The sequence below is a fragment of the Phalaenopsis equestris genome, unplaced genomic scaffold, assembly GCF_001263595.1.
Source record: "Phalaenopsis equestris unplaced genomic scaffold, ASM126359v1 Scaffold000372, whole genome shotgun sequence".
NCBI lineage: Eukaryota > Viridiplantae > Streptophyta > Magnoliopsida > Asparagales > Orchidaceae > Phalaenopsis > Phalaenopsis equestris.
Genome location: NW_018164814.1, coordinates 119,038 through 171,003, shown reverse-complemented (window position 1 = coordinate 171,003; position 51,966 = coordinate 119,038). Strand labels below are relative to the sequence as shown.

General features: G+C 34.0%; 1 protein-coding gene and 1 long non-coding RNA gene across 3 annotated transcripts; one reads left to right on the top strand and one right to left on the bottom strand.

Annotated features, from left to right (window-relative positions):
- Positions 1-14,145: 14,145 nt before the first annotated feature.
- LOC110026455 lies at positions 14,146-41,850 on the bottom strand. Of its 2 annotated transcripts, XR_002294205.1 has the most exons (5): positions 41,593-41,850; positions 39,749-40,252; positions 15,579-15,619; positions 14,548-15,491; positions 14,146-14,284 (listed from the first exon to the last, which is right to left on the bottom strand). XR_002294205.1 is itself a non-coding variant. In XM_020727395.1 (4 exons), the coding sequence occupies exons 2-4, from the start codon at positions 40,062-40,064 to the stop codon at positions 14,607-14,609; spliced, it is 1,242 nt and encodes a 413-aa protein (XP_020583054.1). In that variant the 5' UTR covers positions 40,065-40,252; positions 41,593-41,850; the 3' UTR covers positions 14,327-14,606. The 2 variants fall into 2 exon arrangements, 1 of the variants encoding a protein (XP_020583054.1); XM_020727395.1 differs by lacking the exon at positions 14,146-14,284 and having other exon boundaries at positions 14,327-15,491.
- Positions 41,851-43,164: 1,314 nt separating this feature from the next.
- Positions 43,165-44,090, top strand: LOC110026484. The gene is made up of 3 exons (XR_002294208.1): positions 43,165-43,581; positions 43,681-43,787; positions 43,968-44,090. It is a non-coding gene; the product is annotated as an uncharacterized LOC110026484 (long non-coding RNA).
- The last annotated feature ends 7,876 nt before the right edge of the window (positions 44,091-51,966 follow it).

Here is a 51,966-nt window from a genome sequence, read left to right as displayed (position 1 = left end):
ATATATATAAACTTGATGAGTAGTATTTCGAGCCAAAACGAGCCGAACACGAACGAACACATCTTAGTTCGTGTTCGGCTCGTTAACTTATCGTACGAAATTAACGAGCCAAACACGAGCTGTTCGCGAACAACGAGCCGTTTTGACAGCCTTACATAAATATATATAATTTTAGCATAAATAAAGCACATTAATGAATTACTTAAACCCCGAGATGCCATTTGTCCAATCTTTGACCATGCACTTGGAAAGGCTTCTTATTTCCTTCCCAAGATGACTGTGAATAAAAAATCATATTTATACAGTTTCTGAGAAATTGTAAATATCCGGCGAAGCATAATTTAATGGAGGTCGGTCTCCAACCACATCCTTAACTCACCGGTCAGACAAGGGAGGCCAGATACGATTAAAGAAACAACTAACCTTCAGTGTAATTAAATAGTTATGAAGGTAAGAAAAAATGATCTCCTACGTATACAAATTCAAATATGGTACGATATTATATTTAAATTCTAAAGAATCATGATATGATATGCCTTTTTTAATATGTTATATATATATATATATATAACACACACACACACACACACACACACACACATATATATATATATATATAAAGAATGACTGGAAGCTATAAAAAGAGATCAGATGATCCTAAGTTTAATTATGAAAGTTTTAAGATAAAAATTATCTTAAGCTTCATATTTGATTGGATGATTCTAAGAAGATATTATTCTCTAAAAATCTTATAAGACATGTCTTCTTAGATTTTAGCTTTTAACTTTTTTTTTTTTTGGAGAATATTTATTATTGAAGGCGTATAATTTTTTTGATTTTTGAAGAACAAAATTTTTTAAGGTGTAGTTTATGCCTTCTCAAAGTTCTTTAAGAGAATTAAATCTTTTGAGATTGATGGCTTTAAAAACTTTTAGAGAACTAATGCCTTCTAAGGCCTTAGAATTTTGATATTTTAAAAATTTAATATTTTTTAGGGTTCATACCTTCTAAGATTTTTCAGAGAATTTATGTAATATGAGTCTTATACCTTTTGAGATTTTTGATGAGTGAATATCCTATAAATTAATGCTTTCAAGAAGTCTTTCTAATAAGAATCATGTCAACAACTTTTAATTAAGGTTTTCTTATAGTCATTCCTTCTAGGGCTTTATAATGGATATCCTATCATTATATCATTTTAGTTAAGAAGATAAGATACAAAATTATTTGTTAAGAGAATATTAATATCAAACTTGAGATGCATATAAAATTTTAAATAAATAATAACTTAAAAAAATATTTTTTTTTTACTTAACGACTCATGCTTTACGACCTGTCTATCAATGATATTTTCTTAGTGTATATGTCTCATCAACCCAACGAAAGAGGTTTTCATTCTTCACCTGGCTAAAACCTTATTGAAAAACTCTTACCTAATTAAATGCTTAAAGAGAGGAGGGCTTTGTTGTCAGCTTGAGGTTTGTTCATTGGAACCTTATGATTGGATCATTTGAAAACACCCAACTTCTTGAATCTATATCTCTTCATAACATCTTTCGTATAAAAATAGTCATCACTTAAAATCTTTTATTGGTAGATGATTAATAATGTCTAAATATTGTTTAGAAGCACAAGTTATCATCCCTTTTTATTTAATCAAACTCAAGTGATATGTACTCCCCCCACCCCAACCGCCCCCCCACCTCTCCCTTAAAATGTGCTCTTCTTGACTTAATTTAGTCAATTTTTGTACCATTTACTCAGTGACTCTCCTTAAGCTCACTATTTTAGGCAAAAAGATGACTTGTCTATCAAATAAAAAGCATATTTTTCTTATTAAAGGCAACCCTGCATTATATGTAGAAGAGAGATTTATTATCAGGCCTTAGAGATTAAAGAACCCTTATACAAAAAATAATTATATTGTTATAAATCCAGAACCTCTATATCATCTCTTATCTCATTAATCCATATCTTGTTAGCTTCATAACTTCTTATATCAACTTATTAGCCATTGTCAGGAAATTTAAAAAGCCTCCATATTCATTAATGTAGGCCTAAGAAAATAAAATTTGACTATCCTTTCAACTTATATAGTTAATCATCATATTGGTTGAGCTAGATTTCAAAGAAAAAATCTAATATCTTATCATCAATCCTAATTGAGAAGGCTACCATTTAATTCATCCTTCACTTAAATTTCTATAGCCTTAATAATCTATATTTGATTGAGGAAATATATAGAAAGTTCAAATAAATATAACATTCTTAAAGTCAATATCAATTAGAGCCGATTACCATATATCAAACCTTATCAAGAGTAAAAAAAATATCTACTCTTTCTAATTAATTAATATTCTTTAGTGCATTTGCTCTTTTTTGGGTCAAATTTTTTATCTTGGTTAAGCTCCTCATTATTATAACAAGATATGGGCAACCAAGATTAATTTATAACACTTTTTGCATCGAAATAATAATGGAGCCAAGTCCTCATGTTTTTCATGTCTAAGATGGACTAAGGTTAAATTCACAAGTCCTAAACCATTTCTCCTCTACATTAGCTCCTTATCGGTAAAGTCTAATTTAGGTGAACAAAGCCCATACAGATTCCTCCTTAATCTTCTATAGGGCTTATATTTTTATTCATTTTTACTTAGTAGTCAACATGAGACAATCTTATGAAAATACATTATGCCAACCTTTTATGAAACCTCATTTTAGCTCCCTACTAGTAGATCATGATTTGGGTAAGTAAAGCTTATGTCAAACTTATCTAAAATCTTTTGTAGCTAAACACTTTAGTTTACCAAAAAATATAGAATGAACTTAAGTCCATTTTCTTAAGTTTGCAATGCAATATGTGTATATAAAAACTATTCAAATAATTTAACTATGAGATTGAAACAAGTTCCCTAAAAATTCATTTTTAGAGACTTACCTCAACCATCTTATGTACATGTCATAGTTTAGTTATCTATTTGTTGAAGTAGATCTGGGTAAGTAAAACCTAAAACAAATCTCATTTTGGAACCCTAATGAAATTCCAATCTCTTTTTGTTCATCTCTACAAAGGCTGAACAAATGTTAGATCCATAAAATCCAACAATTCTTTCTTAGTTTAGATTTGTATAGGTTGAGTTTAGTTTTCAAATGAACTTAAATGACATTTTAAATCCTAATTTCTCTCCTAAGTGAAAATTTCTTCATCAATGCCACCACATAATATATTGAGTTGCATGGCTTCGTGTAGCCTATCAATATTCATTCCTCGCTAGGTTATCTCCCCAATGTTTTATTTAAGATTTGAGTAACCAAAACCAACATTAACAACCCCATATTCCTTGACAGAATATGAACTTTGCATTTATCTATCTCATAGATGACTTACATTCATGTTTTTAAAAATTAATTGCAATCTCGGTATATAAAACTTGTATTAAGTCGCACTCTGAATCCTTAGTGAGCTTCTATCCCTTTGGAACACCCTTGAATTGAAAGAGTCCATTTTTAGGTATGTGAAGTCTAATCAATGCTTTCCTTAGTTTAGCTCCCTTACAAATAGAGCATTAGATTTGTACAAACAAAATGAATATTAACACACCCTTATACCCTGATTTAGTGAAATCATTCATGTTCACTATACATAAAATTGAGCTTTATCCACAATCTTATTCGTCACCATTAAGAATGAAGAAGGCGCAAGCAAGCTCATAGGGTGTAAGGCCTTATGCCACCTGCCCTTAAGGTAAGCTCATTTTAACTCCTTAAGAGTTGTTTGACATGGACCAAAATTAAACTAGAAAAAACTAAAAAACTATAATTTTTAATCATAAAGTTGATATTCACAAACATTAAAGGTATGATTATAAAATTAATTTTAATTAACACTAATTCAAATAATATGAATATTTTTTGACTTCTAGAAAAGATTTAATAAATATAATTTTCATTCCAAATAAAAAAGAAAAAGATATAATATTCTCCATCTTTATTTTTTCTTTTCTTTTTTAAATTTATCCCCCAAGCTCTACCTTACATTTTTTCTTCTTTTTTTAATCGCCACATGTAATCCTCATTAATGGCAAAGTAGGGGATCATCTTCCACTTTGAATTTTATTTTGAATAATCATTTTAATCCCAAAGTTCACAGAAATATCAAAACAATCTCTCACTATTTTAAAATTGAACTCTAATAATCTTTCAGAGGACTATTTCGACCCCATTTAATCAATTATAAATTTTTGTTTGATTATTTAATAAAAATACTCATCGAATATATATATATATATATATATATGCGAAGGTGAGAAAAACAAAAGAAAAACAAATGGCCTGTCAATGACCATCATTGTTAATAAAGAAAAGCTTTGCCTCACATGGACTCACATGGCCAACTTGTGAGAAAGATGGGCGTTAGTTCGTCTCTGTGCTCAGATTTACACTAGCAAACAATGGCGTTTCCTCCCTTCCCTTTTCCTATCTCAAAATTCATTCATATATTTAATTCATATATTTCATTATCAGATAAAGACGCAACTAGCACTGGCAAAAAATTTAATATTATTTGCAGTTATTTTCTTATTTATATTATTTGATTTAACTAAAAATAAAAAAGAAAATATCTCTCCTTTTAAATAAATATACGGCTGCAATTAAATTTGAAAATGACATGAAATATTTATAAATAAAATTAAAATGATTTAAGCTAAAAGTTAATTTAGGATTGATGGTGAGTGCCATGTGCTACAATTTCATCATGCAACAAACCTTATTTAAGTATTCTGATATCATTAAAAATATTAGATAATGTTATGCACTTATTATATCGTGATATATGAAATATATTTACTGTAATTTTGTTAAACATAAATAAACTGTTTTTCAAGTTGTGATTGTCAGTTTTATTTATGATATTAAAATTATGAAATGCATGCAAATTAAATAGAGTTTTTTGTCATATATTTTTACAGCTATTTGCATACGAAAATCGTACGTAGAGTTGCATACATTTTAAATTATTCGAATGGTACAGCTAAGTTACTAGAAGAATTATAAGGGGGTATAACTAAAGTATAACCTAGTTATACCCTCCGAATAACCTAAAATGTACGCAACTCTGCGTACGCTTTCCGTATACAAATATTTCGTCTCAAGAGACTCAAGTTTGAGGAAAAGAAGATTTAAATACAGACCACTCAATTCCTATGTATTTACATATCTAACCTAAATTTTACTTTTTACATTCATACCTTGTCTATGCATGAAAAATTAGAGAATTAATATAAGAGATAGATTAAAAATTTAAAAAATATTATGCTAATATCCTTACAATGGATAATGCAAAGGCTATCAAGTGGAAGGATTTTGTAGATAGAGAACACTTACTAAACCAATCATAAATAAGAGATATATATATATATTATGCATAAATTATTTGGAGGGTAGAATATCAAATCTCATCATAAATTAATATATTAGAGGTTGGTCACAATCAACTTAAAACTCAAATTAGTAAACAAATATTAATATTATTAATATATTGTGACTGAATTATATGAAAATTAGATGGCCATCCTTAATTATATCAATAGAGGATGGTCCTTAATTATATGATTTTCTTATGAGTTTATTTTTCTTATATATATATATATATATATATGTGTGTGTGTGTGTGTGTGTGTGTGTGTGTGTGTGTGTTTAAACATTATACTTTAGATTACTCTGATTCCTGAAATTCTAAGCATGATGAAAATATTTGATATTTTTTTCTTTATGATAGAATTAAGTAACAGAGTTTAAAATATATCACTAATTCTTAAAACATACTCTGAATATGATAGAAACAACCATTTATAGAGGCTCAAAAGGCTTTCGTTATATATCATCACTTTTCTTCATCCAAATTAGGCAAAATTAAATACCAATATTAGCACCAATATTTATATATAAGTGCATGTAATACACACCATGTAATAAAATAAAAACATGATAGTACATAATAAACATAAAACAAATAGGCATGCATCAGACAAGTAGACGAAACTTTAAACTGTAAGGCACCACTACTAAAATTGAAAACACAAAACTACGCAATAAACTGAAATATGAAATTCAACGAAAGATAGAATAAACTTACTCATCTTACTTAGTGTCGTCTGAAGAGTGAGTGGAGGATGCAGTCATGATCTTTTCTTCAAATGCATCGTCGAAGTCATGTTAATCACTGAGATTAATTTCTCGTATTCACCACTAGCAACCTCTAGATCGAGCTCTTCATTGATTGCATCAAGTGAAAAAGAAAATGTGTCATTTCAGTTTTTTGATGGGCGTGTTCAATGTTATTTTGACTATTAATGGTGGCAATTGGTTTACTCGAAATGACAACCACCCAATCAACATTTTCTCTTACATTATGTGGATATCGAAGATGGTAAACCTGACTCGTTCGTCAGTCTAGAATGAAAGGATCAAATTTAGCATATCTTCTATTCACTTTTACTTCTATGCTATATATATTTGGTTTACTCTTAGTCAACTATTAAGAACATGATTGAACCAATTACAGTTGAATAGGAATACACTTACTTCAATAGAGCCTAGATGAGATAGTTCAACAACTTCTTATAGAATTTCCTTCGGACTAGTATTTCGTATGAAACTTGTAACCATTTACATCGTAAATTTGCCAGATTTTCATGATGCTTATAGGTCCCCAAACAAGATCTATCAGGCCCCGATCTGTCGCTTCATTTCTTCAATCACGAGTCTATTAATATATACATAAGGAAGCCCGTGTTAAAGAAAAACCTTGTGTCACATGATGAATGAATATTTCAACTTTAGTCAATATGTGTTGTTAACCACTAGGGGAAGTTATTCTCGATCTCCCTGCTTGTGTCATTTTCTTCAACTAAATTTAACAAATCAACGAATAAACAATTCACACATCAAAATATCATTGAAATAGTTAATCAAGACACTTTTCAGATAAATTAAAAATTATAATGAAAAATATCTTACTCAATAAAGGGTTGTACTTCGTCGCAATTAGGGACAAAATAAAGTGCTGCTGCTAGATGTACCTGATTATTAAGATAATGTGATGCACACCTCAACAATGCTTCACCTAACTACTTGAAAACAAAAAGGATCGATGGTGAAACCAAACCCAATGACTCTTTCGTGGACTATTCTTCCTCGAAATAGTAAGAGCAGATTATCATTATCTCTTGCAGTAAATGTGCTTCACATATCAATCATTCTTGTCGGGTCTTATTCTTCACAGCTCTCTTTAGTTTATTCAAAAATCTAAAAAATAAATGTTGATCAGTACAAATGGTGGATTTGAAGATAACTGGCGAACTCTGGCCATCGGTTAATATTTGCTTATAAGCGAGTGGTTATTTCATCGGTTATAATTAAAATAGTTGGAAAACAAAATTTTGTCGATAAGCGACATTATATTTTGTAGTTATGTCGTCGCAAATAATCAATATAAAAAATAGTCGCAAAACATCGGTAATTAGAACAATTTTTTCGACATGTAATAAGCGTCAGCTTTAGCACTTTTTCCTATAATGTCTTGATTGTGAATTCAAGTGATTTCTTTGCAGCATCCTGGATGGAATTCCCAGTCTTTCGTTGGCTTTGGGGTTATTTTTGGATAGCAATGATGATAACTACAACACTAACAATGGGCTCAACTGGCTAGCTTTTTCATTTACGCTGAATCTAGGATTGTGGCTATAGCATTTCTACATCAATCTATTGGTTCTTTCACTCTGGTTGGATCCTATTTTGTTGGCTTATGATAATAACAATACTTCTCTTGAACAGTGCCTATCTCGCTCGATATTTGCCTGGAAGGAGTCATTTCACTGAATGGACTTTCATTCCTGTTTCTTTTGTTGTTTTTTTTTTCTTCTATGCATATGAGACTTGTGTTAACTCTTATTTTTAACATTTCCCCAAAGAAATATCTTCCCAATGATGTATGAACTAATCACCACTTTGTTTTGCTGTTAAAAAAAAGTAGGATGATAAGCACGTTAAATTATGGCAACTTGTTCAACTAAGTTCTGTAAAATGATTTTTTTTCCTTCAAACATCAAAACAATTATAAATAGAACAGTCCTTCAAACAACATGATAACATTTTAAACATTTAAAGCTTCTTGTCTTGGATTCGCATACCATAACATCACCAGTTTCTGTTTCCAATGGTTTTTGTGTCGCGGAGCTGTGCATGCAATTTCTAGGAAGTAAGCAAAGGTAAAAACTAAATAAGCAATTTGTTTTTAATTTGGACTAGAATTAATTTTAGCTATAATTTTAGCATTATAGCATTATTTTATATTCACTGGTCATATTTTGAACTATTTTATATCTCTAATGCGACAAAACATGATTCAAATGTTGATGCATTCATGTTACATGATACGATTATCTATATTCTCTTTAGAATGCTTAATTATGGTATGGAAGTCAGGGAAAATGTTGCGTGATACTTTGTTACTATAATAAAGCGAAGATCAAATAGTATAAAATAAATAGAATTTTATAATAATGAATATTAGATGTCCGAATGATGGCGTGGATTGCATCATGTTGATCTGCGAGCGACGTGACGCGGACATCCAACTGACACGTGACATTCTCTCTAAATAATAATAATAAAAATAAAAATAATATTTATATTTATATTTATATTTTTATTATTATTATTATTATTATTATTATTATTATTATTATCTTAAGGTCCATTATGTGCAATTATCGGTGATAAAGTGGTTGAGTGTGTAGTTTCTCATCTTAAAGTCGCAGATCGGAAGCGCTCACTTTTTTCAAAAAAAAAAAAAAAAACTAATCATTTGAATCAAGCGACAAGAAATTTTAAGTGATTAAACCGTTTAGTTAGTAGAAAAATAAGCAGCGACAACTTACAAGTTGACAAAAGTATCTGATTTTGTTTCCACTAAACAAATTTCATGATTTAAGATAAATTTAAATTCTCTTCGTCATAGAAAACAAAAAGTAAGTTTAATTAGTTTGAAGAAAATACTACGAAAATATAAGAATATTAGTTTTTAAAGCCCTATGAAACAATTCACAAATGTATTTGATATTATAAAGGTTCATTTACTCCTATAATTGGAAAAGATGAAATTACAAAGTTATGAGTACTAAAATGATCTCCTATGACGATTGTAGAGATTATGTAAGTAGCGATAGGTGGTAACAATGAGAGAGCGACGGTGCTCATAGAACAATGATGATGTGACAACAAATAAAATGTGACCATCGGGTAACAACATATGAGAAAATGTCGTTGCGACAACTATTTAGAGATAACTATGTCAAGTAAAGATGGCACGTAGATGACAGTCGAGAGACGGGGTTTGGTGATTACTAATTGAGAGATGATGGCCAAATAATAATTGAATGATGGCAGTTTTCAAATCATCAAGTTCTCTTCAACCCTGAGTATACATCTTGAATTTAATTTTTTTGGTTAAAATCTTAGTACATTTTTTGAGATGCCTCATGTTAATTCATTTGATTATAAATTATTCATTTAATATTTATGTGTTTTAATTACTTTAAAATTGAGAGAGCTACAGCTTGATGGATTCCTTTGATTGTGACATTTGATTTGATTATAAGAATTTAAGATTTAAAGACCATTTGGCTCTTTATTTATTTAGATTTTTTTTTAATTTTATTATTTTGTATTTAGAGTTTGGATGCTTATAAAATTACTTTTGAATTTCTTACCACAATAAAAAATAGCTTTAAAAATATTTTAATTGTGGTTTTAATTTCTATTATAAATAGCAATAATTTTAACCACTACTATTTGTTGAATCAGTTTAACAAATACATAAATAAATAAATAAATAAATAAATAAATAATATATATATAAATAATATATATATATAAGAATGGTCGGAGACTATTATACTAGCTTCGATCATCTCTTATGCGCCTAAGAATTCAAGTACCACACCCTACACTCGGAGGGAAATGAATCTCAGACCAGAGGAGATTTACAAACCGACAAATTGATACCCGGCCAACTGATCTGAGTATGCGGCGTTCATAATGAAGCAAAAAAAAATATATATATATATATATATTGCTTGAACAAAAATTTTGCCTAAGGCAACTGAAATTTCATTTTTTCACTTAGGGAGGGCCTTTCAGGTCTTGCCATGTGGCTTAAATCGCCAGAAAAATAAAACATGCCCCAAATGGGGTAGGCGTGACCACGCCTAGATGGGTCACTCCCACGTGAAATTATTGCGTCCGCCCACCGCACGCAGAGGTGTGCGGTGGGCCAATAAAAATTTCTCCTTTACCAAAAAAGTGTTTGTCAGTGGACCAACTTTTAATTTTTTTTTAAAAACAAATTTTTTTTTTTCATTGGACGGCGCACGCGAGATGCGTGCGCTGTCCGCACGCGAGATGCGTGCAATAACAGCTCCACTCCCACATGGGGGTGTAACCACGCTCAGAAGTGCCACACCACGCTCTTCAACCGTTTTTCATTTTTGTTTTAGCTCACTGCATAGTCTCCCGTTTTTTCCATCTGTACATCAGGATAAGCCGTTGAACCGGTGCTAAGCCAAAAATGGCCGCTGAGCTAACTTGGGTGCTTGCCAAAAGAGAAAAATGGTCATTTGAATCTGAATATCCTTCTTGCATGGGATATATTGGGAGATCGCGCTCATATCACTTGGGGAGAGACAAGAATGATCATAGAGAGCTAGAGGAGAGTTCTGGAGAGTTCTTGGAGAGCCTCTGCACCCTTCTTCTTTTTCTTCTTCTTTTTCTTCGTTTCTTTCTTCTTTCTCCTCTCACATTTTCTTTCTTGTTCACCGTCTTGGTCCAAGAAACGAAGGGGAGAGACAGAGAACTTGAAGAGAAATCACAAAAGTGCTTGGAGAGTTTCTCAGAGAGCTTCTGCATTCTTCTTCCTCTTGCATTTTCTTTCTCAGTCACCGTCTTGGTTCGAGATACAGAGAGGAAGAGCGAAGCATGATGTTGCACCAGCACCGGAAAACTCCTTGCTAGGAGAGCTTCATCACCCAAGGGGGGCAGAGGCCAATACTTGGAGCGTCAAGGGGATCTCCTTGTAACAAAGAGAACTTCTTCTTGAGCGACGACTAGACTTCCATCAACCACCGTGCCGGTACACCCTCCTCAACCTTCGCATTTTCTTTTTTAGCCAACTTTAGGATTAGATTTTTCTAGGTGTTGTGGGTTTGGTCGTCAAAATGAGGCAAGTCTGACCAACCACCTAGTATCGTTTGACTTAATCAAGTGCCCGTTATTGGACGGTCTAATTGGTTGAACAATACTAGTCGACCCGACCACACACCTTTTGATTGGCTATTTTGTGTTGTCACCGTGGATTTGGTCGCCCTCACTAGGCAACTTGGTCGGCAGACATTAGTCGGGACGGACATATGCCTATTGATTAGCCAATTTTATCTTAGAGAAAGCTCTAGGTTAGGACATTACATATGTGGCCAAATATCTAGCGAATCCAAGAGTGTTTCCTTGCGAGCCTTAGCTCCAACCTGAGCGCGTCAAAATCCAATTTCCAACGACTGTAATGGAATCCAATCCTTTGTGGAGGAATAAGAACTTTGCACTTGCGAAATGGGAAAAACTTTGTAGTTAATCTATTTTGTAAGAGGAGGAGAATCATTCCTCCAAACAATCGAGCGGGAAAATTCCTTGCACTTATTTGCTACAGTTGGAGGTGGCTACGTCATATATCCATGTGTGAAAACCCTAGGTACCTATGTAAGGTCGATAGGACGAGTTCGACGTGTCATCAAAGTATTTTGGGTTGCATTGCTTGCATGCTCATTTGTGACATTTTGCTTATTGCATATCGATAGTGTGAGCACCTTGGTTCGATCAGCCGCCCCGGTCCGATCACCAATTCATTTTGGTTTGATTGGTCGTCCCAGCCTAATCGACTATTCACTTTGATTTAATTGGCTGCCCCGGTCCGATCGCCAATTCACTTTGGTTCGATCTGTCATCCCAACCTAATTGACCAAATCGACTATTCACTTTGGTTTGATTTTCTCCTGGCTTGATCTTTAATTCACTTTAGTTTGATCGGCCGCCATGGTCCGATAACCAATTCACTTTGATTCGATCGGCCACCCTGGTCTGATAACCAATTCACTTTGATTCGATAGATCGCCTCAACCCGAACGAAAATTCACTATGGTTCGATCGGCCACCCCGGTCCAATCACCAATTCTCTATGGTTCGATCCCCAGCCCCGATTTGATCGACAATTCGTTGTGGTTCGATCAGCTGCCCCGAGTCGATCGATCATTCACTTTTGTTTAACCGGCTACCCCGCTGACTTCAAAAGGTGCAAGCTTGTTTGCATTTTGCAATCATGCTTGTTTGATATGTTTGTCTTATATGCTTTGCATGTAACATGTTTGAATGTCTCTTTAAGCATCCATGCGTCGGGCATCTCTTTGAGCACCTCCACTTGTGGTGTCTCGCTGAGCAGCCACACTTGCAACTGTTTCCCCACATACGTCATTGTATGCTTGGTGATAGGCACTTGCGCACGTTGTGAGGAGGTGGCTTAAATGAGCCAATCACCTCGCTTTCCATGACACCGCCTAGAGTATCATAAATATTTAATACTGTGTTAAGTACATGTTCTGCTTCCTAGCCACTAAACCCATACGAGACAATATGTGTTCACCTAGGTGTGCGATTTTCACTAGTAAGGATCATATCACTTAATATGTTTAGCACTTAGAATTCTTGTATGTTTGTCATTTGAGTGCCATTTGCATGTTATATGCTCAACATCCATCATATGTCTGTCTCATATCATGAATGTTTGCATATCTTGAATGTTTGCATGTGTGTTCGGTTAGTGTCTCTCGGGTAAGATGTAAACCTTTGTTATATGTATCCTTTTACTATATGCAAATTCACTCATAATCAGTGCCAGCTTGTTGCATGACACTCCGAATTCCTCGGGTAGGAGTAATTCATTCCCATAGGTAACCTGTTTTACCAGTATATCTCATTTTTGTGTCATGTTGCTTGTAGTTATCCCTGCATTTATTTGTATGATATGTGTTTCACTCTTTTGGGCACCCGTTGTGATTCTTTCTTGCTTCGGTCGAACAATCATAATGTGGGTTTTTTACATGCTTGTATGTTTGCTCATTTGCCTTAATAGCTTATCAAACTCGTCACGGAGCCCGCAAGAATATCTCGGAGAGAAATGCGAGTTTCTGTTTCACAAATAACGAATAATACGACTGTGCTAAAAATCCAATGACTCTAAAATACGTCACATGTGTCACACACCCACATTTTATTGTCCCCTATTTTAAAGTATAAAAGATGATGCCTTTTATGGCCACACCGACTTAGAAAATATTACATGCTAATAATATAGGTGTAACACCACCACTAAAACAGCAGCTATGCTATCCGCATGTAATATTTCTTTTTCAGATAGGGCCTTGTGTCCCTTAGGGTGTAAATTATATTGTTACTATATGCTCTATTGTTATTGATGTCGATAATACGTTAGAAAAGTTGGGGACGCCCGTTCCTCTGTTTAATAATTTCCAAGAGGTCATATGCAAAGCTTGTGAAGGTCAGGAATGGCGAAGTGGCCTTGGCACATATTTTCTATCACATTATCTACCAATGTTGGCGTGCTTATAATGCCAAAGATTCACGACAAAAGTTTATGGAGCGCCTACAATTATTGCCTTTAACAATCTTTGAGTGCCTCACCGAACACATTTCCGAGGGGAAAACATCAACCTGATTCAGTTTTTCCATAATACTATTAAAGGTACTGGAATGCTTAAAAAGTTAAAACTCATAATACTGTTAATTTTAATTAGATCCAACAAAACACTGGAATGTAACAAACTTAAAAAACACCTTTTTTATTCACGAAAAACTGAATAGCATTCAAGGGATAAAAAAAAGCTAAAATCTAAAATAACATAGAAGTTATTTAATCCTAAAGGGACAGCCAAAGAACAATTCAAAGATCAAAAAAAGAAATTTTTTTAGATTAAAAACAATATGAAAACTCCAACCACCAAACTCAAGAAGAAATCCCTCACAAAATATATTAACTATAAAAGCTAAACATAATACATAAGGAAGATTTACCAAATTCATCAAATCAAGTCCTCTCAGCAGCTCTTACTTCCTTCCCCAGCCAGCATCAGAATAGTCGCTTCCTATTTCTCATATCATCCTGAATTCAAGAGAAATGTAAGCAAGTTCAAATATTTAAACTGAAAAATTACATACAGCTAATATTCCAAAGAGATTAGTCAGAATACAGGATATTAAAGCATAAAGTATCACTATCCCCAGCTACAGCCATGACACAAAACTTGGAACAGGTTTCAGAAACAAAAATGGAAGGATTATAACACATCAAACATATTATACAAATAAGAAAGGCATATAATACAGCCCCAACAATGGATATCTAAGGGCTTGTCAGCTGCTAACCAGTCTGCTACTTTATACCAAAGGCCATCGTTTTTTGTTCTTATAGCTACGGAAGATGATCATATCCTCCTGAATATTTTTGCTCCAAAAAGATCCCTGCTAATCTTGAATGATAACCGTTTCCTGAGACGGCTTCTGATTGATGAACTCGCCCTCAATGGCTGAGATAAGTTTCGCCTAAGATCAATATTGTTTCGGTTGCTTCTCGAAGTCATCCCAACTCGCATCATCCGCCGAGGAGTTCTAAGAGCCACCTGAAGAGGCTCGGAAAAAGAATCAGACCCTTCATGGTTTATCAAATTCAGACACAGTGGACAGGGAGGTTCTTGAACCAGACTCTTTGGAGTCGTCTCCTCCAAGCATTCAGCATGGAAAACATGACCGCACGGAAGAACACCGGCAATAGGCAAGTCGATGTTTCTGATGATTTCGTGCAAACTCCAGGGAGATTTCTGCTGCAGAAGCCGGTAGCATAGCCCACACTTCTCAACATTAATATCCTCCGCAATGTCAACGGCATGCCCATCGAAAGCAAAGTCGTTGCTGCTTCCATTACTCCATCTAATTCCTTCCCTCCTAGAGTTTGAATCGGTGTCTGGAGAGACCCCAACCTTCTGTAAATCTGATAGGGCTTTATGAAATTTGAGGTCAGGGTTTAAAGTGGTCTCAGGCCATGGAGGAGAGTTTCTTGAGTGATCGCTAGGGAGCATCCTGTGGCTTGAACTGGCTCCAGTAATCCCACTTGATTCGCCATCTGAAACGGGATTGTGGAAGACTAGGGGATATACGGGTGTTGACATGAATGAGCGCCTTCCTGGAAAGTTTCGAGAAGGAAGGAAGGTAGGGTGTTTGCTAGAGGATGCCCCCCATCTACTGGATTCCGTGAGAGGAGATGGAGAGAAAAGACTGTGAGATGTAGGGGAAACTCTGGCCGTGAATTGCCGCTGCAACCATGAAAGTAAATATTTAAGTACTAAGAAGAGCTATGAAACTTTGTAGCAATTCATGATGAAGAAAAATGGAGCTTTTACATCGCTGCTCTGAGGAGATGCCGTGGAATCTATCCTTGCTCCTGAAAAATTTTAAGGGACTTGATTTAGATGAACAGAGAATCAGAAGAATCCAAGCAGTCAAGAAATATCATAAAACTCTGATGCATCCTAACAAACAAAATTCTTATTTGCTGAAGCTTAAATACTGGCTTCAAAAGCGGTAAGCAAGAAGGAATTGCTTCAGTTTAACAAAAAAATAGCTCTATCAAACAAAAAAAAAAAAAAAAAAAAGAAAAAGAAAGTGCCTTTCACCAAAGTTACACCAATAAAAGCTTTGATATAGATGAAAGATTTTAAAAACAACTTGAAGTGGTAGCTAATTGTTAAGCCAACATACTAAATCATAAGAATAATCTAAAGAAATATTTCAGCATATAATTAAACCAAAATATTTATAAAGTAATTCAAATTAAGTAAAAGATGACCTAGGAGCATCCTTACTACACATGGAAGCAAAAGAAGATTTGTCGTGAACAGGAACAAACTCAATTTGTTTGAAAAACATTATATCATTGTTCGGCATCAACATCTTAACATGTAATATACAGGAGAAGCATTCATATATAATAAAAATACCAAAAGAAGTAGGGAGAATTTTTTTCCTTCTCGAACAATCACATAGCTGCAAATTAAGTAGCAAATTTCTCAAGGCTTTCATATACACAACTCAATTTAATTATTCAAAAAACACTTTGATGCGATAATCATGGTTGAATTCACCTTGAACAAGGACACGCATACAATCACCATGAAAACATTTCCAACAAGCATTAAATGATAAACATTGTTTCCAAATTCATAAAACGATTTAAGCAAACACAATACACATTAAAAGATAAACAGATAAAAAACTAGTATATATTTTCCAGAATCCATTTTGTTTTCATCAAGGGATTGTGGTTCTCTGCTATGATTGATTTCATTTCGAGATCAAAACTTTCACTGAAAATTTGATTTTTTTTGTAACTATTCATCATTTTTTGTACTTGTCTGTTCGGTTAGTTTGCTTCCACGACAGATTTTGATGATTAGTCTTTTGCATAAGTTACACAAAATTGTTTGCATCCCATTTTAGAAACCAATAAAAGAAAGGGATGTATATATTTCCATTCAATGAAGCAGTAATTACATATTATTTGATATGCATTAAAAACTTTTATACATCGAGGCATCCTACGTCAGATATACTATCATAAGTGAAGATTGCATTTTAATATCTTCTAGACATAAGATACAACAATGCATCAATTAACAGAATAAAAAGTAAAGGAAAATGTAATTTATGCGAGTACAATGATATTGAGAATCATATTCCCACATTCAATTGAAGGCGTATATATTCTAAGGGTATTTTAAACTGGATATATAGTTTGGAAGAGTTCTTAGAAATCATCTATAACAATTTCCCAAAAAAGTTTAATCTGATAAAATAAAACTAGAATGCTTGCGCAATATTTTGGATTTAAATTATTACTTACTATAACAAAATATACATAAAGTGATATGAAATATATACTTTAAAAAAATATATTTCTCATTCAATGATTATATAGACCAACTTTATGATCAATTTAAGAATTTTAAACAACATAGCTACAATGTAGCTAGATGCTTCATAAGGTTTAAAGATATTATAGCCAAATATTATTTGCCTAAATATTATTTTATTATGACTATCTATTTTACTATAGAGCTTAAACAAGACAGTAATAATGAATTAAACTACAATTCTCCTAAAATATTTGATGAAACTTATATAGCGGGACAGAGCTTGATAATTCTTACCATTATCCTCTTAGTAAGAAGAATACAATGTTTATTTTATTGGAAATCACTAGCATATCATCTAAAGCTTGTTAATCAATACAAGCATCATATGTAATCAAATGCAGTCTTATTAAATAAAATGTGAAAATGAATAATATTTAAATTATATATTACATGAAAATGGATTACACTTAAATATGACTCTACATCTAATTTTGTTGAATCTAAATTTACACTTAAGTTTATAAAAACATAAGTTCATGAATTTGAACCAAAAATTGAACAATAGTTAAAATATGAATCTAAAATTGAACCTAAGATCATGTGTATATATAAGACTCGATGAAAATCTAAATATAAAACTAAATTTAAGATCTATCATAAACATAAACCTCAATTAGAATCTAAATTTATCCCCAATTTTAAAATCGAACAATCACCACATGTTGAAGTTAATAAATCAAACAAAACAGCAAATAATACAAATCCTTAAGAAATATCTACTGAAATTATTTCTACATCAACAAATAAAGGAAATCCATCTTGTTTTTAGTCATTGATTTTATTGATTTAAATTTTTATTTTAAAAATCTAGTGAAAAAACAAAGCTGTCAACAAATTAATGGGCATATTCATTGCTGCCTTCAAGAAAATACAAAATTCAAAACGTCATTTATCTAGTTGAAACCAGTAAGGTATAACTTACCACCAGTCCACCACTGATCATTAATCCATTTGGATTAATTTTTTTTCAAAATAGGTTATCAGTCCGTAAGACAGATAAGTCGAACTTCGGTGATATATCTGTTATTAAAAAGAAAACTTTAGAAATACTACTAAATATCAATTTAAAGTTTGATTATCGTTTTGTTACACTTGAAATTTATTATGATATATCTATGTTACGTGGGTGACTAGCCTAAGGGCAAATTTGCTTTTTGTATGCCTAAGGGCAATTCAGTCTTTTATTTTCTTATTATTATTATAATTATTGTTGGGTATAACTAGGCTTGTTATGTCTAAGATTAGGGTGATACATGAGATTGAATGGTGAGTCTTAGGTTTAGGATTAAGGAGAGTTTTCCTACCTCTCGAATTATAGGAATTGGGAGAGATCACCTACCTCTCAAATTGTAGGTGCTTATCACTGTAATCTTGTTAAGTTGTTTGATTTATTAAAAAAATTTGTGTTCGCCTTAGTTTATGTGGAAAAGCTTGTCAATTTTAATGTCGTGTCATATCAAATTGGTAGTAGAGCTGAAAATTGTACAGATCGGGCACCCATTTCAGCAGAAAGCTAATTCAAAGCTCGAACTCTTCACTTGCAATTGCATGCGAGGCAAGACCCGAAACTCGTCTTCGCATGTAGTTGCTTGCAAGGCAAGGCGAAGGATTGCGGCTTACTGAGACCCCAAACTCGCATAGAGTCGCGTGCAACGGAACGCTAAAGATTGCGACTTACCAAGGTGCAAAGGATCACGCTTAAGGCGACGTGCGGGGACATTGTAGTCCGGATCGGTGGTTAGAGACCCAAAATTCCATCTTTTTCCTCCTCCTGCCCACATGATATAGTCGCTATCACAGTTTGCGGGGTTGGCGACGACGTAGATACAATCGTGATCATTGCTTGCTAGGAAAGCATTGACGGGCTAGCAGCTTACAGAAGAAGAAGTTAACGACGACATCAAAGCCTTCGTCCACCCGCACTGTCGTGACTAAACCCTGTGATACAATAGATTAGAGCTTGCTGTGATAAAGTCGCAATCAAAGCTTGCTGAGAAGGCTGCCTTGCGCCTTCCTGACTGAACCCTGCGATACAGTTACAATCAGAATTAGCAGGGAAGGCGAAGAAGAGAACTTATCAAGTCGTAACAGAAAGCTAGGAATAAGACAGTGATTCGAGTTACCCTGAGAAACAGAAGAGATTCCAACTTACATTAATCTCAGTCTCGCTAAACCGCATGAAATAGACTCAATCAGATCAAAACTAGTAGGGAAGGCTGTGACGAGATCAGGCGTGCCCAAATAGTGACCCTAGAAGTCAGCAATCGAATCTGGAATCAAGTGTGCCATAGTGATGGGAAATAATGAAAGCTAAGAAAGTAGATGATTTGGAGAAGAAGTTAGAGGAAGAGATGAGTTAAATCAAATTTGGAATGGACGAAAGGTTCGCCACCATAGAAAAAAGGTTTTCTTCTTTGGATAGCCGATTGGAGGACCGATTTAAGAGCATGGGGAAATTTGATTGGAGGATCAATGCTAAAGAGGCTCATTGAGATGCAATCCAAAAATCCGCCGACGGATCAATTCGCAAGCTCTAACCAAAAATTGACTATAGAATCTATGGCAAGAACAAAAAGAAAAGAGATCGAACGTGAGGAATTTGTGGAGGAAAACATCCACCATCACAAACACCTTCGCAGGGCTCCGATTGGGGGTGATTTTTTCTGATGAAGGCGGTTGGGCCGAAACATGGAGAAGAAATTATGCACGAGGTAAATGAGAGAAACTAAGAAAGGATATGGTTATGATTGAAGAAGAGGGTTTTAACCTCGAAACATAGGGCGAAACAACGAAGGAAGAGAAAGTTGGGGTGGAGATGTTAGAGTTAGAAAGTTGAAGATGCCGATCTTTGAGAGGGAAGACGCACATGGGTGAGCGTATTGTGCGGAAGAATAATTCGTGGTGCATGGGCTAGATGGGAAAAGGAAACTCATGGCGTCAAGGTTATGTTTGGAAGGGAAAGCTTTGACCTAGTTTCAGTGGAGAGATGCTAGAAACCCGGATTCAATCGTGGAATTCAAGGATTGTTTATTAGAATGCTCCGAGCAATTTGGAAAGGACCACACGAGTAATTCTATGCCTTATCTCAAAGTGCGACAATCATGAAATATAGAGAAAAATTTGAGCTACTATCGGGATGACTGTGAGGAATTTGTGAAGGATGATTGAAAGGAATTTCATGAAGGGCCTAAAGCCCAACATATGGGTAACACTCCAACTACTGAGACTGTAGGGATTGAGAGAGACGATGGGGCTCGCCTAGATGACTGAAGACAAAAGCCACATGAAGAAGACTAGCAAAAGCAACACATATGGAACGTTGTAGTAAACTACTACAATCACAACGATACCAAAAGCTCAAATAGTGGAAATCCATAGAGATGTTGTATAGAACAAGAAAAATGGATCATGACTAGAAGTTACACTCAAGTGTTTTACATAAACAGAAATTCTGGAGAAGCAAGCAAAGTTATTATGTTTTTAGTGTGATGAGAAGTTTATCTCAAAACACCATTGCAAAGATAAAAAAATACAAGTTATCATAGTGCCTGATGAGACAAATGTGAAGAAATAGAGGTAGTTGTGGTGGAGAAGCGCTCTCATTTTTTCCCACCTAGAGAATAAGATGTCTTTTGGGGGGAGTATTGTAACGTCTATGCCTAGCCTAAGGGCAAGTTTGTCTTTTGTACGCCTAAGGGAAATTTTAGTCTTTTATTATTATGAGTGTAGGGTATAAATAGACTTATTATGTTTAGGGTTAGGGTTATGAATGAGATTGAGTTGTGAGTCTTAGGTCCAGAGTTTGGGAGAGATTTCCTACCTCTTAAAATTGTAGGAATTGGGAGGAATTGGGAGAGATTAGATTACCTACCTCTCGAATTGTAGATGTTTATCTTTGTATTCATGTGGAGTTGTTTGATTTATTGAAGAAATAATGTGTTTGCCCTAATTTTTATGAAAAAGCGTACTGATTTTGTGGTAGGATCGTATCAAATTATATGATACGACAAAAATGGGAGAAATCGCCTACCCCAAGCCTTTTCTCTCCCATTTAGTACTAGTGGAATCCCTCTTGTTGTGGATTTAGGCGAATCAATTCAACGCCGAACTACATAAATTATTTATGTTTGATTGTTGTGTGAATTTTTTTGTTTACGCATTGTTTTGCATAACAATTATTATCAGAGCGTCACGTTCATGATCAGAGCGCTATTCGACATCGACAACAGCAAATCCAACATGCTGTCGTTGTTTTTTGCAGCAGGTGATATGACGTACAGTGCCAGTAGACTCGGAGGTTCGAGGGCAGATCAACAGCAGGCCAGGGGTTTGGACGCGAAGATTCAATGTGTGGCTCAAGGAAGGATCACTACAGCAGGATTCCGGTGGCAGTTTTGGCGACCGGCTTGACGTGGAATGGGAATAACAATTGGCGGATGCTTCGCTGAAATAGCAAGGAATTTCGGCAGAAACATTCGCTGAAAGAGGAAAGTTTTCCTTTTGAAAGAAAAAAGGAGTTCTTTTCTCAAAGCAGAAGGAACTTTGGTTCTTAATAGGAAAAGAGATGAGTAAATTCTTTTTTTTATCTTTTTTTTTTCTATGATCAAGAAAGCTGCTGCGTGGAACTAGAAGGAAAGTTTCTCTAAAAGGAATTTCTGAAAAGGATTTCGTCGAATCAAAGAGTTAAAAAAAATTCTTAACAGGGTAAAAGAATTTTGGGAAATAGGGCAAAAAAAAGGAAAAATTTTCGGGAAATAAAAAAAAAAGAAAAAGAAAAAAAGGGAAATTTCAGAGAAAAAATAAATTTACTTTTGAAAATTTATTTCTGTTTTTAAGCGAACCTTTTTTTGTTATTTGTTTTCTTTTTTCTAGATATTCTGCTAGAAGAATTTTTTTGGAAAAGATTCCGATAGTGGGAGCAATGAATGTTAAAATAATGTCAGGTTATTCTACGTCCATTATGACGGTGGAAAAAATGATTCATCAGGTGGCTACGCATCCTGTCAAAATTGATATGACAAAATTTGGCGGCAAAATTTTTTTTGACATGTGGCTATGTGAGGTGATGAATGCGTTGTGTTCTTTGAATCCGGATGAAAACTTGGATAACAATAAATGTCCTGAAGAGATGACAGAGAGAGATTGATTGAAAATGAACTAGAGTGTTTATTATTTATTCAAAATTGCTTGACTTGGGAGATCAAATAAGAGTTGATGATGAAGATGTCAGCAAGAAAATTATGAAGATTGTCGGAGAATAAGTAAGCGTTAATAACTGTCTCCGTATGAATCGTCGACTCTACAGATTTCAAATGAGATGAAAGGTGACTATTAATGAGCACTTGAATGACTTTACGAAGCTGTTAGCAGATTTGTTAAATTTGGATGAGAAGTTTAAAGATGAAGACAAAACACTTCTTCTGTCAAATTCACTTCCAGATGAGTATAAAACCTTCATGATGAAATTCATTCATGGGAAGGTTTTGAATTATGACGAAGTGAATATAGAGTTGTTGAATCATGAGTTCTATCAAAGAGACAAGAAACTCACAAAAATGGAGTCAGCTGAAGCACTTACACTCCAACATGGCAGATCTGAGAAGGAGAAGAAGAATTCGACAAAGAAAAGTGGTAGTAGTGGTACTTCTCAAAAGCGAAACAAATCTTGTGGGCGTCGTATTAAAAAAAATTAATGTGCATTCTGCTTAGAAATTGATTATTGGAAGAAAGGGAAAGAAAGTTACATCTAAGACAAAAACCAACATCATTACGGAAATATGTGAAAAGAAGGATTCAGAAGATAGTAGTTCAGTGATTATGAGCAACGATTGAGCTTGTCGTATTATTGGTATAAGAAGTATGTTTATTAGGATGCATAATGATACTGTGACAGGGCTGATCGATGTTAAACATGATCCATATATTAGAACGATTTTGATGTCAAGTGGGGTTTTAGAGTCCAAGGGCAACAAAGTAGTTATTGAGGCAGAACTTCTAAAGATATGCTGTTGAACAATAGTTTTTATGAAGGAAGTTCGTTATCACAATCTTTACTATTTTCAAGATAGTATAGTGACTGGAATGACCGTTGTTGCTGATGATTCTTCTAACGCCACTACGTTGTGGCATATGCAGTTAGCTCATGTTGAAAATGCTTCACTTCAAGCTTGATTTTCGTGAACATTGTGTAAATGACAAGGGTACACGGGTATCTTTTGGTATTGCTATCCACAGTACAAAATATATTTTAAAGTATGTTCATATAGATGTTTGGAGTCCGATGAAGACAACTGCATTTAGTAGACAGAGTTACTTTGTTTTTTTTATTGATTATTATTGCAAGTATATTTAGGTGTATAACTTGAAGCACAAAAAAGAGGTGTTGAAGATTTTCATAATTTGGAAGAAGTGGATTGAGACAGACTGATAAAAAGATCCAGTGTAACAGATAAAATGATGGGGGCGAATACAATTCAATTGTGTTCTTGCAAGAGTGCTAGAGAGTTGAGATAGATCATTTTTTCACTGTTAGAGAGATGCTATAGCAGAACGGGATGACATAGAGGATGAACCAGACTTTAGTGAGGAAAGTTCGATATATGTTATCCAATGCTTGGTTGGATAGTCTATTGGGCCAAAGCCATAAACTATGCATGTCACTTGGTGAATCGTCTGTTTTCTACATATATTGGGACGAAGACCCAAAGAAAATGTGGTCAGTTCATCCTACTAAAGATTATGAGCACATGACTGTTTGAGTGTCCAACTTACTACCTCATGCAGAACGATAAACTTGAACCACAAGCAAAGAAAGTGATCTTCATAAGCTTTAGGCGTGGAGTCAAGGGCCTCAAGTTGTATGATCAGTTAGAAAAGAAGGTTGTCATCAGTAAGGATGTTATATTCGACGAATCAAGCTTGTTGAAAAATTGGAACTCCAAGTAGGTGGAGAGTTATATGGAAACCACAGATATTCAGCAGTAGGAGTTTAATGCAACTTTATTTATTTCACAGAGTTCGTCCACTCCAACTCAGATACCTAATTCAGTTGCAGCTCAAGAGATATTCGTTGATAGTGCTCCTGAGGTAAAAGATGTTCAGGTTGAGATCCCGACTCAAGAACCTATTGCTAAGAGGAGGACCAATCATCAGAATGTCCCAAAACCAGCTTGGTTAAGAGATGGCATTGCATTTGCACTTTTAGTCATGGAGACAGAAATTCTTTGTCACTATAAATAAGCGATGAAGAACCCTGACTGTGATCTTTGGAGAGCGGCAATGGATGAAGAAATGAAATCTCTTCGGATGAATGGTGCTTGGATGTCGGCGAAGCTCCCTCCGGGAAGGTAAGTCATCGAGTGCAAATAGGTGTATACAAAGAAGAGAGGATCTCATGGAGTTGATTTGAGATACAAGACAAGATAAGTGGCAAAAAGCTTTGTGTAATGAGAAGAGATCAATTATGACGAGCTATTCTCTCCAGTGATCAAGCATCCATCAATTCGTATTCTCTTAACACATGTAACAAATTATGGTCTGATCTTGAAACAACTTAATATGAAGATTGCATTCCTACACACAAAATTATAAGAGTTGATCTACAAGTTGCATCCGCCTGGATCTGGAGCATCAAAAGATTTGGTTCGCAAATTGAACAATTTTTTGTATGGGATGAAGCAGTCATTATGGCATTAATATAAAAATTTGGATAAGTTCATGAGGGGACAGGAGTAAACGAGAAGCCATCATGATCATTATGCATATTTCAAAAATTTGGTTCATTTACTTGTTTTTACATATTAATTGCATTTTCTAGTCAGATTGAGGTTGATAGAATAAAAAAATAATTGTCCAAACATTTCGAAATGAAGGAATTGAGTGAAACTCACAGAATTCTTGGCATAGAGATTCTTATGGACAAGATAGCTTAAAATGTTTAGCTTTCGTAATGAACTTATGTTTCGAATGTGCTGAAGAAATTTGAGGTTGATGACTCCGGCAAGGTAGTGAGTTTACCCATTGTATCACTTTCAGTTATGTTCAGATAAGTCTCTTATAAATGAACATAAAAGAAAAGATATGTGATCGGGTCCTTATGTTAGTGCAGTGAAAAATCTGATGCATGTCATGGCTTGTACTGGGTCAGACATTGCACAAACAGTTAGTGTTATGAGCAGATTCATGCATGATCGAGGAAGAAAACATTGGTAAGCTGTGAAGAGCATAATGAGGCATCTGAAAGGTACAATTGATGGCTTGGTGTTTGAGAGACTCATCTATTACAGATTTGTGTGTAAGCTACATTGACTCAGAGTGTGCATGTTATATAAATAGGCCGAGATCTACAACTAGCTATTTATTCACATTGACAGGAGGACCAATCAGTTGGAGGTCTGTTCTTTAGCCTATTGTTGTTTTGTCTACTATGAAAGTTGAGTACATGACAATCACAGAAGCGATAAAGGAAGTGATATGGATGCAGGGCCTATTTGATAACTTGAGAGAAGATCAGGAGTCTCTGACGATGCTCTGTGACAGTCAGAGTGCAAGATTTTCGGCCACAAACTTAGTTCATCATGCATACCAAGAACATTGATGTGAGATACTACTTTGTTCGAGACTTGATTAATGACGACAATGTTCTGTTTAAAAAGATAAATTCGAAGGAGAATTTAGCAAACATGCTTAGGAAGGTACAAACAATTCAGAATTTCACCGACTGCATGAGTTTGGTGAACATTCGAGCTTAGGATTGAAGGCTAGATTTGAAATTCTACGTGATGCTTGATCCCTTCAGGAGGGGATACGTAGGCAGCCATCTTGGTGCTGCTGAAGTAAAGTTTGCAGCTCATTTGATAATCTCTCACTTATCTGAAAGTAAGAGATGAGGTGAAGATTGTTATATTTATGGCTTATTGTAATTAGGGATTATTTTGTTTTTTGGCTTTATTTACTTGTATACCCAAATCCATTTTCTATAAAAGGACTCGGGGCTTATAAGAGATGTATAGTGAGAAGTGTAGAAGTTGTAACCCCGAGTCTTTTTCTCTCTCCTTTGGTGCTAGTGAAATCTCCTTTCCCATGGACGTAGGTGAATCATCTTTCTCTTACAATTTTTTTGTTCAAAACTTAGATAATGTGCAAGTTTTAAAGTCAATCCAAAAAGTCTTATTTATTTCTACTTAAAAAAAGACTATGAAATAGGAGATTATTACCCTTGAAAAGAATAGTACCTGGATCAAAAAAAATTTGCCACTCGGGAAAAACTATGGGGTGCAATTGGGTATTCAGCATTAAATACAAAGCAGATGAAAGCATAGAAATGTTCAAGGCTAGATTTGTAGCAAAAGAGTTCACTCAGCCCTATGGGATCCACTCAGGACACATTTACATGAGTTTTGAAACTCAACATAGTAAGAGTATTACTGTCATTGGCTGTCAATCATGACTAGCATTTATATCAGTTAGACATCAAAGACGCATTTCTTAATGAAGATCTTGACTAAAAAGTGTATAGGGAGATAAATCCAGGATTAAAGAACACAAATAATCGGTTAGTATACAAACTAAAAAAACATTGTATGGGTTGTAACAATCTCCCAAAACATGGTGCGAAAGGTTAACTAAAAATATTCTTGCCAATAAGTACTATCAATGTTAGAATGATCACATTTTGTTTATGAAATCAAATCAAGAAGATATAATAATCATCCTTATTGTATATGTGAATGACATTATTCCGATAGAAAATGATGTAAGGGAAATTGAAAGAATCAAAAGAATTATGACTTATGAATTTGAGATTAAAAAGCTTGAAACTTTAAGATAATTTTTCGGAATGAAAGTAGCTAAATCCAAAAAAAAAAGACATTGTCATATCGCAGAAAAAATATATTCTTAATTTATTTAAATGAGATGTGAACATACTTGTATGTATCCCAATCAATGAACATCAAAAGGAGAAAATAACACTCCGGTTGAAAAAGAAAGATATCAACGGCTTATGGGACAACTTAATTTGTTACATACAAGAACTAATATTAATTTTTATGTGGGTGTAGTGAGCCAACATATGAACTATCCAAATGAAGATCATTTACAAATGATTTTTCGAATCCTAAGGTACCTAAAGATGACTCCAAGATGTGGATTGACATTCAAGGAAACTGAGAACCGTAATATTGAGATCTACACGTATGCTAGCTAGGTAGGAGCATCGACTGATGGAAGATCTACCATGTGTTATTTTTCATTTATATGGGGTAATCTGATTATTTGGAGATGTAAAAAAGTAAGTTGTGGTGGAAAGAAGTAATCCAGAATCTAGGCATCATTCCCTGATCCTAGGAGTTTCTGAAGAGACGAGGCTAAGAAAATTACTTTTGGAATTGCATATGATGAAAAAAACACTATTAAGATGATCATTAATAGCTAAGCAACCATCAGTATTTCAAAGAATCCAATACACCATTATCAAACCAAACATATAGATATTGACATGCATTTCATCTCTGAAAAGGTTAATAAAAGGGTTGTCCAGCTAAACTATATCCCAACTCAGTACCAAGTTGCTTACATTCTTATCAAAGCTCTTCCTAAACATCACTTTAGTGATCTCAACAAGAAGTTTGGAATGACATACACAACCCAACTCGAGAGGGAGTGTTGATATGCATATAAATGTGGACCACATGGGCTCACTCACAATTTAAGAAACTATAAGTCCATTGCTACATTTAAGGGGGAGAAAATTTTCTCCCTTGATTATCCATTTTCGTGTTATTTTATATTTCTTTTCTTTCTCAATATGATGCTTTGAATTTCCCTCTAATAATATTAGGGTTAGTCTGAGATGTATATATTTGTCATTTGCTTGATGAGAAAATTAAAGAACTTTTTCCTCTAAGAAAGTGCCAATTACAAATTCCACAAAAAAAAAATATGAAAAAACAAATAACACACTACCTATCAAAATAAAATATGAAATTAAGAAAGTAACAACAAGAATCCCACTCCCAATTCAACATAAAAATGTAGTAACAATTGATAAGATTATGATTTATAAAAAACAAAAACTCTGTCACTCTCATGATGCAACAGGTCTTTAGTAGAACTATCATGAGTTATTTTATCTCCTTCATTACCCTCTCTTGCGGCTACAAGTGTGAGCAACATTAGAGGGGAATGTGATGTGAGATTGGGAGTCGAGGAGGTGCATGTGATTCCCGTTCTAGATCATGTTTGCATCAAGTTTATGTTTAGAAAGATAACCGAATAGGGTTTATTTTATATAATAAACATATAAATTAAAATCTTTAAACAACTAAAACATAGTTTTATAGGCTTATGTTAAAGCGTACTCTTCATTAGACCAAGCTAAGGCATACACTTATTAGGCCCAAGGTGAGAAATACATTACGTTTAAAAAAAAAAACCCCTACAATAAGGTCACATTGAAACACACATCTTATCGGGCAATTTTAAATAATGATTGAGATTGTAGGGTATAAAGCGCTGACAAAATCCCAAAATTGATGAAAATTTTAGAGATAAGATGATTCTTTCAAGACAATTATCATAAGAACAACATGAATATGGTTAATACTTGTACTCCTCAAATTGGATAAGAAGAAAATTGAAATAACTAATTCCGTGGATAATAATTTTGCACCCACATCAAATAAAGTTCATCAACAAGAATATACACTAGAACAAGTGTATACGTGTCGGCGTTATTTTTGAAAAGATATGAAAAGGAGGTGATTTTTATAAATATGAAAATAGTTTTAATGTAAATATGATTTTTGAAAATAGTATTTTAAACTAAAAATAGATGAAACCAAACGAATCTCACATTTTGGATAGTTTGGATGACTGATCACAATACCACAAGTAACACACTTATCCCGAAGAATAAACATATCACTTGTAATATGCTCAATCACCTAAACTAAAGAAATTTGTGACATCCGTTTGGTCTGCAAAATATTTTATAAATGACCGGCAAGTTCCCCTACCTAATATAAGGATTAGATAAAGTTTATTTTACCTGGGTTCCAAGTTCCCTATAGAGGCAAACCTCTATAGTTAATTACATCTTAAATGACCGGGGTCACTTAAAAAGACTCTTGTTTAAGATCAGTGGTTTTACTTTCCAGATTTCAAAGTTTAGGTTTCCAAGATTGAACACGGGAAAATCAAATGGGAGTGGCTCAAATATGAACAATTATTTTAAGGAATCCAAATGAATAAAGAGTGGGGGATATCCCAAATCCAGGGGAAACCCTGGTGATTTCCTAACTATCCTATTGTTTAGTTTTATGTCTTTGAAATAATGTTATTCAATGTTTAATCCTGCAAATTCTTTTTAGAATTTAGGACTTACATTCGCACGATATATGATTGTGCAAATAGCCTAAAAAGATATGGAGAATGTACACCGTACCGTATGGTAACCTCGAAATTCTAAAGTGTTAGGACTTATAATTGCACAACAGGGTTATGCAAAAGCTTAAATGTGATATGTGAGAATTTATATTGCGTTTAAACAAACTACCTTGAAATCCTATAGGTTGTTATTTAAACTAAGGAAAGTGCTCAGTGATGTGAATTTGTTTTGATGTTGCAGATTCATCTCGAAGTTGTTCCTCATCGTGTTGCCCACGGTGTTTGCTCCGAGCTCCCTGCATAGCACCTTCGAGTCCGATATTAATTTTAAAGGTACATGTAATTGTTTACTCAACGATCTGCTACTGGGTACTCCTAAGAAACCAACTACTGGTCTCCTATGCTAAGATACAGTGTGTAACAGAACAATAAAACATGCAGTATGAAGAAAAGAACAGTAAAATGTACAGTAAAAAAAAAAAGGCAGTATAGTATGTTGTGAAGTAAAATGTTGTAATGTAAATCAAATCTGTATATCTGGGAGGTCTGCTGCTCCTTTAAACAAGCTAATATTTACTGTATAAATAAAAGAAACATTTCTGGAAAACTCGAGAAAATCGACAAATGACCCATAAGGAAAACTCGGGAAAATTGACAAATGACAATTCCAAGAAAATTATCAAAATCACGGGAAGATCCCGGAAAAAAGGACCGCGAGTGCTTTGCCCAAAAACTCCAATAAAACATACGAAAACCCCTAAAAGAGGGGGCCGCAAGCACTCGAGTTGGGGCTAGGCTCAAATATAATATATTTGTACTAGAGGGACGTCGAAGACTACTATCGGTCACCCGAATGTATAGAACCTGTCACTCAACTAGAATGATGTTCTACTAAACCTAACTTAGGAGGGTACTCCTTAGTCCGGTATTGGTAATCAACAAGTGGACAATTAAGTTGTAATATATTTAAAAAAATATATATATATTTTAGCATAAACGTAGATTCCAGACATACAAAAGGAAGTTGTATCAATTTTATAGTAAAATATTTTTTACAAATATTGTATATGTTCTTATCATGCCCTGTTTTTATCAGTTTTAAAAAGTATAGTTGTCCACGAGTCGATCACGCCGTCAGGCGTAGGACAACCAACTAAGAAGGTACGAGTCCCCCGCTAGTCTTGTGTCGGTGAATGATACTGTCATCCTACAGTTTATCAGGTCCCAAGATTTAGTCCTGATGTCGTAAAATGAAATATCATTTTGCTCTACCACCGGCGTGTCTTTGTCATCATCGCCCTAAGCCCCAAAACAAAACCGACATACTTGCGACCTTGCTTGATGGTTTCATATATAGTAAAATAATATATATGGGCACTTATGTGTCAGACATAAACACTGAAAACCGAACCAAGAAGCAAAAAATAAAAAATAAAAATAAGGATGAGCGAGAAAAAGGAACTGATCCACCCAAAAGATCGAAAGGGTGAAGGGTGGAGCAAACCTCAAAACTGCGACCAAAAGACCTGAAAAAGAAAGCCCAAGATCCTGGAATCAATCCAATAAGGATATTATTTTTTCAAATTTTATAAATGGATCAACTCAAGAAGGGTATCCCTTCCAAATCTTGTTTCGAACAGTTCGAAACGAGCCCGCATCCATATGATAATTGTATAAACAACTCTAGCATCACTTACATAATCACACACCCAAGCCTGTGGCATTTTTGAATGATAAATCTCTGAATTCTTTCCGAATTTAAATTTCACTAGTTTTCAAATCCCTTCATGGATCCGGTTCATACCAATTTCATACTTTCCCGAAAAGAAGTTCTAAGAAACTTTCAAACTTCACAAACCGAACAAAAAAAGTGTAATTTTCAAACGACTGCTATCTAAACTCCAAAACCTGCATGTCACATCAAAATGCCACTGCTAATAGCCTTAAAATCGCAGCTCAAAACATCTTATAAAAAAAATATACTTCAAAGGCTCAAAAACTGCAGCTTAAAAAAAACTTAAAAAATCACGGTTAAACATTATCAAATAAACCTCAAACTGCAGCTACCAACTCCCAAAAAAAAACGTAGCCAAATATTACCAAATAAAGCCTCCAACTATGGCTTGAAGCCGTAGCCAAACACGCCTCAAAGCTGTCTCAAACATCTAAAAGATCATCTTGTGGAAAAAGAGCACTTGAATTCTTTAAGCAACAGGGAATTGAAGTGTTTCACCTCACAAACATTAAAGCCATTTAATTCCACCTTCAATCAAAAGTTTCCAATGAGATATAAACCCAACACCACATAGAGGAACCCAAACAGATGCTCTCGGGTAGGAGCAGCAGAAGGAGCCACCAACCACACTCAATCACAAAGGAGCCACAGGAGAAGGCTCACGGCCAGGGCAGCAAGGAGAGAGAGAGAGAGAGAGAGAGTCAAGCCCAAACCAACCACGACACAAACCAAGGAACCACGACAGGAAGGCTCACGGCCAGGGGCAGCAAAAAGAAAACCAAGCCCAAATTCAACACAAAGGAGCCACAGAAGAAGGCTCACGGCCAGAGACAGCAGCACATAAAAAACCACCATCCTCATTCAACATAAAAGGACCACAGGAGAAGGCTCACGGCCGGGGAAAACAAAGAGAAATCACTAACCCATAGGAAAGCTCACAACCGAAAGGCTCAAGGCCAGGGGCAACAGAGAGGGACAACCAAGAGGGACGACCAACCCCCAAAATAAGCCCACGGGTAGGGACAAGAAAGAGAACAACCCATCCCAAAACAAGCTCACGGCCAGGAACCACAAAGAGCAGCCCAGCCCCAAAAACAAGCTCACACCTAGGGACCACAAAGAGAGCAGCCCAACCCAAAAAAAAAAAAACTCACGGCCAGGGACAGTAAAGGAAAGCCACCACAGATATCACCATTATACTCCTTTGATATACATAAGAGAATGAATGGACAAACTCCCATAGACTATCTAGATTGAAATCATTTTATTGAGCAAGACATGATAGCGAATTGATCCATTTATATCAAACATTCACGTATAGAAGTAGATATTGAAATCATAAATTTTGGGATGACAAACTTGATTATTAATGACAACCCCTAGCGGTACATTATTTGGAGGAACTCCAACCCAGTCGAGCCCAACAAAAGGGGCAAACAGAATGACAACTTAAGCAAGCCGAACCCAACAAGAAAGACAAAACAGGGAGCCGTAAAAGGTAAACCGAGCCCAACAATAATGGCAAGACAGGGAACCATAAAAGGTAAACTGAGCCCAACAAGAAGGACAACAAAAATAGAATTCCAGCCAAGATCACATCCAACAGATGGAAAAAAATGAATTCTCAGCTCAAATAAACCCAACAAAAGAGAGCCAAGAACTTAATATAATTTCCACAAAACTGAGCCTAGCTTTAAGCCAAGCCGAGCCCAGTATAAGGGGAATCCCAATTAGATGCTTTCGGGTAGAAGTAGCCAGAGAAACCACCAACCCAAACCAACAACTTCCAATTCACGGGTAAGGAAAACCAAAGAGGAAAAATTCATCAGCCAACAATACAAAAGGAGCCATGGGAGAGGGCTCACAGCCAGGAATAGTTAAAGGGAAATCGCCAACCATTTAGAATATAAATTCCCCAACTCAACAGGAAAGCTTTCAAACGAAAGATTCCAAGCCAAGAAAAGCAACACAGGGCCACAAAGCAAGCCACAGGGCCACAGCAACACAGGGCCACAAAGCAAGCCCAAAAAGCTTCAAAAATCTCATTTTTCCATTGAAGACAACAAGAACAAAAGTAAACCTTCCTGAAATAAATTTTAAAAGCTCTCAAAGAGACAATATTTCTTCCAACATACGTTTCGAAAAGAGGGGCAATAACTGTAAGGAGCAAAGAGCAAAAAAGGACTCAAAGCAACTCCAATAAGTCCTAGATACCAAACTTCAATTGTTTATGTATTCCAATCATAGAAGGCATCAAAGAAACAACAAAAATCATGTCTCAAATATGTTCAACACAGGGCCAACCCGAAAGTAAGGCCTAACCCAATAGGTAACTAAAACCCAGCCGTCACGAGACAAGATCAGGCCCAGCACAAGGGGCAAAAAAAACTGAACCATTTTAAGGCAAAACCGGGCCCAAATCTCAGGCCAAACCAAGCCCAGGAAAGGGGCAAAAACAGTACAGAAATTTCAGCTAAAATTCAAAAATTCAGCTCAGAAGGAGCCAAAACCGAGCCAACCAAATGGGGAAAATCAGTACATAAATTTCAGCATTTATTTGGACAGGAATAACAATAATAAAAAGCATCAATATTTCATTTTCAACATAAATTCTAGATGAGCAAATATCATTTCAGAGTTCATAACTGTATCTTCCCAAGCATTTCGAGCAGAAAAGAAATGCAAGCAATCCTTTCCCTAAAATTACTTTTCCTTTAACAATAAATTGATTCAGCAGGGAGAAAAGAAAGAAGGCTACAGCTTTCAGCATACAAATATAGAAATAATAGAAGCATAAGAAAAAGATTTGCATGTGACAATGGATCCAAACATGCTTTCCCTAAACTGCTATTTCAACTAATCAACATAGAACTTCTAAATCAAATCCAATAAAAGTATTAAAGGCTCAATACATGATATCAACACCATTATGAAATACCAGTTAAGATAAAACAAAGCCTCATGTATGCATTCTCTATTTTAACATCTCCAATATGTGTCGTGCAGGGCAACAGAACAGAGAGGAGAAGGAATAAATATCTTGCTTGAGATTTCCTAAAAGAAAACAAAAAGAAAAAGCCACCAAGCTTCCAAACACCCATCACACAACGACCTAGCAGAGAAGAAACTTCAGCAGAGCCTTCTTCTCCTAAACGCCTCGAACAGCAACTAGCGAAAACCTCAGCCCTCTCTCTCAAAAAATTTTCAACAACCTAAAACAGTACTTTAGAAAGCTTTTTATAGGCAGAAATGAGAGAGGACAACCACATTTATCACCATTTTTGTGGTCGAATCAAGTGATGAGGAAAGAATCGCCACAATAAAGAAGGAGACGGTAAAGCCTCGAGAAGGAGAAGGGTCGGCCAGCCCGCCCCCTGCAATTGGAGAGTCGAAAGGTTGAGCGGCCACGCGAAGAAAGAGAAGAGTCGAGAGAAGAGGAAGATCGCCGCGTGGATGAGTCACGGGAATTAGGGCACGAGAGGGGGAGGGATAAATATGTGGGTAAGGGGGTAAATAGGGTTTAGGATTATAATTTTAATATTATAAGTAATAATATAAATATAAAAGTTTTGATATTTCAAAAATATAAATTTAATTTGTACATTTTATTTGTGCATCACAACATAACAAAATGAATGTCTTTTTTAGGTAATTCTTCGTTACAGACGCGTTGTAATAGTCCATTTTGTCGTCGGAGGTCATTTTGAAGAATTCATCGATTTGCGTACAATTTTCTTGTGTCCGGAAAGTATAGCAATATGAGTGTCTTTTCTAGCTAAAATTGATGTCTCAGACGCGTTTGGCGCAGTCCATTTCTTCATCGTAGGTCGTCCGGAGAAGTTCGTATTTTCGCCCATCCTTTAGGTTCAACTTTAGTCTGATCTTGTGCAACTTAGTGAATTTTGTGTATTTTGTGTGTGTGTGATGATAAAGTCCTAGAGAAATTTTCCTAGGGCTTGAGATCCTATTGGGAACTTTCTCATTGAGTCCCCATATGATAGTCCTTAACCACTCGACCATACGACGATAGTTTTGAGATCATCAATGCGAGAATCAATGCCATCACAAGAGAAATAAGAAGTGACTGAAATTTCTAAAGGGATGGATTCCAATACTAGTTTTCTAGGATAGTCAATAAAAACCCCTAGAACTAGATCCTAGGATCCTAATGAAAAGAATAACGACCTCAAAATGAGGTCAACAATAAGTTTGAGTTTAAAATTAAGAATGAGAGTATATGAAACCCTAAGTTAGTAATAAAGAATAAATCTATCCTTGAAATTGGCACAATAAATTGTATCCATAATAGTTGATGAATCAATTTAGCAACGGATTACATAACTCATGGCAAAGTATTTAAAAAGATTATTCATACACATCAAATTGATAGACTTTTTGTTCTTGGTTTATTGATATAAAAATACATAAAACTAAATATCATAGAGAGAGTTAGAGTGTGTTTGCATTTCAAAAGGTTTATTAAGATGATTAACTTAAGAGAAATTGAAAATTTAAAACTCATTTTATTTGGCCAAATCTAAAATCATGGAATTCATCCAGGCTACTATTTAAACCATTTGGGTTAAATTTTTTAAAAGAGGTTGCATGTCCATATAAGCATAACAAATTTGTGTGGTTTCTATTTCACAATTTTTTAATCATATTTTTCCTTCAAGAATTAATTATAATGCATGCATTAGTATTCTTTAAAAATTATAGAAGTATTTTAGCTATTTCTAGTACTTGCCTCGTAACATATTAGCACTTGATTGAATTGCATTAAATTATTTGCCGAAATTGACTGTTTATAATGATAACAATAAGTATATTGTTCATATCAACAGGAGACATGTGGAATTTAAATCAATTGATAAATAAATAATACATATAAACTTGGAAGGTTTTATAAGAAATTAACTATTACGAAAACGTGATCTTATAAAATCATGCAACACACCGACATAATAGCTTATAGTTGAAAATTCCAAATTCTAATATCAGTCGAGTCTTTAATACAGGATTAATTTTCATTTTATTTCATGAACTGCCAACAACTCTTCAGGATCCAATGCTTTAGGTTCTTCCCTCTTTCCATCTTCCCACAAATTCACATGCAACACTTTACCAAACAATCCTATCCATCATGTTCAAGAATCAATGTTATGTGATAAAATAATGACTGATAGTGGACACCAAAAGAAACACAATAATTATGCCCAACTTATTGGAATAAATATCAAAATGCTCAATCCATCAAACATCTCTCTTCCTAGCTACATAGAATGGTTGCAAAATGTTATTTAGATTATACCACGAAGACCAATTTCATGCACGGCGGGTTTGCAAGTTACAGTTAAACTAGAAACTTTGTTGGGCCGACGGTTCTTATTGGGCCATTAATTGAAATGGGATATTCGATGATTGACTGGTGGTCTGGAAGTTTTTTGTTCCTCCTATTAACCATCCGAATATTATGTACCAACTACTATATAGTTAATTGTCTAAACAATAAATGGTAATGGGGTGGTTCCAATGATTATTAAGTTTCAGAACTATTGGTTATTCAAATATTTATGATATTTGAGAAAGGATTCTATCATTATAATTGTGGAATACCATAGTCATATAAAGATCAATTTTTTTATGATATTTTATTTGAGTATATGTTTTCTCATTGTGCTTCAGCGTTGGTTGGATGCCAATCTTTCGAGCATAATGCACAATTTATGGGGAAAATTATCTAAATCAGCATAAGGTTGGATTAATAGTTTTTTTAAATTTCTTTCCTTAGTTTTCTATTTGATATTTTGGTTATCGGTCCACATATGTTAGTTTGGTTAAATTTTGTAGAATTTAGACTTTCTGGATGACGTGATTTCAGATTGACTTGTGATAATTTTTAAACCTGAATTTCTATGTAAGATTGTTATCAAGTGATCATAATATTTTCATTTACTGAAATTGTGGCTACATCTACTTTAGCCAAATGAGAACAATATTTGTTTTAAACTGAAAGTTTGTGAACTGTGAATTTGGGATTGTATATGGAGTTATGTATAGCATATTATACAATAGGAAACCCTAAAACGTAAGATGAGCTGCATCATCTCAAATCAAGCAATGCATAAGTCACCTACAAAATAATTTCCATTTTGTATCCCAAAATGATAAAAACACATTAAATTTTGTCAAGAGTTTAGGTATATACTCATCAACAACATTATCATTATCATTATCATTATCATTATCTTAACTATTTGGGTTAGCTTTGTGAATCCTCTCCATCCATTTCTATGAAGTGATAAGCATGTTTATAATGTGCAAATCTTTGCACAATTTTTTAATATGGTACTTCTAGCATACTTATTTCCTTACTATTCGTTTTGTTGCTAATGCCAATTACTCGCCTATTAATTTAACCTTTGCCTCCATTTCATATGTCCAAGCAGCCTAAGATTTTATTTGGTTTACCTCCCCCTGCTCAACTTTCCAAAAGAAAGTTTTATTTACATACGAAATATTTTTAGAAATTCATTATATTGCAAGTGTACATTCTCTGAGTTCATGGCTTGTGGGCCAAATTATCAGGAAACTAATATTTATATGTGAGAATATGATGATTTAACTTTATGCAACACAACAGCATTACGTAGGTAACAGACATAGCCTAACTAGTTTCCACAACTTCCTCCTCCATTTCTAATTCTATTATCACAACACAATATCATCATAAATTCCAAGAAATATAATCATTTCTAACTCTAACACCCCGCTTTTACCATGGCAACTTAACAAATTTTGGCTTATTCCACTCAACTTGATTGTCAACAACTTCATGATTACTAAAAGGAATGAAAATATGCAACATTGATGATCAAAATAAAATTTATTAAATTTACCAGTCTCAGAGATATTCTCACTTTTCATAAGATTTAAGCCACTTCTTCCATTTCAACCCTCAGGTGCAACTCCCAAAATTATGTCTTACTTTGCATCCCCATAACTTTCAATAATATTGTCCACGACATCACACCTAAATATAACATCGGCTTCCGCTGTTATTGCTAGTATTTATCTATTTCATTGCCACTTAAATTATTATGTTATCAATCCTTCAAATATTAACCTTATGGTGTTTATCTTCTGAACAATTTCACCATAATCCTAGTTTTCAATTAATTATTGCTAGTATTTATCTATTTCATAGCCACTTAGATTACTTATCATGTTATCAATCCTTCAAATATTAACCTTATGGTGTTTATCTTCTGAACAATTTCACCATAATCCTAATTTTCAATTAATTAAGAAGCCTACCAATTTAAAATTAAAATGGCACATGTCTTCCTTTGAATATCCTTCATAAGCTTTTGCTTAACCAATTTAACAAAAATGAATTTAATGTTAATTATTAATGCGAATTCCACAATTCTATTTTCAACTCACCTTTTTTAAACTAACTGTCATTCTCGCTATCTCTTTAATATAATTATTTCACATACTATTCTTTCTAGCTTTAGCACAAACTCCATTAAAACTAATTGACAAGCATCTACTTCTATTGCACACAACACTAGCATTCATCTGGCATTGTCAATTAAAGTTTGCTTTTCTAAATTCACCTTTAAATCTCAATGATATTCCCTCGTCGCATGACACACATTAAGCTTTTATTTCATTTCAATAACCAAGATTTTTTTGATAAAATTATGTTCTCGTTGATCTTTATTAATTTGTAATAATAAAAACAGTAAACTTAAAAATATCACTAATAACTATCAAATGAATTTCATCAACGTAAAAGAAGAAATATCAATCAGACATTAATTACATATCTACTCATTTAAATTTTAAAATTTCACTGTTATTTAAAAATTTCCTACATATTAACAACTTACCATTTAAAAATAATATAATACAAGCTACCTAACTAGATATGTCTGGTTACATAACCAATACAAGAAAATAAAAAAGAAGCTCGTCCTATATTTGATCCTGCCTAGATTGGAAGCACTTTGATCAATTCAAAACTATTTTTAATAATAGAAGTTTTAATTGCAAATAATTTTGAACATATCTTTAACATAATTATCTTCTCCTCAATACTCACCAGAACAACTTTTGTGAGACTCAATCATATGCATCAAGATCAATGTGGACTACACGAAGTTCCATTAGAAATTCCATTTTTTTTTTTCATGACCAGCTTCAAAAAAAAATTGCCTCCATGAATCTTCCGACCATAAAATCTGCATTAAATAAGAACTCAAAATAGCATGTCCAGATTTTTATTGAGACCTTCAACCTAGAAAATCACAACCAATTTGGCTTGCCAAAACGTCAACCTTATAGCAAATATGACGGATATATATATCAAGCATAATTCTGTGCAAAATTCTCTTATCATTTATAGACAATCAAAACTAGCTTTCCCATAACATAAAGAATTGATAGGAAATAATTGACAGATAAATACCTCTGGTAGGAGTAGAAAATTCACCAAGATCATATCTTTGCACAGGTGGAGTCCATCTAGAAGCTTGTAAATTGTTCGAAGGGCTCTCAAAGTAAGAAAGTGCTCCATCAGACACTGAATGATGATGATTTCCATATTGATCACCGCTCATTACACTTCGACTTCCTTTGCTATGAGAAGATAGTGATGATCCATATAAAGGAGCAGCTGGAATCTCCTGGGATAATCCATCTGGCTGATCCCTGCAATCCCATCTCCTTGATGACGGAGGTGAGAAGCTTGAGTTAACTCGCCAATGGGGTTCACTACGATCCATAGAAAATCCCCGACCAACTGAGTTAGATTTTGCCTCATGTGGCCCAGCGGCCACACAACAAAGAGCACCCGTCTTAGCTATTTTATGTTGTTCTGATATAAATTAATAGCTACCTATAGGAGAAAACTTGGGCGTTCTTTGAAACCAATAATTATATGCATGCCAATAATCCCAGAAAACAAGAGTGCCTGCAAATTGAAAAATGTCAATCAAAACCAAACCTTGGTTATGTTCCTAAGCTTACGTGTATATAATGTAACCGAGCAAGTTGCACGATAGAAATAGTGCCAAATATGAATTAAATTTCATTAATCATGCCAAAATTTCATTTCCGTCCATTAATAGAAGGTCGATTAGTAGAAGGATTGAAAGTTGTAAGCTCATAAACATCGTGCATCAATCATTTTTTCCTGGCTTCTGATTTCCACTGATGTGGACAAATACCTTCTGATAAAACTAGATTTCATAAACAAAAATTATTTAAATATAATACATGTTAAGACACCAACAAAACCCGAAAAACCACACAGCCTAAGAAAATAATAATAATAAACAAGATTTAGATGGAGAGCTGATTTGGTAATCAATGTATTGTGCTTTGCATTTAAATACAGCACACAAGTTTGCTGAGCGAAGGCCAAAGATTATAGTGGGATTTTAAATATAGGGGAAAAATAAATCAATGGATGTCGGGATGATTAGATCTTCAGTCACAGCATACATAGAACTGTATCCAATCTAATACTCATCTCCTTTGCCTTGCTTTTCTTTCATCAAAATATGGAAAGGGTTATTCTTTTACAACAGTCTAATAAATAAGTGATTGATAAATAAAATGTGTAAGAAACAAGCAAGAGTTTATCATCATCTGAAGTAGTGCAGCATGTAAAAAACAAAGTTTTCATGGCGCAGTGCAATTACTGGAGCAGATAAGAAACTAAGTTTTTGTGAAAAATATATGTGAAGATCACAATGAATCTGAGAGCTAATTGCATAAACTATGCAACAATGATGACTGTAAAAAACAAACTAAAATATGAGATGAGATTCATTAAATGTCAATCTCAGCTAGCTTTTCTTAAGTTGTAAAGAATCTAGAAAGAAGAAATCTCACTGTAGAGAAACATATATCATACACAGAATAAAAAAAAATCTGCATTACATATTTTTTGAATCACTTAAAAATGGTAGAAAAACGCAAATAAAAAAAGAATAATATGATCGTATCATTATTCCCAGCACCAAAATGTGTAGGCAGCAGCATCTTCATAAAACAACTGCTAAAAGCAATTTCTAACATGAAAACTCCCCAGTTAAAATTTATGCAAATACAACCTCACCATACATCTTAAACAAAACGGTATTAGCAAACATACTCAACCAAAAACCTTGTTCTAAGGCATGTGCCACGTAGAACCCCAGTCAGACTAATCGCAATAAACAAGAATTAAAAACTATTCTTCAACTATAAAGAAAACCTAAGCAACTGGATCGGGAACCAGAATCCTAAAAATCTCATAGACTTTACCTCAAAAACCAAAGAAAGCGAAGAGAAGCTTGACTACCCACGAAAAACGTACTCCAATCAATAAAAGAGAGAGCTTTATAGATTCCTAGATCAAAGAAGATCCAAAAAGAAGGCAGAGAAATGCCCTATTTCTATTGAGAATAGACTGGGAATAAGTCCATGGTGGTGCAAGAAACGACCACCGATGCCCTCTCCCCCTCTCTCCCCCTCTCTCCGTAAACAAATGAATAATTGACACAGAGAAGACCAATTTGGATTCTGGTTGTTGGAGCACGGATTAGAAGTCAGGTGCCACTCTCACGAGGCGGGACATCTGTTCTGATAGCTTATTGCCGGTTGATTTTAATCCGACGGTCAAGAATTATAATATCTGGGATAAGGTAATTGAGCGTGATGCCACTGGTGGCCTACTTCAATGAATGACAGTTTGAGCGTAAATTTACAAAATTGTGCATGCATTTTGGGTATTACAATAAAGAAGCAGGGAGGAATCAGTCCATTTTCTTAGGAGGGGTAAACTTTACCCGTGGACCCAACATGAGTGGATCCTGAGCAGAGTGATTTCAAGAGAGACAAAACTAATAATTTAAAATGGGCAAAAGATCAAATTATTCTTCCATATAAATAAAAATATGAATTTGAGGGGATTTCTACTAAAATAAAATTATTTTTATATGATGTTATTCTTAAAATTATGAGAAATTTATGCCTAGCGCACACTTTTTATATGCCTAGCACAAATTTATGCCTAGCGCATATAAATAAAAATAACTCAGAAAATTTTATATTTACATATATAATATTTTAGTGCTTTAAATTTATGCATGAAAATAAATATTTTAACTCTTTAAAAAGTGCTAATAGTTTTACATCAAATGTGCTATTTAAGGTTTGATTGTTATTGTGTAAATATGAATGTTTAGGCGAGTGATATGCAAATATATATGAATTACATTTTATGTATGTAAATTGCCCTAAAATTGTATAAGCACTTGAAGTATACCTCTTGAATGCTTTCAAATGCATTTCTAGAAGGTTCCTATGATGCCTGGAAAATACATTAGATCACTAACAATTTAGTGTTAGAATGAGATGGTAATTGAAGAGACTAAAAATAACGATATGTTTATAAAATATTAATATTGAATATTTATTTATTTTTAATGTCTCATTTGATGTTATACTTATTCAATCTATTTCATTAGTTCGATGAATAGAAATTATGATAATGAATGAATTGTACATTTAGATAATGGTGATGATCTGATCATATCACCCTATATTGACATGGCTGGAATATTGTTTGGATAAGGGAGCCAATCATTTCTTTCGGCGAACACGTTTATATCATAAATATTGAAAAAATATTGCGTCTGAAGTCTGGACATAAAACTGTGTCTGAACAACAAATGTGATACATACAAACAGAGCAAATGAGTAAAAAAAATCATCACCAATATCAAGTCCTTTATCTTACGGACAAAATAAATATTAAGTAACGTCCAAACTCAATACACATTTTTTTCATAAATATCATCATAGTTTCAGATGGACATGAACTTTTGGCAATTACAATTGTAGGGCATCCATGGGCCGTGGGGAATTAAAAAGATCAAACCAGAGCTACATTTGCTACTTCTAGTCGAGCTGCACCGTTATTTCGATGACGAACTCATCGGATCGCCGGCGAGCACTGTGTATCGGAGAGAATCACATTGGCGGAGACTACGCTGGATGGCAAGTTCTTCAACGCCCGTCATGAGGACTTTGTGGTTCTTTGGGGGTCCATCCGAAGACTCTGCAACTATTCCATAGTCCTATCTCTATCAACCAACTTACGGTCAAGTTCCGTAATGTGGATGAAGCCAACATAGACTTCGTTGACTTGTCGACCTCTCGGAGATGCTGCCTCAACACTGTGTAGGAGAACCTGAACTGCATAAAGTTGGAGGAGCCAGATCGATCAAGGATGCCGACTTTATATCAATGGTAAGACGCATGTGTGAAAAGCTTCCATGTATTAAAACAATACCTAATCTCCCCTCCTACTCCACCATCTTGAATTGACGACTTCATTTTTTTATATAGAACTGGCAATTTAGGGGATGCCTCTCACTAGGGGTTGGGATGTGTTTCATACAAAAGGGAAAATTGATCGCCTATGCTTCAAGATAACTGCTACTTATTATTAACAGGTAAGAGAACAAATAGTTTGATTTACTTGGAGTTGCGATGAGTTGTTATGTGCATAGAAACCCTCTAGGAATAACTTGTTTGATATATGGCTTTATTTTTTTGATCGAGCGGAACTCAGAATGCCTGTTAGAGTCCATTAGTTCTATCAAGTGCTATTTTTTTTTTTTTTGCGATTGCAGCAAGAATCTTTAGTAGGCCTCTCCTGCCAAAGTTGCCTGCGCCTGAAACTGCTAGAAATCAATAGCAAGAAGCATTTGGGGCAGTGACAAGTTTATTAGAGGCAATGCTTATTGCTGTACAGTACAAACACTATTTCAGTATTCCTGCATTCTCTACCCGTTTATATATGTTTGTAAAAAGAAGAAAAGGAATAACTGGACATTTTTCTACATTTGCTGGTTTCTTTGTTACCCTTGTCAATTCTCTTCTTGGTGGTGATTTTGTTGTGGTAATTGCTTTAGGAAAGACAAAAGAAAGAAACAAGGAAAATGGTAACCAAACGTTACAGTCTATTTCTTGTGTGTGTGTGTGTGTGCACGCATGTGCTAAAATAACAACATATGCAAATATATGTCTATATATACATACATATATACATACATACATACATACATACATACATACATACATGCATGCATGAATCAATTTGTGTAGTAGCGTCATCAGGAGGATGGTAGGAATACAAATATAAAACGTTGAAGGTGGAAGAAATAAGCAGGTCAAGTGGTAGATCTATGATGTAGGGGCTTTCATTAATGTGCTTAATTACAAAGAAGGTCCAAATTTTCGGGGCTCAGCTTGGAGCATGTTCCAGGTGCAAATCATTCCTTCCGCATTCTAACCATAACAAGTTCATTGAGATCAAAAACCTTATGATGTCAGTGATTGCCGACATGTTGTTTGTAGTTATTATTGTAATCGATTAATTTGGATTGAACTTCTCGAAGTAGACGGCCACCATCTTCAGCCATGGAGGCAGCAATTTGGCTATTTCACTTAGGTAGTACAAAAACATCTACCGTGTGATTGGGTACTTTTATATAAACAATACTTAAGGGACTTTATGGTAAAGCGGTTAGTCATTGAATTATAAGCAAATTCTACTTTTATATAAAAAATACTCAAGGGACTTTTATGGTAAAGCGGTTAGTCATTGAATTATAAGAAAATTCTACTTGTCCTAAATTCTTATCCCATTGTTTTGAATGGTCTTGCATAAGGCAGTGGAGCATATTACCAAGGAGACTATTAACAACTTCGGTTTGCCCATCTATTTATGGATGGTTTGCCGAACTGAGCTGGAGAGTGGTTCGTAAGTGTTTCTAAAATTTCCTCTAAAAATAACTAAAAAATTAGACATCACGGTCAGAAGTGAGACTTCAGGGAACTCCATGTAGGCGAACGATTTTCTGAAAAAAAAAAAATACAAGCTGTGTTGATAGTATCAAAGTTTTTTACAAGCCACAAAATATGTCCTTTTTCAAAATCAGTCAATGATGACCATGGTCAAATCAACATCTTTTTTTTTGGCAAATCCAAGATGAAGTCCAATTAAGATCTCCCCAAATCGAATATGGAACTGGAAGAGGCGTATATCAACCCATATTTTGTTGTGTACCTTTATATTTTTGACAAACATAACACTTTTCTATAAATCTGGAGACATCTTTCTGCAACATAGGCCAGAAAAAAAAAACATTATTGTCATGGCCGACCATTAATTTATAGGAGCTAATCTCCTCACATTGGGTCTATAGAAGCTGAGCTAATGTCTTGTTACATCCAACGTGAACTTCTAAGCCTTCGGTGCGAAAGTCTTTGATAAGTTAAACTCATATGTGTCCAGAATACACAATTTGTTCCCTTTAAACAAATAACCATGACAAGTAGAATAATCTTTAATTGGTGTGAAGTATTGCACTTTCTCCAGATGGAAGTGAAGTCATTGTCTTCAGCATACAGTTTTTAATGGATTCAAAGACCGCTAATTCAGTTGTAAAGCGTTGAGAAGGACAACTCTCCTACTAACATCTGCAGTTGTAAAGTGTTGAGAAGGACAACTCTCCTACTAACACGCGGTTTTGTGCACCTGGCTTATTTTTCAACACAACGCTGAACTTTTGGAGAAATAACCGTATAAGCATGTCATTCACAATTTTTTACGAATTGAGGAACTGTAAGGCTTGATGGTCACTACACAGTACAAAATCCTGATGATGCAGTGCTCCCATTATTTAAGAGCATTGACCACTCAACAATCCATTTTTGTCTACTAGAGCTGAGTTTTTTGTTGAATAATACAATGGGATGACCCTCTTGGGCTAGGATAGCCCCTATTCCATTCATTGAAGCATCAGTATCAACTTGGAATGGTTTATCAAAGTTTGGAAGAGTCAATACCGGAGCTGTAATGATGACTTCTTTGATGGTTTCAAAGCTCTGTTGTTGCTTGCTGCCTAAACTAAAAATTTTGAACTTCAAGCACTTTGTCGTCGGGGCCATAAGAATGTTGAATCCACATATAAATCGATGATAAAAAAATTATCTATTCGTGAAAAATATGAACTTTAAACAGAGAGATTGGCATCGACCATTCTTGAATGGCCGAAACTTTTTGTGGATCCATTTTAATTTTTGTTGTTGTTATATTAAAGCCAAGAAAGTGGACTTTTGAAGCAATGAACTCTCATTTTGGAATGTTTAGAAAGAGCTTATGAGTTCCTAGAACATCAAAAATTTAATATGAATGATGTATGTAATTTATTAACGCAATCATTTTTGGGTCTTAAGCCCCAAATGTGAAAAGTAGATGGTTGTGTTAGGTAGTCGACAAATAACATAAAATTTGTCGAAAATTTATAGCATTAATTTTTTTTATCATTGTGTAAATGTTAGGGCGTCACCTAGAAGGGACGTGATGTATGACCTGAATACAATGAAAGTGTGCAATGGTTGCTACACCGTCGCCCGAGTGTACTATCAAATAAGCAAGAGTTCCTATATTACGGGCCGATGCGAGTAAAAAATTTAGTCCATGAAATTAAAATTAGGATAGAATCTTGGAATATAGATATTCTAATAGATAAATTAATGGAATTAGTTGATATTATGATTCATAAAAAGATAAATTTATTATGTATACAAGACACTAAATGGGTTGGAGAAAAGACTAAAGATTTTGATAGCTTATGTTTTAAACTTGGGTATTAAGGTAAGAATCGCATTAGGAATGGTATAGGTATAATTATAGATAAGAGTTTGAAAGAAAATATTGTAAAATTCAATAGTATTGAAGATAAAATTATAGCTCTTAAGATTATTTTTGATACTAAAATTATTAATATTATAAGTGCTTATGCTTCTCAAGTAGGCTTAAATATAGGTTCTAAAGAAAAATTTTGTAATGAAGAATTAATACAAATGGTATCTCTTGAAGAAAGAATTTTTATTAGAGGAGATTTAAATGGACATGTTGGTAGAGTGGTAAAATATTTTAGAAATAATCGTAGCGGCTACGGTTTTGGTGTGATTAATGAAGAAGACATAGACATATTAGATTTTACTTTAACTTATAATTTTATTATTGTTAATACTTTATTCAAGAAAAGAGATGAACATATTATTAATTATAATAATGAATCTAATAAAATATAAATTAATTTTTTTCTTTTGAGAAAAAGGGATCGTCGAGAATGTAAAGAATGTAAGGTCATTCCAAGTGAGAATTTAAATACTCAACATCTATTATTTGTTCTGGATTTTAAGATAAAGAGTTGTAAAATAAAGAATATCAGGAATCATTATCATGGAATTAAATGAGGACATCTAAAAGACAAATAAAATTATTTTTATGAGTAAACTTCAAGATTTTAAGATTTGGGATGTTCATGAAGAAACAAATTATATGTGGGATAAAGTAATGATCATTATTAAGCAAGTGGCAAAAGATGTACTTGAAAAAATCGAAAAGAAAATTTTCTATATATAAAAATAGTTGGTGGTGAAATAATAATGTGCAAGAAAAGATAATATAAAAAGCTATATTATAAAAATTGTTTTAAATGTAAAAGCTTAGAGATCTGAGAAAAATATAAAATATCTCGTAGGAAGTTTAAGAGAACAATCTTTGGCGCTAAAAATTCTGTTTTTAGTGATCTATATAATAGATTAGATAGTAAAGTGGGTGAAAAATATATGTATAAACTAGCTAAATAAAGATAAAAGAAAAAATTAAACTCAAGTAAAGTGTATTGAAGATGAAAATCAAAAAGTATTTTTCTTAGAAAAAGATATTCAACATAAATGGGTGATTTATTTTGATAAACTATTCAATGAAACTTATGAAAATACGATCGACCTTAATGATCTTAAAATCAATAATAATAATAAAATGTTTAATTTTTACCATCACATTAATAAATAAGAAGTTGATCAGGTTTTAAAGTAAATCAAGTGTGGAAAGTTTGAAGGACCTGATGATATCCCAATTGAAGTATGAAAATATTTAGGAGATTTTGGAGTTTCTTGGCTTACTAAACTCTTTAATATCATTTTAAAAACTAAAAAGATGTTTGAGGAGTGGACGAAGAGCATTTTGATCCCCATTTTTAAGAATAAAGGGGATGCACAAGTGTGTGCAAATTATAGAGGAATTAAATTAATATGTCATACTTTAAAATTATAGGAGAGGGTAATTGATCATTGCTTAATATGTATTACAAAGATTTCTCAAAATCAGCTTGGATTTATGTCAGGTAAGTCTACTATGGATGTTATACATTTATCGAGAGGTTTGATGTAGAAGTACAAAGAGAATTAGGAGGATCTACATATGATTTTTATTGATTTAGAAAAAACTTACGATAAGATTTTAAGAGATATCCTTTAGAGAGTTAGAGAGAAGAAACGTGTTAATATGACATATTTTCAAAGTCATTAAAGATATGTATACTAGCATTGTTGCTGTGTTAGAACAAGAGGATTGAAAGAATTTTCTATTTCTGTTGGATTACATCAGGGATCCACTTTAAGCCCATGTCTTTTTGCTTTAGTTATGGAAGCTCTTACTGGACATTTACAGGAGAATGTACATTGATATATGTTTTTTGTTGGTGATATCCTTCTGGGATAAGACTAGAGAAAGAGCTAAGGAAAAACTTGAATTATGGAGGTCTACATTGGAGTCTAAAGGCCTTCGTTTGAGTAGCACGAAAATTGAATACATGGAATGTAATTTTAGTAGTAGTAGCTCTAGTGACTGAATTGTAACCATGAGTGATCACATTATTAAAAGGTGCAAACGTTTTAAATATCTCGAGTCTATTGTTCAAAGAGATGTTGATATAGATGGAGATGCTATTAGTATAATTCAAGTTTGTTGGTTGAAGTGGAGGAATGCTTTAGGCCTATTATGTGATAAAAAAGTATCGCTTAGACTGAAAGAAAAATTTTATAAAATGGTGGTGAGACCTGTTATGCTCTATGGCGCATAATATTGGCCATGAAAAGAGAAACATAATATTAAGTTAAGCGTTGCTGAGATGAGAATGCTTAGGTGAATGAGTGACTTTACGTTTAGAGACAAAATGTGAGATGAATATATCTGTGATAGGATTGGTGTAGCTCTTGTGGTGGACAAAATTAGAGAGAGTCGTCTTAGATGGTTGGTTCACATTAAACATCAACCATTGATGATCCAGTTAGGAGAGTAGATGTTTTTGATTCGACTTATGTTAATAAATGCTGGGGTAGACCTAGAAAGACTTGGGTTTATTGTATAAAAAAATGTTCTTAATTTATTAGAATTAAATAAAAATATTGCACCCAATAGAACACAATGGAGAAAAAAGATTCATGTAATCGACCCCACTTAATGGGATAAAGGCTTATTGCTGTTGATGTATGTGATCTTTGAACGAAGAGCTTTACACAAGTATATCCTCAAAGTAAGCAACACAAAAGACTCCCAAAAATATTTTTAGTACTTCATTCACGAGCCGCTTAAAAGTATTGTGTGTGTTACATAAGCAAAAAGGCATAACCTTCCATTCATATAGCCCTTCTCGTGTTTTGAACATGTTTTCTATTCATCTTCCAGACAAATGCATCTTATTGTGGTAAACTCTATTTTAATGGAGAAATCCATGTATTTCTATTCATTTTTCTGGTTCACCATTGTATGGGATTGAAAAAACATCTGAAGCATTCGCTAGGTTTATTTGTGCCCTAGCGTTACTCTGAGGGTTTTCTGGTTCATGCAAAAATATAATTATGAAGGTCACTGCAAGCATTTGTTAGGTTTATTTGTGGCTTTTAGATGCATTTGTTCGAGGAAATTGAAAAAAAAAATGAAAATGAAAATGAAATAGAATTGAAATTAGTTTGATTTTTGGAGAAATTTGATGGGAAATTGATTTGTTGTTTCTTGTGAGAAGAGGACATACGAGTCTCAAATTATGTCTGGATAATGTTTTTTTCCTAATTTTTGTTAAAGCTTATTAGATAATAGCAGAAGAACAAAATTTCACGAAGTTTGTTTCTTCCTCTCATTTAATTTTTACTGTAAATAATCCTATTCTTATAAATTAGTAGTCTGGCAGTATTTCTCTAACTCCCTATTTTATCTTTATAAAATTGAATGAATGATATGAGATGCATATAGGCATGCATATAAAATAGAAGAATATTTTTTTTCTTCTGAGTTGATTTGCCATTAAATAAGGTCTGGATGGAGTGAACATCTTTACCCTTGTCTATATAGCTGGAATAGAAATCTTTAGTTGCCTATATGGTCTTGTTGGAAATTCATTTATTTAAAACAAGCACGCCACATTGCTTAATTGCTCCTCATAAATGTCAATCTTATTAGATTGAAACGGCGTCATGATTAGTTCAATTTTTTTATGCTCTCTGTTTATTTTTTTGAACTTATGTCAGTAAATGGACAGTACAAGAGATAGCACAACATCTGCTATCTGGGACATAGAAATAATAATATTTTTTTGTGATATATGCATGCAAGAAATTAAAGTAGGGAATAGGCTAATAAGTCACTTCAACAAAAAAAAAAGGTTGGCATAACAGTACAAAAAATTTTCAAGAGAAAGCGAGGAGTGTGTACAATTGAACCTAATTAAAGAATAAATGAGCCAATTAAAAAAGGACTGAAAGATCTGGAAAGAGCTCAAAAGAGGATCCACTGACCTTGGTTGGGATCCAATTAAAAACACAATAGATGGATCAATAGATTGGTAAAATGAGAGATTAGAGCTCAATTATTTTTTAAGACATTTAAATTTTCCCGGCATGCACACCTATTATACATTATTTATTCCTTCTAGTTATATGAATGAAAGACTCTACCAAGTGCTAAGAAATTTAAGTTTGGTGGAATTGAACCAGAGCTAGAGGAGAAGCTAAATGTTATGTTTGGTGGGGTTGTTGCAACCGGTGAGCATTATTGGAATCCTCAGGGTTCAAAAGAGCTTGGAGATAGCTCGATTGATCCAATTGAGATGGCACCACATGGCAGAATTGATATTAGTGAATCTGGCAATGCACAGACACGGCCTCATTTGAAAGCAAGGCCTACTCGTTCTAAAAAAATTGGTCATGCGTGCTTAAGAAGCCAAATATTCAAGCTAGTTATAGCTTGCACGAATTTATCTTCCGATGCCACTAATGCTCAAGAATTTTCATCTATTCGTGATGTAATTAAAATACTTAAATAAATACCGGAAGACTTTGAAGACATGCCCTTCTCTCTGTACTCACTGAACTAGTTGAAGATCCAGTAAAAATGGTTGTTTTCACTTTCATGGCACCTAAAAGGAGGGTCCATTACTTACATTTCTTCTATGAAAATCACAACGTTTGATTGCTGTTGTCTATTTGTGTTCTATGTGAAGTGCATGTGACATTTGTGTAATAACCACTTAGAACATTTTATTTTTCTTTCTTTTGCGGCTGAACAATTGCTCTTATTCTATTATCATGCTACAATCTATTTTTGGCGAAACAATTATTATTGATGCTAGCGAATGTGATGGGTGATCTAATTTGATTTAAGCATTTGTAGTATTTTGTTGTCTATTGTTTCTCCAGCTATGAAATCTCACTGAAAGAACACATAGGTAGCATTGCAAGGAAATTATGACAATAGCTATTGTTGACCTCATT

Bases quoted from the DNA above. Each gene is read 5' to 3' on its own strand.
- LOC110026455 (XM_020727395.1), bottom strand. From the start codon at position 40,064: ATGGATCGTAGTGAACCCCATTGGCGAGTTAACTCAAGCTTCTCACCT. The intron at 15,620-39,748 runs GTATTTATCTGT...AAAATTTTTCAG, and splicing joins ATTTTCTACTCCTACCAGAG to GAGCAAGGATAGATTCCACG. The intron at 15,492-15,578 runs GTAAAAGCTCCA...TCATGGTTGCAG, and splicing joins CATCTCCTCAGAGCAGCGAT to CGGCAATTCACGGCCAGAGT.